Below are 72,089 nucleotides of genomic sequence, written 5' to 3'. Positions count from 1 at the left end.
AGTATCGATTTTACCCCCCTCCCCCAGTCTGACGGTGAGATCCAAGAAGGCAATTTTGTATGCAGACGCCGTTATGGTGAAGTGGAGGTATTCGTTCAGCGTGTTTAGCCAGCTGAAGAACTCCTTGTATAGTGTTTCAGTGCCTGTCCAGAGTACCAAGATATCATCAATGAACCTCCTCCATAGTTTGATGTTCAGATGGTAGGGGTTCTCTGGTCCATTGATGTGTCTTTCGTCGAAGTCTGACATGTAGAGGCAGGCTACTGAGGGGGCAAAAGTACTACCCATAGAAGTGCCCTGGGTCTGGTGGTAATATTGTCCTTTAAACTCAAAGTAGTTCTCCGTAAGGGCAAGGGTAGCACATTCCATAATAAAGGAAGGTGGCGTGGGGGAACTCCATTCTTCAGCACTGAGGATTCTCTCAATCACCCCTAGTGTGGCCCTCTGGGGGATGTTAGTATAGAGGGCCTCCACGTCTAGGGTGATAAGAAAATCGATCTGGATATCCTCCTGTAGATTATCCAAGAGGCGTAGGACATCAGTGGTGTCCTGAACATATGAAGGTATTTGTTTGACCAGCGGCTGTAGAAAGTGGTCACAGAACTGTGATAAAGGCTCTAGGACAGAGTCGATGCCTGATACAATCGGGCGTCCTGGTACAGGGGTGGTCCCCTTGTGTATTTTAGGAAGGATGTAAAAGTAGGGGACCTTGGGTTCTTTTTTTGATAGAAAGTCAGCCTCCTTCTTGGAGATCCACTCATGACATTCAGCAGTCTCGACCAGCCCAGTGATAGCTGTTTTCAGATGCTCAGTGGGGTTGAAAGGGATGGGGGTGTAGTATCGCCTATCCCCTAGTTGTCTAAGACATTCAATGTCATAGTCAGTGGTATCCATTAGGACTGTCGACCCGCCTTTGTCTGCCTGCTTAATGGTGATCGTTGGCTAAGGAATCTAGCATCTGTCTCTCAGAATTAGAGAGGTTGTGGTGTTTCTGGCCTGGTCTCATAGACCCAATGTCTTTGAGCACAGCCTGCTCATACGTTAGGATTTCATTGGGGACCATCCCACTATGTGGGGTAAAGTTCGAAGGGTTGTGGAGACCTGAGTCAGTTGGGGTCTCTTGTGGTCTCCCATCAAAGAAGGCTCTCAACCTGATCTTTCGAAAACATTTCTGGATTTCACAGCTCTGTTGGAAATGGTCAATCTTAGGTGTGGGGACGAACCCGAGTCCCTTTTGAAGCACTTCTTCTTCGCCTGCAGTGAGCTGGCGTTTTGGCAATACCTCCATTTTACACTCCCTATGCCACCGTATGCACCCCAATATCCACCTCAATTTGCCCCCCATGGCACCAACCAACAGCCTTTTTTAGACAGAGGTTGGGGCAGAGGGCGCGGGCGCAAGCGGGGAAACGGGCCAGACAAGAGGGTACAATGGGAGGACACTCAAGGTCAAGGGATGGACACCAGGAGCAAGACAGCACGAAAATAAGCTTAGTAGTGAATCTTTCTTCACGCCAACTCACTGCAGGCGAAGAAGAAGTGCTTCAAAAGGGACTCGGGTTCGTCCCCACACCTAAGATTGACCATTTCCAACAGAGCTGTGAAATCCAGAAATTTTTTCGAAAGATCAGGTTGAGAGCCTTCTTTGATGGGAGACCACAAGAGACCCCAACTGACTCAGGTCTCCACAACCCTTCGAACTTTACCCCACATAGCGGGATGGTCCCCAATGAAATCCTAACGTATGAGCAGGCTGTGCTCAAAGACATTGGGTCTATGAGACCAGGCAAGAAACACCACAACCTCTCTAATTCTGAGAGACAGATGCTAGATTCCTTAGCCAACGATCAGACCATCACCATTAAGCAGGCAGACAAAGGCGGGGTGACAGTCCTAATGGATACCACTGACTATGACATTGAATGTCTTAGACAACTAGGGGATAGGCGATTCTACACCCCCATCCCTTTCGACCCCACTGAGCGTCTGAAAACAGCTATCACTGGGCTGGTCGAGACTGCTGAATGTCATGAGTGGATCTCCAAGAAGGAGGCTGACTTTCTATCAAAAAAAGAACCCAAGGTCCCCTACTTTTACATCCTTCCTAAAATACACAAGGGGACCACCCCTGTACCAGGACGCCCGATTGTATCAGGCATCGACTCTGTCCTAGAGCCTTTATCACAGTTCTGTGACCACTTTCTACAGCCGCTAGTCAAACAAATACCTTCATATGTTCAGGACACCACTGATGTCCTACGCCTCTTGGATAATCTACAGGAGGATATCCAGATCGATTTTCTTATCACCCTAGACGTGGAGGCCCTCTATACTAACATCCCCCAGAGGGCCACACTAGGGGTGATTGAGAGAATCCTCAGTGCTGAAGAATGGAGTTCCCCCACGCCGCCTTCTTTTATTATGGAATGTGCTACCCTTGCCCTTACGGAGAACTACTTTGAGTTTAAAGGACAATATTACCACCAGACCCAGGGCACTTCTATGGGTAGTACTTTTGCCTCCTCGGTAGCCTGCCTCTACATGTCAGACTTCGAAGAAAGACACATCAATGGACCAGAGAACCCCTACCATCTGAACATCAAACTATGGAGGAGGTTCATTGATGATATATTGGTACTCTGGACAGGCACTGAAACACTATACAAGGAGTTCTTCAGCTGGCTAAACATGCTGAACGAATACCTCCACTTCACCATAACGGCGTCTGCATCCAAAATTGCCTTCTTGGATCTCACCGTCAGACTGGGGGAGGGGGGTAAAATCGATACTACTATGTATCGCAAACCAACAGACCGCAACAGTTTGCTCTACTTTACCAGCCACCACCCCAAGGCCTTGAGACTGAATCTGCCTTTCGGACAATTTCTGCGGGTCAGGCGCTACTGCTCCCACCTGTCAGATTACAAAACCGAGTCTTCCTTACTATCCAGAAACCTGAGGGATAGAGGGTACCCCACTAGGGAGATTTTTAGGGCATGCAAACGTGCACAAAACAACCATAGGGGGGCCCTACTTGAATACAAGACCCGGACGACACAGGAGTCAGATCTCCTTACTTGTGTCACCACCTTTTCGCCAGCTTCTAACGAAATCAAAAAGATAATCAAAAGACACTGGCAAATTCTGAATACGGGCAATTTCAGTCTTACACCGCCCAGATTTGCCTTCAAAAGGTCAAGGAATATTAAGGATATTCTGGTGCATACCAGACCGCGGAAGGCAGAGCCACCTAAACAAACCACCCTGTGGCAATTACCGCCTGTACTTGGGCACTAGCAGTGTGGCTCCTGCAGTGTGTGCCCTTTCACCAGCACATACAAAACTATCCTCCTGACGGACACCTTCCGCTGGGAACTGCGTGGCCATACTAACTGCAACACTCCTAACTGCATTTACTTGTTGAGATGCCCATGCGGTCTGCAGCACGTAGGCATGACCTCCCGCCCTGTGAAAATCCGCATCTCTGAACATAGAAGCAACTTCCGTTGTAAGAAAACAAACACCAAGATGTGCAGGCACTACCTAGAACAGAACCACACGGCTGACTCACTGTCCTGGTTAGTTCTTGAATCCTCCCCAGACAAACCCAAGCACAGTCTTTTTCTTAAGGAACAGAGGTGGATACATTGTTTGTCCACCGACAGCCAGGGATTGAATGAGGATATACCGTGGAGTGCTCTGTGAACACATCTCTACCAAAACGTCCCTGATCCGCCTAGCGAACTATGCAAAGTTCAGTGTACACCCGCTGGCTTGGTCTTATAACAGTTTTCATGGTCAATACACATGCCTTGGCATACCACACTTAATAAGGCCCATCACTTCCCACTTATCACTGAGCTACACCGCCATTTTAGTGACATAACATTGAATATGTTCACTGACTTTTTGTACACTACCCTCCACTCCATCATGGCCGCCCGATTCGGGAGGGAAACCACATGATCTACGGGCGGGTCATACTTCCTGTTTGGGATCCTGTGGAACACACCTTGGATGCTACTTAAGGAGGAGAGACACGACCGGCTTTTCACTATCCGGACCCGGTGAGATGGGTAGGCTTGACTGGCCCTGACACGAGCAGTAGAAAGTAAGTGTACCGCCTTCTACACCAGCAGGGATTTCCAACCCATTATGACTAAAACCTTTTTAACGCGCTGCAGGGTCCTATTGCCTGACTATTTTCTAACTATTTTCCTGTTATTCTCATAGTGGCCCTGGGAGGAACAAACAGTAGTTTTGAATTGTGCGCTTTTACAGCGACCAGGAATTAATATCCACTTTTGATCAGTACTCACTGCGACGCATTAGTGTCCCATGACTCGGTTCTATGTTTACTCTATTTTGACAATATTTTTACAATACAACCTCATCGGCAGCGTCTCCCCACTGTTAGCTACCTAACATGTCCACAAACCCAGCCCAATCCACCATCTATCAACGGGTCATTACTGGCTGGATAGAGGAAATTTAGATTACTCCCACATAGTGCCATGTAGCGCCTCAAATACATACTACGTTTGGTGTTCTACCCCGTAGACAGAACGTCTGCACCGAGGCAGCAGGATACACATGCGCCCAACATTTGAGTTTACCACTTATCTCAATACCATCCTACTCTTGTCCTTTTCTTCCCAGCCTGTAACTTTATGGCTTCTCCCTTGATGTCAGATCCACCGGGTACTGTTGACACCCTATAACTCTAACCCTTAGGTGAGTAACAGTATTACCGATTTCATGGGTGTGTGAAGTTGTTCAAATGAATACTGCTGCTACCAGTTTTTAACTTGTTTTTAATCACATACTAGTCACTATCTGCACTAGTATGGCACTTCTTCACAGTGTGTTCACGGTCACTACAGGGTCACATGTTGTTACTTACCTGTGGTAATGTTCTCCTTTATCTTCCCTTTCTAGGTAAGAGCAGTGTCATACAGGTAGTACAACTTATGTGCTGTATTTAAACTGATACTAACCATTAGGTCATGTTTTGTAGATTGTAGTTTTTTTCACTAGGTCCTGAAGAATCGCAGTCAATGTACTAGAAGCGAGAAACATGTTGACCACACCATTTGCACTCTAGCCCTGGTTCACTCCGGGAAACCATAGTCCCCATGAGCACCGGCTATTCTTGATTTTACTTGTGGCAGAGGACCACCAGAATAAAAATTGCTTTCCGGTACCTTAGGCCACATTTTATCCTCACCCACACTATCTACTCTGTCCTGGCCCCTCACCCCCACTTCACCCATAGGCAGTTGGACAAAAGATCTCCGATAAAGAGCCCCTCTTTGAGGTGAGCCCGTTGGGCATTGCACCGCCTGCCCAACGAGGAGCATTGCCGATGATGAAGCATGACACTCGCAAGGGTGTGTGAGGCCATTATATCCAACAAATTGGATACTCAGGGGTTGTCCTCCATTGATCACTAACCCTATTTCCCTAGTGATCCTTTCCTCCTTCCTTCCTCAAGGAACAGCCCAGTCATCTCCTTTTGTTGCCTTCATATCTGGGGCTACGACTGTGGCCGGACCTTCCATTCCCTTCTCTTGTGAATGGTAATTAATGCCCTACTGGACCACAATCGATCCTTGTCTTCCCCTACCTATTGTTACATTCTCTGCACGGCTAACCACCGTGGGGACTCACTCTCAGGCGGGTAAGATTAGTTCATTCCCCCAACTTCTTTATCCTCAGCCAATAACTGAGTGATCTAAGGGCCCGGTTAACTTTTTTTGGGGCTCCCCTATTTTTCTCTTCTTAAATTTACATCTTCATCTCACCTCTCTATACCTGTATCACCACAAGATGGATGGACAAGGACTGAGTTTCGGTGACGATGATGCGGCAGCTATCCATAGACTACCATCCATTCTTGGCATCGATACAGAAACAGCCACTGGGAGTAACTCAGCGGATTGGAAATCACTCTCCGATATGAAGAGAGAGTGGGTTAGAATTACCCTACATGGAGCACTCATGGCTGAGTATTTTGAGGCAAAAATAGCACCAAATGCCCTTATCGTTAAGAACTTCCCCAGGATATTCTGGGAGGATGGCCATTTTAAGATCGAATGGTCACTAATCTCTTGGAAGTGTACACATGACCTCCTTATTCTACTGGTCAATACAGCAAAACGATTAGCGGATGAACTGCTCACCAAGATTCAGGCCGCAGAAAGTGCACTAAAGAGTGCCGGGCAGAATCCAGGCTTTAAAACAAAGCTGGCTGAATTGAACAAAGAAATATCTGAACATAAAGAAAATCTGATGAAGCAGAAGGTAACCAAGCTACAGAAAGATATCCAGCGTTTCTCTAAAGAAAAGGTATATCCGTATCTCAAAGACGACTACGCCCCCCCTGGGACGGGATACCATTCAGACTCCAGTGCCAATTCCTCCAGGAGAGGATCAAATAGTGACAGCAACTCGAGCGGTGACGATTGGCAATCACAACCCCGGAGAGGTAAGAGAGGAGGGAGACGTGGACAATCATTTTATCCACACCCTCCTCTCCAGGGCCCACCGTTTTGGCAATACCCCCATTTTCCACTCCCTATGCCACCGTATGCACCCCAATATCCACCTCAATTTGCCCCCCATGGCACCAACCAACAGCCTTTTTTAGACAGAGGTTGGGGCAGAGGGCGCGGATGCAAGCGAGGAAACGGGCCAGACAAGAGGGTACAATGGGAGGACACTCAAGGTCAAGGGATGGACACCAGGAGCAAGACAGCACGAAAATAAGCTTAGTAGTGAATCTTTCTTCATGCCAACTCACTGCAGGCAAAGAAGAAGTGCTTCAAAAGGGACTCGGGTTCGTCCCCACACCTAAGATTGACCATTTCCAACAGAGCTGTGAAATCTAGAAATGTTTTCGAAAGATCAGGTTGAGAGCCTTCTTTGATGGGAGACCACAAGAGACCCCAACTGACTCAGGTCTCCACAACCCTTCGAACTTTACCCCACATAGTGGGATGGTCCCCAATGAAATCCTAACGTATGAGCAGGCTGTGCTCAAAGACATTGGGTCTATGAGATCAGGCAAGAAACACCACAACCTCTCTAATTCTGAGAAACAGGTGCTAGATTCCTTAGCCAACGATCAGACCATCACCATTAAGCAGGCAGACAGAGGCGGGGCGACAGTCCTAATGGATACCACTGACTATGACATTGAATGTCTTAGACAACTAGGGGATAGGCGATACTACACCCCCATCCCTTTCAACCCCACTGAGTGTCTGAAAACAGCTATCACTGGGCTGGTCGAGACTGCTGAATGTCATGAGTGGATCTCCAAGAAGGAGGTTGACTTTCTATCAAAAAAAGAACCCAAGGTCCCCTACTTTTACATCCTTCCTAAAATACACAAGGGGACCACCCCTGTACCAGGACGCCCGATTGTCTCAGGCATCGACTCTGTCCTAGAGCCTTTATCACAGTTCTGTGACCACTTTCTACAGCCGCTGGTCAAACAAATACCTTCATATGTTCAGGACACCACTGATGTCCTACGCCTCTTGGATAATCTACAGGAGGATATCCAGATCGATTTTCTTATCACCCTAGACGTGGAGGCCCTCTATACTAACATCCCCCAGAGGGCCACACTAGGGGTGATTGAGAGAATCCTCAGTGCTGAAGAATGGAGTTCCCCCATGCCGCCTTCCTTTATTATGGAATGTGCTACCCTTGCCCTTACGGAGAACTACTTTGAATTTAAAGGACAATATTACCACCAGACCCAGGGCACTTCTATGGGTAGTACTTTAGCCCCCTCGGTAGCCTGCCTCTACATGTCAGACTTCGAAGAAAGACACATCAATGGACCAGAGAACCCCTACCATCTGAACATCAAACTATGTAGGAGGTTCATTGATGATATCTTGGTACTCTGGACAGGCACTGAAACACTATACAAGGAGTTCTTCAGCTGGCTAAACACGCTGAACGAATACCTCCACTTCACCATAACGGCGTCTGCATCCAAAATTGCCTTCTTGGATCTCACCATCAGACTGGGGGAGGGGGGTAAAATCGATACTACTATGTATCGCAAACCAACAGACCGCAACAGTTTGCTCTACTTTACCAGCCACCACCCCAAGGCCTTGAGACTGAATCTGCCTTTCGGACAATTTCTGCGGGTCAGGCGCAACTGCTCCCACCTGTCAGATTACAAAACCAAGCCTTCCATACTATCCAGAAACCTGAGGGATAGAGGGTACCCCACTAGGGAGATTTTTAAGGCACGCAAACGTGCACAAAACAACCATAGGGGGGCCCTACTTGAATACAAGACCCGGACGACACAGGAGTCAGATCTCCTTACTTGTGTCACCACCTTTTCGCCAGCTTCTAACGAAATCAAAAAGATAATCAAAAGACACTGGCAAATTCTGAATACGGGCAATTTCAGTCTTACACCGCCCAGATTTGCCTTCAAAAGGTCAAGGAATATTAAGGATATTCTGGTGCATACCAGACCGAGGAAGGCAGAGCCACCTAAACAAACCACCCTGTGGCAATTACCGCCTGTACTTGGGCACTATCAGTGCGGCTCCTGCAGTGTGTGCCCTTTCACCAGCACATACAAAACTATCCTCCTGACGGACACCTTCCGCTGGGAACTGCGTGGCCATACTAACTGCAACACTCCTAACTGCATTTACTTGTTGAGATGCCCATGCGGTCTGCAGTACGTAGGCATGACCTCCCGCCCTGTGAAAATCCGCATCTCTGAACATAGAAGCAACTTCCGTTGTAAGAAAACAAACACCAAGATGTGCAGGCACTACCTAGAACAGAACCACACGGCTGACTCACTGTCCTGGTTAGTTCTTGAATCCTCCCCAGACAAATCCAAGCACAGTCTTTTTCTTAAGGAACAGAGGTGGATACATCGTTTGTCCACCGACAGCCAGGGATTGAATGAGGATATACCGTGGAGTGCTCTGTGAACACATCTCTACCAAAACATCCCTGATCCGCCTAGCGAACTATGCAAAGTTCAGTGTACACCCGCTGGCTTGGTCTTATAACAGTTTTCATGGTCAATACACATGCCTTGGCATACAACACTTAATAAGGCCCATCACTTCCCACTTATCACTGAGCTACACCGCCATTTTAGTGACATAACATTGAATATGTTCACTGACTTTTTGTACACTACCCTCCACTCCATCATGGCCACCCGATTCGTGAGGGAAACACCATGATCTACGGGTGGGTCATACTTCCTGTTTAGGATCCTGTGGAACACACCTTGGGTGCTACTTAGGGAGGAGGGACACGACCGGCTTTTCACTATCCGGACCCGGTGAGATGGGTAGGCTTGACTGGCCCTGACACGAGCAGTAGAAAGTAAGTGTACCGCCTTCTACACCAGCAGGGATTTCCAACCCATTATGACTAAAACCTTTTTACCGCGCTGCAGGGTCCTATTGCCTGACTATTTTCTAACTATTTTCCTGTTATTCTCATAGCGCCCCTGGGAGGAACAAACAGTAGTTTTGAATTGTGCGCTTTTACAGCGACCAGGAATTAATATCCGCTTTTGATCAGTACTCACTGCGGCGCATTAGTGTCCCATGACTCGGTTCTATTTTTACTTTATTTTGACAATATTTTTACAATACAACCTCATCGGGAGCGTCTCCCCACTGTTAGCTACCTAACATGTCCACAAACCCAGCCCAATCCACCATCCATCAATGGGTCATTACTGGCTGGATAGAGGAAATTTAGATTACTCCCACATAGTGCCGTGTAGCGCCTCAAATACATACTACGTAGCCGATATTTCATCATTTGGCGTTCTACCCCGTAGACAGAACATCTGCACCGAGGCAGCAGGATACACATGCGCCCAACATTTGAGTTTACCACTTATCTCAAACCATCCTACTCTTGTCCTTTTCTTCCCAGCCTGTAACTTTATGGCTTCTCCCTTGATGTCAGATCCACCAGGTACTGTTGACACCCTATAACTCTAACCCTTAGGTGAGTAACAGTATTACCGATTCCATGGGTGTGTGAAGTTGTTCAAATGGATACTGCTGCTACCAGTTTTTAACTTGTTTTTAATCACATACTAGTCACTATCTGCACTAGTATGGCACTTCTTCACAGTGTGTTCACGGTTACTACAGGGTGACATGTTGTTACTTACCTGTGGTAATGTTCTCCTTTATCTTCCCTTTCTAGGTAAGAGCAGTGTCATACAGGTAGTACAACTTATGTGCTGTATTTAAACTGATACTAACCATTAGGTCATGTTTTGTAGATTGTAGTTTTTTTCACTAGGTCCTGAAGAATCGCAGTCAATGTACTAGAAGCGAGAAACATGTTGACCACACACTTTGCACTCTAGCCCTGGTTCACTCCGGGAAACCATAGTCCCCATGAGCACCGGCTATTCTTGATTTTACTTGTGGCAGAGGACCACCAGAATAAAAATTGCTTTCCGGTGCCTTAGGCCACATTTTATCCTCACCCACACTATCTACTCTGTCCTGGCCCCTCACCCCCACTTCACCCATAGGCAGTTGGACAAAAGATCTCCGATAAAGAGCCCCTCTTTGAGGTGAGCCCGTTGGGCATTGCACCGCCTGCCCAACGAGGAGCATTGCCGATGATGAAGCATAACACTCGCAAGGGTGTGTGAGGCCATTATATCCAACAAATTGGATACTCAGGGGTTGTCCTCCATTGAGCACTAACCCTGTTTCCCTAGTGATCCTTTCCCACTATCCGTATTGTCCCATGACGCTGGTGCCCTGGATGCCTGCCTCGCGCTCAGACACGTGCCTGATATTCCAGCCTTGGGGGCCTGACTAGTGGATGCACCACATTGCCACTACACTAGCGGATTGAGGCCTAGATAATCTGCGTGCGGAGGTGCACCCTGCAGACAGCATTGCTGGTGCCTGGCTGGGCAGATGACGCCCTTCGAGGTGGCATTTGCAGGCAGACAGAGCGCCTTGTGACCTCGGCCCATTCCACTCAGCGCAAATAGCCTTCCTAGCTTGCTGAGCCTCTAAGCTGCTGTGTGGTCTTGCTTGGTTCCAGACATACACTCACGGTTACAATTGCGCACATCGCTTGAGCAACTATGGGCAAACCGGATAGATCCCAGCCGAAGATTACCTTTGAGAAGCGAAAATCGAACCGCCATGAGGATGCGGCGGACTCAGGGATGGCCGATTCGGATAACCCTACTGAGGACCCGGTGAGTGACATTAAACAAATTATTGCATCCATGCAGCGTGGTCTGACAGCTATAGATGCCAAGATTGATACGCTTGCCTATAGAATGGACAGAATGAACGAAAGAGTTGATAAGCACTCAAAGCTCCTGGATATGGCGGAGCGCCGTATCACTGAAGCAGAGGAAGCCCAAACCGATACCACTACTGCCCAGGGACAGGTAGAAAAGGCACTGGCTGCGCTGCATGATAAGGAGAGGATTTGGAGGCGAAGTCGAGACGGTGTAATCTCCGTATCACGGGCCTACCTGAATCCGCAGCTACAGGCCTCATGGAACTCTTCATTGAACAGCTCCTTAAAACACTACTTGGGGCCGAAACCTCGTCTGCCATGTTTGTGGTAGAGAGAGCACACCGCTCTCTGGGCCCTTGACCCTCTCCGGGTGCGCCCCCTCGGCCTATTATTGCTAAGCTTCTCAACTATCGCAATAGAGATGCAGCTCTACGTAAGGCTATAGAACTGGGTACATTGCTCTACGAGGGATCCTCACTCTCTCTCTTCCCTGACTTCACCATAAAAGTGCAGGAAGTTCAGAGGCAGTTTGTTCCCCTTAAGCGCAAACTGCGAGATCATCATATTGAGTATGCCATGCTATACCCTGCGAGGCTAAAGGTCCTCTTTGATGGCAAACCCAGAGATTTCCCTGATCCGCAGTCCCTACAGAGAGCTTTGTAGGCATGGGTGGTAGCTGGCAAGCGTAAGACAGAACATGGCGCAGAAACGGGTGGTCCTGCCTCACCGCATAATCTTGATGAAAATGACTGAATAACAAGGGACCAAACTCAAACTGTTTCTGTTTATGTATTAGTATATGTCATTTAACACCATTTATCATAGAGTTACTCTGTTATCATTAGTGCTGCGGGTCAAGTCGATGGTCAACGTTTATTATTACTTGTTTGGTCATTCGGGCGGATATCATCGGGGTTATGGTTCCTCTGATGAGGCGGCTGATCTTAGCCCTCCTCAGAAACTGATACTAGGCTAATGGAGCTACATACATGCTATATGGTGGCATGGCTTTAGGGACCGTAATTTGGGTTTGCTGGGTAATATCCGCCCCTAAGCGTTACCCGCTGTTGTTTACGATGTTTTGGAGTCTGATGTTTCCATACATATTCTTTTACGAAACTGTATTGTTATTCTTGGTGTTGGGAGGGTTGTACATCGCCTTTGCACAGTTGGGGTATGCATGGCATGGGAGGGGGACGGCGATGTGGGGTCATTTTTGGGAGATGGTGAGAGGTACGTTGAGTTGGATGTTTTTTTTTCTTATTCTTTCCTTTTATGGATCATATGCTTTATTCTAGCATTCATGATGGGAGGAGTGGGTGGATGGGATTTGGGCGGAGAACACATTTGGTGCAATTCTTATTGTCATGACGGAACTGCAGACTAGGGCACGATTGCCCAAACAAATGACTTTTATGACATGGAATGTCCGCGGTCTAAATGACCATCGCAAGGTGCGAAAGTTATTACCTATCTGAAACGAAAAAAGATTGACGTTGCGTTGTTGCAGGAGACGCATCTACTACCGGGCTCTGCGCTGCTTACTGGTGGCAGGTTGGCAGGGATTTCACATGCGGCTGGTTTCACTTCCCATTCTAGGGGTGTTTTGACTTGGTTCAACCCTAAGGCAGGTTTCCAATTAGACCCATTAATGACAGACTCTGCGGGCTGATACGTTTTGTCCCGTTGCTATAGCCTAGAGTGGGAATTTCTGGTGGTCAATTCATATGGTCCGAGCTATGACGACCCGGGGTTCTATCGTTCCTTGCTTGCCTGGCTTAAAGATCGCAGTTCCCTTCCGATATTCTGGGGGTTGATTTTAATTGTGTAACGGATACAACGCTAGATCGCTCGAGGGGCCCTATTCACCCCCTTTCAGCCTCTGCGAGGGTGGTGATGGATATTGCTTTGCAACTTCAGTTGACAGATGTCTGGCGGTCGCGTTCAGGAGAATGTGGGGGGTTTACACATTACTCCACGGAACACGATATTCATACCCGCATTGATTACTGGTTTATTTTGCAATCCTTGCTGCCCAAGGTACAAGCCTGTTCTGTCCTGCACTGCTCATACTCAGGCCACTCCCCGGTCACGATTGAGGTTGCTGTGCCAATCGTTCCCCTCCCTCTTTTTTGTGGCGCTTCCCCCCCATTCGCTATTAGATTCCGTTTTCCATTCTGAGCTCAGTGGTGCGATCTCGGAATACTTCGAGATCAATGTGGGTTCGGTCGACTCCTTTACCACTGTATGGGAGGCGTTCAAGGTCTTCATCAAAGGCGTAGCCATTAATAAACATGCGGGGGTTATTCTGGCAATTCGGGGTCGTCTTGCTTTCCTGGAGTCCCGTCTACTGGATATGGAAGCCTGCCTCTTAATCACTAATGACCCTGAGTTACGGAAGAGGCTGACAGCGAGGTCAAACATATGGGCAAGTATGCTTCCGCTCGAGCCTACGGAGAGTCTGATCGGCCTGGTTCAGTGTTGGCAGCTATGGCCCGGCGCCGACTTGCTGCTGGAGATATCATTGAATTGGAGGGGGAAGATGGATCGCTCCTGACCAGTCGCACGGACATTAATGCTCAGTTCCGCTCTTACTACCATGAGCTGTATAGCTCTAAACTTGCCCCTAGCGATGAGGATATCTCTTCCTATCTAGAATATATTCAGCTTCCCTGGTTACAGAATTGGCATCGGGAATTTTTGATGCTCCCTATCGAGGCAGCAGAGGTACGCCTCGCGATGGGGTCAATGCGGGAGGGCAGTGCTCCAGGACTCGACGGCATTACGGTTGCATTCTATAAGGTCTTTAGCGATCTCCTAATTCCTCATCTAATCTCTCTATTTCATGAGATGGCTGAGGACGGTATTATGCCCCATCTATGTGAGAGGCGTTGATCATTACTATGCTAAAGCCCAATAAAGACACCCGTAAATGCCCCTCGTATTGTCCGCTTTCCCTGATCAACGTAGACACGAAGCTGTTTGCGAAGGTCTTGGCCAATCGTCTGTCGCCACTTCTACCTCAGCTTATAGGTCCTGAACAAACTGGGCTCATCCCAGGTTGTACGCTATCGCACAATCTCCGCACGGTGTTTGGGGCTCTCCAGCACGGCAGCCCAGAGGTAAAGGCTGCCGTGTTTTTTTTGGATGCAGTGAAGGATTTTGACTCCATCGAATGGAAATTTATGTACGCGGTGTTGCGACGCATTGGTGTCAGTGAGGTATTTCTACAACTGATCTTGGTACTCTATAATGAAGTACCGGGGATTTTAGGACCCCAGCGGTGCCAGGGGTAGCACCCTATGACTTCGTTTTCCATGTTGGCATAGTATTATAAAATTCCACTCTCATGGTAATATAACAAAGAACTTGGCAAAGAAGCTGAAATATGAAAAGACATCTTTATTAAACTCAAATGAGTGAGACTACGTCGCACAGAAGCCTTAGCAACTGAATGAGGCAGTCTCCAGAACAAAAAACAGTCTTCCCTTTTATACAGAATATTACGCTTTGGGCAACACCGCCCCTGTTTCACAAGTGGTCATTCACATATTTTGGCTTCAAAGAAAAGGCAGAGTCATGATGACAATCCCACATTCCAGTTCGTTCAGCCCTCAATCATTTAACCCAGCAAGGCTCAGAACCCTCATCAGATATCAGCAGACCCCAATAAAACGGGCACCTCCTGCTCGTAAAACAAGCCATAAAGTAGGAAACAGAGTCAGATGTGAAAGAGATTAGCCGGAGGCTTGTGTGGGATGAAAAGGCTTTATGGTGTGTCAAACCCTGATGCTAATCACAGGTGGCCGTAGGACGGGGAGCTCGTGAGACCGGACTGACCTGGGGCAGCGGAGCCAAGCTGTACAGGTCAAAGAGAAGTTAAACAGAAAGTACATGTGTTCTAAAGACCCGTACTTGTTTGTAATGTGTAGCCTATGTGAGGGCAACCATAAGATGGCCACCGCTCTAAGATGGAACCCATGAAGTCAATGTATAATATCGTATACACAGTGCATTTATCGATGAAATGTAATGAAAAGCACTTGTACATAACGCATTGGCCATTCGCGGTTCACTAATACCCGAATAGACAGGGGTAGGGCCCTGCCTCCTACGCGGTCCCAAATTTCAAAGTACCACAGACCCTCCTTTTGCCCTTACATAGGCAATAACTATTCTCATACTAATCTCAGTCCAGGTCTATATTCATAAAGTCATGAAGATGTTGCTGTAGCATCATCCTATTACTTAGCTCGTCTTCTGATACATGTTTCCTTACATATGTAGTAGCACAAAGGCCAAATATGGCGGGACAAAAATAAGGAATACCTCTGTCTGTAGCAGGCGGCATAAGATCACACACCCAATAATTAGTGATGTTCACTACTAACTAATGTTGATGCAGAAGCTGTACAAAAGAATTGCTTACGAATTCTAATCTTTTAACCTGCCCATGTTCAGGAAAAGGGTGAAAAGAATGCAAAGAAGCAGTAGTAGGAAAGGACATAGGTTGGGAAGCGGGTGCAGAAGCCAATTGGGTAGAGTAAAACAATCCCACCCATAAATGACAACGTCATGTTTTAAAAACACTAGAAAACACGTTATTAAGAACATATAGGCAACGGGAGAAAGTAGTGACCACTATTACAAATGAAATAATAATTTTTCACAACCCTAAGCAGAAAGCAAGTCGTAAAATTATCTAGTAACACCTTTAGGGCTCCTATGCATTTTATATGTTCAGGTGAAACAGTGGTGACCCTCATCAATGCTCTGAGGTGAAAATACTCTTTCCACAGAAAATGGACTTTATTCTGCTTTTACTAAACAGAATAGTACTTTAAAACAATGCCAGCAAAACAATCAGTCTCCTTAACACCTACTCTATACAATCACACGGAAACCTCTTGTGAAACCACCTATGCCCAGAGTCCGTTCAAAAAGCCTCTCTGGCAGGCTTCTATTGTCCATCAAATCTTCTTCTGTTGTTTTCTTTTGCATGGGCCTGCTTAGTTGGAGTGCCCTCCTGGCAAACACCCACAGCTCACTTGAGAGTCTCAATGTCTCAAGGCAGTGCACCTGTGTCTTTCCTCTGCTGCAGACACTACAAATAATATGCTCTTCATTGGTCATGGGCACAGATCATCTTGTGCAGACCCGGGACCATTCTCAGGATCCAACACTCATCATTCGGTGTCAGAGGACGCTCAGGCTGCTCTTTCATGGGCCCTAGAATTAGTGCCTTTTGTCAATCTTGGATCCGCCGGTGCACTGCACTTCCATTGGAGCAAAGGAAAAGAGGGGGCTGTGTGTGGCCAAAAACTCAGGCCAAGGGGCTCAAGGGACTGCACACTGTCAGAGGTTACCAGCACATGACAGGCGCTCTTGTGCACTGAAATTCTGGTTCTGTGGCAAAACCAGCTCCTCCTTCTTTTCTGATGTTGAACGCCTTCTGATGAAGCAAGTGCGATGCTTTAAACAGTTCATTGTATAACAAGGGGACTGCAAACAGGTGGTCTGTGAGTTTCAAATGAGTGGCCACACGCCATGGGACAATTTTGGTCTAGAATAGACTGTCATTCTCAAAAAGCAATACAAATATAAAGACAGTAGGCAAAACAGTGTCTCTAATCTTTTCAATTTGGTTTCCGTGTGAGAGCCTCCATCATCTAAAGGTAGATAACTACACGAGAATTCTATCTAAATGGATGTCTTCACATATGGTGGCATTGTCTAACGGGGCAAACACATTTTTTTCTGAATGATTACATCTAGGTGTTCCTAAATTCCTTATCCAGAACATCTCAATAGAGAAATCACATGGTACAAATTATCATGGGCATGTAGAAAACTTCACATCAGGCGCAATATGCAATACACAGGCTAATAGTCAAATATGCAAACAAAAGACAAGAACTAGAGGGTCCTGATATTTGCATGATTAGAACACATCTGATCCCACCAAAAATTAAAGCAGCAGGAACAAAAGGGTAAAAACCACATTAAAAAATAGACATTGAAAATTCGTCATGTTCAAAAGGGTAAACGTAAGATATCTCCTATTGGTATGGAAAACTTGTCTTTCTATAATAATGAGTCAGTTAACCAGTCAGGCTGGAAAACATTGAAGCAGGCCTAAGGAAAATTCTTGGAAACAAGTCTGGCCATACAAAAGGGAATTATACATAAACATGCAGTCTGGAAGTGTGTACCTGAACAATACACCTACAATAATAAATGGGCTGACTGGTGAAAGGAATACGGAAAAGGGAATTGGAACTAGGACACAACTAAAATCCCCAATAACTAAGCATGATGCGACATTGGTCAGGGGAGAAGCAACAAAAGGAAAAAAATCTATAGGAAGACCAAAAATTATTTGGGTGATAGTCAGGCATGTGACACAACACCAAGAGTACGGGCGATACACAAAGGCCAAAGTTACATACATTTTAACTCTACCGCTGGCGGCTACACCATATACGGTAATCTTAGGTAATGTTCCAGTTCCTTCTTCAGGGAAAAATGAAAACCTAGTTTTCTTTTAAGGAACAAAAGCCATTGGCTACTTAGGAAGCAAAACATCATTAACTAATGTAATATAGAAATTAGGCCACCTTGAGTCACAGATCTATAATTTCATCCTTAGGTCCAATCAAGGATACATAAATGTAAGGCTGCCTGTTCCTTTAAGGGAAGGGGCAGTAACGTGACTAACTACAGGTGACACACTTTGATCCTGTATATCTCTTTTATTTTCCTTACCATTATAGCCAAATAGACATGCACTGGTGAAGTGTTGTCTCTCATGTTCACAGCATGAAATATCATTAGCTGTGGAATTTAGTAACCAGAACAAGTTCAACCAACTGTTGCGTAGCGATGGGCATCGTCATGACCATCCCCTCACAACACAGGTAAACTTGTAATAGTATCAAAAGCAGCAACAAAAACAACAAAAACATGCAAAAAATAATAAAAAGGCACAAAACGTCAAGCCATCAGATATACTTGCTGTATATCAAGCACAAAAAGCATAGACAAAACAATAGCATATGTAAATAAGCGGTGACACACAACACCATGTCATGTACTTTTATGCACTGTAAACCTGCAGTCCAAAACCCAATATACGGGCCTGTTTAATTTGTCAGGTTTAAAATCTTTACCCTCCTTTTGACAGCAGATCACCAGGCAATGGAAATCTGCTGTCAAATATAACTTTACTGTTTCTCTTCTAACGTACAGGACCAGCAAGAGCAATTCATGATAGGACCAAATACACAAAAATAAATTTCCATTACTTAACTGTTACCCTCTTGTCAGTTACCTGGCAACATCAAGCCACCGTAGTTTTACCTTTCTGAAAGTAAAAATCGTTACATGACACTCCATATTAATTTGGCACCTACAGTTTCCACTGTGGAAAAGAAGTCTTAATTGGCGATACGTTCTCACTTAGGCATGTAGCCTTAAAATTTTTAGAAGTGGGCTGCATCTTATTTTCTGTCTAAGACTTAATGCAACACTTCGTTTTCTGTTAAATAACACAAATGTATCTGTTCTGCAAAGCATTTAACATGATGTTTGGGCTTTCAAAGAAAACCCCTTTTCTATATTTTCCCTTTGGAATTAAGTTCTTTAGTTTTAGTGATGTTGTTATGGAGAAACCAGAAACCCCACCTTTAGAGGCCCGTGTAGCAAGGTCATTCTGCATTCCACAGAGGCAAGGCCCTAATTTAAACGGTCATAAATGTCAACGTGGCAGCCTACTCCATTGTTTACAGGAAGCGTAACGTGAGCCAGCCTCTGCAGCTCTCCTTAGCCCCCAGCTTCTGCCACTCTGAATTTGTCAAAGCCAGAAGGCCTTCCTAATTCCTCCTAACTTGCAATAATTCACTCTATTTTGTAAAATAATTTCTCCTTTTTAGGCGCTAAAAAAATTACCTCTATTCCCAGATTATTAAACTACATGTACTGTGAATAATTCACAGAACGTAATAACACACATACCAGTTTTTAGAATGAATGCTCGTTGTAATCTTATGCAATGGTACACATTTCATCAACCTTAAATTAATAAACTTCTCAGTAGGCCCAGCTGAAGTTAGAACCTTCAACCCTGATATTGAAACAAGCCGTTGTACTGGCATATTGACTCATTGAATCATAAGAAGGCACAACCTGTAAATATATATCAAACCTAAATGTATGTATTTACTGAAGCCTGAGACACTTTAAAAAGTACTCTCAATGAAAGAAAATGCAGTTTAAACAGTGTTTTTACCCAAATTCGACTTTGATATTTCAGGCATTAAAAAATGAATATCCTACAATTTTCTTGCATAATATGCATTACTAGAATGTCTATTGCATAACCCATGAGTCAGGCATTGGAAATAATAACTTATACTTTATAAAAATGAGCTTGTTTGCGCCTGCGCCAAGGGAAAATTGTACACGCCAATGCTTGTCATTTTAGTGATGCAACACAACTTAAATCAAATTTTCATGCTAGGAGGTCATAGTATGAGTATTAAGCTTTATAAATATCAAAAAACGATTTTGAAAAGCACTTATTTTTTTTAAAATAATTTTTCCATGATTAATAATTTTCTTTTAAAAAAATCCCAATTATTCGTTTTTGTGATAATTCCATGTATAAAAAAGCAAGCTGCATCTCTTGCCTATCATTTTGGACACATTACCTCACAAGCCTAAGCGCATAAGCCCAACTTGAAACGCGTCACATTTTTGCGCCACTTTCATTTAAAAGGACGGTTATGCAAAATTCCACCCGTGTTCAACTGGGAAGGTGCTGGCTGAATGAACATTTCTATCAAATATACTGCAGCTGAAAAGTTTGCCTGTGAACATCTAATACAATGCATCTAAGGAAAATGCTGTAAATTTATTTTATTTTTGCAAAAATAGATAATTTCGTTTTTGGAGCCTTATTTATATCTACTGAATGTGTTTCTAATTTTATCCTTTAAGCATTTAACGGCAGTTTTGTATATGTTAACAAACGCTCATTCTATAAATTAAAGAGCACCATATAGCTATTTTAGCACATCACATGGTTCATTTCTGGATTTCTTTTCTAAGTTTCTACTTGATATTAATTAACCAGCAATTTACTTCACAGACTGAAAACATCAGAAGACCCACAAACACACATTGAGCTCATTTCAGACATAAACGGAAAGGGGGTCAAACAGACAATACAGCGCGCTTTAGCCATTTTTCATAAATAGCGCCGTCGCAATTTACTTACAGAAGTTGCACTAATGAGAAAACCACATAGACATTTAAACACACAGTTGACTTACAAATCAATACGCATGACAGAAAGAAAGAACAGCTCACAGACTATACTTGAACCAAACCATTTGCAAATACTAGTTGTAAGTCATATTTACAAGAAACGCTTCTCAATAGTATTCCAAAAGGCTGCATAAACAGCCCAACAGACAGATGTATGTCCAAGAAGTAGTGAATGCACTCAATTCACTAGCTTTGCCTAGCAGAACACCACACAAAATCGTTCTGCATATCTTTATTCATAAAACTGCGCAGAACGAAGGATCCTTGTTTTGTATTATGTCATATTTTAATTCCCTGGGGGTACAAAATCACCAAGGAAGAAAAATGTTTTCAAATCTAACCGATTTTAACTATGGTTTCTTCCAAAAAAGGCAACACATTTTTCCATGTGAGCTTACAAACAGGCATGTCAAAAATACTGCGGAAAACGCAAGTATTATAATCAAAATGGTGCTTAAGGTATTTTTCGTACGTGCACCGTTCAACTAAACCAAATGGAGAAATATCTCCTCATTACCTGCCTACACAAATTGCAATTCGCATCTCAAACCTATACAAACCAAAAGTTGGCCAACACAAATTTCACAGTTCCAAAGCTACATTTCAAACTTGCTAAGATCAGGCATCTTATAGCTCACTAATCTAGCTTCTAATTTCAAGGGTTTATCTCTACCAATATACTCGCAAATATGCAAGAGCCTTGGGTATGGTAATTGCAATGACCAAATCAACAAACCAAGAAACCAACCCCTCGGCTTTGGTAATTGCGATAACCAAATCAAAGACAAAGAACCAAAGCACTTATACTTAATTCTTATTTTTACTAATCAAAAGGTATCCAAATTCTAACTGTCAAGTTCTACATAACCAAACGTCTTTTATAATACTCACGCCAAAAAGGGTTCTAATCGGGAGTGACATCTTTTGGAGAGTCAAAGTCAGAAAGATCAGAGATATACTACTGGGCTGCAGAGACAAAGAATCCCCCAGAACCTCGGTGCTCAAAGTACCTGCTTAGTGGATTTCTGTCCTGTTCTTCCCAGTAGATTTCTGTCCTCTGACAAGATCGCTCCTCCAGATAGTCACTTGTATTGATGCCGCGCTGTCGGGCGCCCACTGAAGTACCGGGGATTTTAGGACCCCAGCGGTGCCAGGGGTAGCACCATATGACTTCGTTTTCCATGTTGGCGTAGTATTATAAAATTCCACTCTCATGGTAATATAACAAAGAACTTGGCAAAGAAGCTGAAATATGAAAAGACATCTTTATTAAACTCAAATGAGTGAGACTACGTCGCACAGAAGCCTTAGCAACTGAATGAGGCAGTCTCCAGAACAAAAACCAGTCTTCCCTTTTATACAGAATATTACGCTTTGGGCAACACCGCCCCTGTTTCACAAGTGGTCATTCACATATTTTGGCTTCAAAGAAAAGGCAGAGTCATGATGACAATCCCACATTCCAGTTCGTTCAGCCCTCAATCATTTAACCCAGCAAGGCTCAGAACCCTCATCAGATATCAGCAGACCCCAATAAAACGGGCACCTCCTGCTCGTAAAACAAGCCATAAAGTAGGAAACAGAGTCAGATGTGAAAGAGATTAGCCGGAGGCTTGTGTGGGATGAAAAGGCTTTATGGTGTGTCAAACCCTGATGCTAATCACAGGTGGCCGTAGGACGGGGAGGTTGTGAGACCGGACTGACCTGGGGCAGCGGAGCCAAGCTGTACAGGTCAAAGAGAAGTCAAACAGAAAGTACATGTGTTCTAAAGGCCCGTACTTATTTGTAATGTGTAGCCTATGTGAGGGCAACCATAAGATGGCCACCGCTCTAAGATGGAACCCATGAAGTCAATGTATAATATCGTATACATAGTGCATTTATCGATGAAATGTAATGAAAAGCACTTGTACATAACGCATTGGCCATTCGCGGTTCACTAATACCCGAATGGACAGGGGTAGGGCCCTGCCTCCTACGCGGTCCCAAATTTCAAAGTACCACAATCATTCTCAAGTGGCTCGAGTGCGCAGGGGTGACATGGTCTTTGCCCCGTTTCCAATTATGCGGGGCACCAGGCAGGGGTGCCCACTGTCTCTGTTGCTGTATGCTATTGCAGCAGAGCCTCTGCTGCGGGCATTGTGAGAATATCACGGGCATAGAGGACTTCGTTTTCCACAGTACAATCTCATTACCTCTGCTTATGCAGACGATACTCTTTTATGTATCAGAGATCCCGAAACCCATCTGTCGCCTGTGATATGTGAGGTGCTGCGCTTTGGTGGCCTCTCTGGCCTTAGGATAAATTTGGATAAATCCATTCTGTTCCCCCTGACTCCCGCCACCACTCAGTTTCCACTTGATTTCCTGCTACAATGGACCACTGAACAGGTGTGCTATCTGAGCATTCAGGTGCATTCAGACTCTGACGCGATTATTAAAGCCAGTTACGGTAAATTGATTGATAAGCTTGGGGCTATCGATAGATGGATACGACTCCCACTGTCCCTGGCTAGTAGAGTCTCTTTAATGAAAATGATCGTACTTCCCCGCCTGCTTTTTCTCTTTACTAATATTCCCATAGTAGTTCCCCAACACCTGTATCACGAGCTCGGCTCCCTGATAATTAAATTAGCATGGGCTGGTAAGTCCCCTAGGGTCGCCCTGGACACCCTCATGCTTCTGTATTCCACTGGTGGACTGAATGCACCGAATTTAGAACTTTATTACAGGGCCGCACAGGCCTTTCATGCGCATAGTTGGGTACACGAGCCCCATGATTGGCCCCATCTTCACATTGAGAAAGTAGAGGCGGTCCCGTACTCCCTCCCTCATTTCCTTACCCAAACCCCCTCGAGGCGCTGTCGAATACTGGATTCGATTAACTCCATAGTCCACGTGATGGGGCGCAATTATACTCTCCTCGTATGCAGGTCAAATGGTGCCAATGGTTCGTACTTAGCTCGGACAAAGGGACCCTGGACACCCTCAAAAAACTCGGCATACAGAACATGGGTGACCTCTTCAGACATGGGTGGTTGGGCACATGGGAAGAGTTGGCGGGAGTAGATAGTACACATTCGCTCCTGACCAGATTTCACTTCTTTAGAACTCGACACGCTATGCGGGCGTGGCTGGGGGAAGAATTGCAGGAGCCCTTGGTCATCCCTCCATTCACGGCTCTGTTGAGTGCACAGTCCCCGTGTAAGCTGGTTTCCAAATTATACGCTTCAGCTCTGAATGCGAAGACTTCCTCCCTTAACAAGGTTAGGCAAGCATGGCAACTAGATGTAGGTGTCCCCACTACAGATGACATATGGTTCTATTGTTGTGAGAATACTCGCAAAATCTCTATTAATGGTCGTCATCGTCTCGCTCATTTTACATTTTTAAATAGAGTGTATTATTCCCCCCTACGTTTATATGGATATGATGATAATTGTGAGCGGTTCCATGTGCCGGCGGCGGGTTTCTTTCATCAGGCATGGCAGTGCCCGCAGGTTCAACTCTATTGGGGAGCAATATTCCAGAAGCTGAACGATAGTCTGGCGTTATCTCTGTCTCCGGATCCCCTACTTGCGCTCCTGGGCTATACTAAACCTCTTAAGAAAAGTGTACGTAAATTGGTTGCGATGGGCCTTCTCCTTGCCAAGCGTCGGCTAGCGATGTGCTGGATGAGAGGTCCAGTGCCCACGGTAGTAGAGTGGGAACACGACATGGTTTACTGTAATACCCAGTCCGATGTCTATAATGAAATGCTTTCTCCTGCCAACCGCCTGAAGAGTTTCTGGGGTATGTTTGCTCAATATCGAACTGCACAACAAGCAGCAGCTGACTCTACTGATGATTAATGTTTTATTGTATATATCTGCTGTTTTCTTTTCCCTGCAAACTCATTGCCTTAGACTGTTTCCCCTTATTTTTTGTATTATTTTGTGCTGTTTTTACATCCACCAGCATTCTTTGTAATCGAATTGACCCCACCTGAATACCGTACTGGCGGCTTCTCATTTCTCTGTTCACTGTGTCTCATGTCCCTCACTTTTCCTCCCATTAATTGTCAACATGCTTTGTATCGATATTGCCATGGTCATATTCGCTTTTGTTGCCAGTGATCCATATTGGTGTTATGGTATTTTTTCATTTTTGTCATTTGTAGTATGTATGTTTAGTTTCTTTGTATTTTCAAAAAAGCAAGAAAAAAAATAAAAGAAACTGTAGGGCATGCTAATTTGCAGTAAAAAGAAACCTCATACAAAACACCTTTTTCTGAGGAAGATGTCAAGATTACCAAATTTCGTACCTGTCGTACAGAGTTTGTCGTATACGTGATGAGTTGCTCTTGTGGGTTGCAGTATCTGAGGAGTACCAAGTTACAGGCCCACAAGTGTATACTGCAACACATGAGAGCAATTACCAACAACGATCCAACATATCCAATAGCCCGCCACTTTAATGACAACCATAACAGTGACCTGAAACATCTTACATATTTTCTGATTGACTACATCCCCATATCTAGATGTGGGGGTAATAGAGAGGCGAAACTGAGACGCAATATATTGTTGAACTTGATACTAAGACTCCCAATGGACATAATTCCAGTGAAGATTTGTATACATTGTTATAAGTAAAAAAAACTTTTTAAGATAACCATAATGTCCAAGTTTGGTGCATATATCAATCAGATTGTTTTTCCAGTAAAAATAAAAATAAAAATACATTGTTTTCTAAACTGATAAATGAACATATTCAATTAATTTTCTCAGCACGCTGCTATAAGCATTTTTAGCTTCTTATCTTAATACAGAGTTTTATATTTATTTTTATTTTATTTATGTTAACCGAACAGGCATCTGTTCTTATGGAGCACTTTCTTTCTCTTTTTTTTTACACCTTAACTAGCACTGTAGATTGACATTGAAAATTGTTCCACATGAACTGATTGACATTTGATATTATACCATATGGGTTCAGCACATGCAACTGCCATAAGAGATCAGGTTTAAGCTCAGTGATTTATAATGTATTATACAGACATTTTATAAATGGCGGTCACCCAGACCTCTTTTAAACATATGAATTTTACAACAATATGTTTTTAAATATTGCAGTTTATTTAAAGATGCAATGTGGATATTTATATAAGATATTTTTATGTATTTTATATGGAAATGTGTTCTATGTATTATTTTAAACATGCACTTTAGGATGGATTCATCCGAGCATTGTGTATACATATATATTTATTTATATAGAAATATAAATGTTATTTATAATATATATATATATTTATGGCAGGTTTTGAACAACTTAAAAAGCTATGTTTGCACAAAAAACAGCATAAAAAAAGACAAACATATGTATTTTTTCCATGTCTGTGCCGTAGTTATCATGTGTATGGTACTTGCACTTTAAATGTAGCATGTTGGCTTCAGAAACGCGTCATGTGATCAAGGCCGTGTCAGGCCGAAATGCATCAGGGTGATTGTGGTGTTGTGAGCAATAAATAATTTCACGCACAAAATTTGGGTTTGGGTTCCGTCCTTTTCCAAGAGAAGGAAATTAACGAAGAACGGCGTCCACTATATATATATATATATATATACGCACACACCTTTTAATTATACTTACCTTGCATGGTTAAGCCATGTGTGGTAAGAGCATATGCATGATAAAGGCCTGCATGATAAAGGATGCGTTGTAAAAGTATTGCATGGTAAAGACTGCAGGTTAAAGTCTGATTCCCCTGTATTGAATATAGAGAATTAAATCAAATTACAGTCATTTACTGTTCTTGTTCACTGCCATATCACATTGTGTAATTTATTTTTGAGTTGAGTATGGACCAATTAGTTTTAGCCCTCCACTCTTGCATTTTTTTTTTTTAAATAATCCCTTGAAGGAACCATTGCAATGTTCAATAGAACTTTTAAGCCTACTGAAGCTGGCGAGCCCTCACAGGACCTGCATAACCTCATCTGGGCACTTTGTCAATTCACGACCTGGCGAATGGAGACCAGGTTACACCAGAGCTCAGACCAGGGTCCTGATCAGAGCTTTCCACCCTGCCTGATGGGGGGAAACCTCCCCAGACCTTCAGAATTGTATCCTGGGTAGCTTGGAACATTAGCCATTGGTGCCTCGAGCTAAACCCCTAAATCCTAAACCTAGGTCCTGCCTCAGACCTGTCATCATTTTCAATCCTGCAGGAGCCGAGATGCCTTTTTGGGCCTGCAGAATCCCACACTAGCCATGAAAGAAGGCCTCTGGCCAGTGAATGAGCCTGGCAGTCTCCATGGAGCAAAAAGTTAGCCATGTCATACTCCTGACTGGGAGAAAAATCTGTTTGGTGCGGCATTCCTTTTCTTCTGCACAGTAACTACAGAGATGCTTCTGAGTGGAGCATCTGACCTCATGGTGCCTCTGAGAAAATTTGGAATGAATCCTCATCAGGACTTCTAGGGCAACCCAGAATTCATGTGTTTTTTTGTATGCATACCATCGCCAGTGACTTCACCATGGCACCCCTATGCATTACCAATGTTGAACAGATGCACATTTCCACCCCCATATTTAAAACCCCTACCAGGAAGTTTGCAACCTCCTTGTTGGATCAATACGAGTGGGCAAAGTTGTTAAACATTAACTATCCATAGTGTGTAAATTAATTTAAAAAACGAAAAGGTCTTCTAAAAGTGTTTCACCAACCCAGGTTTGTGAAAAGTTGTACTGGGTCATTTTTGATTATGACGATATAACGGTTATGTTATAATTTGTTTTATTCTGCCTACCTCACAAGCACATTTTGTGAAAAAGGCGGCACTCTGATGAAAAGCTCATATTAAAAATGTCTAACAATTTCTTTTAATAATGATTCTTCTACAATTTGAACAGGACTCACAATGATAACACGGGAGAAAGCCATTGACCCAGTCAGAGCCATGATTTAAAATAAAATATATTCTGAAAAGATGTTTTCAGTCATACTTTCAAACAGAATGTGTGCCTTGCAAGCATTAGGGATTTGAGATGTTGGCTAGCCTTCATTCAGTTTCAGAAAACAGAAGAAGGAATTTAGAGCCTTGAAGTCCAAGTGGGTTTATATAATTTGAAAATTGACTAACAAAACTGCTTTCGGAAAAAAACAGCTCAATCCTTCATACAAAATAGTGTCAGAAAATTAATCAAAAGGCACCGGAACCCCAAAACAAGCCTCAGTTAATCATGCTGTCAGATAATGATTCAAAGAGAGCCATCGGGATTTGATGTCTCTGCTGCCATACTGTCACACCAATCCTTAGAACTTTAACAACAGGATTTATTTCTAAGACACGGGGCTCAATTTATCCAGTATTGGACAGTGCTAATTTAAACAATTGAGCACATCATTATTGTGATTAAAACTTGCGAGGTCCTCGGTTAGCAGGATTGGAAAGGTCCCTGGGGTTGGCTCATTCTTTGCCTCTCCTTGGGGATTCCCTCAAAAGATAAGGTCAAAGGAATTACCTCCTGCCACTCCGGATGGAGAGCTCACCCCAGAACCCTATCACCAGGTCTTTCTAGGGAAGGATTTGATTGGCCTCACTCATCACCTCGCCTCCTTGGGGATTTCCTCAAAATGAAAAGGTCAAAGTCATGGCATATTAGGGAACTATCTGAGAAACTCACTAGAGCGATACATTTTTGCTGCACCGTGAACCACATAAGCTGAACAAGCCACTTCCACTGTTGTGTCCTGAAGGTGTTTTCCGTGAATGAAACACACTGCCTACAAGAAATATGAGACTATAGTGATGAAATCAAAAAAGGATGCCTTTGTTGATGAAATTCGACTGATGTGCATTGGCTGTCATAAGTGACATTTGAATTTGGACTTAGAGTTTTGACTCAGTGGAGGCTGCTGACTATATTTGTTTGATTTATTCTAGGGGAGCAGACCTTTTACGGCTCTTCCTCATTGGAGAATGTGGCGCTTGATCCCGGTATGACTCATGCACCTTAGGGGGCAAGGGAGATGTATTGTACCATCCCTCAATCACCAGCTGTCAATCATAATATAAAAGTGTCTGGTATCTGTCTTTACTCCCGAGGAAGGCTAAATCCACCAAATGGAACAATTTGTTTCTGATCACTGTTTAAAACGAGACTCTGGTTGGATTTAATGAACAGGATACACAGCCAGAATCTTGGATATTATGGTATTATCAGATTCTGTTTTAATCCTTTTATTATTTTATGAGTATGTGTTCATATTTTGTATCACAACATTTTTGTATTATATATGTATGAACTCCAAAGACTAGTGCAAGTTAATTAATTGGTTGCTAAATTACACCATTGCTCAAGTGTGACATTAACGGTGTGATATTGTACATTTAATGAAAGTTTAAAGTACATAACTTGTAATCCACAGTATATACCTGGTGGCTTCAGCATTAAAGTGTTTAGAACTTCAGTTGGTAGATGTGATCAGCTTGACAGGAAGTGTAAGGTGAGCACATACTGCGAATGACGCTTGTCAACCCTGTCCTCCAGTTTTAGAGTTGTTATAATTTTACACTCTCACGGAAATGGAAAAAAGTAAACAAATCCTGCACATATTCATTCAGACATAATATAGCATAGCCTTTATAATAATAAACTTTAACTCCACTTTCTGATCATCCTTTCAAAAGGCATATTTTATCGAACTCTTCCTTTTTTCTTATGAAGTTGATGAGTGGTTTCATCTCGAAATCTCAGCCCTCGGTGATCTGTTTTTATCTGTCAGCTTCCATTGAATGGGCTCCTTTACACTCTTTTCTTAGAGATTCCCAGTGTTCTGGGCAATCGGAATATGTGGGCGGTGGTTACCTTCATGTTGAGAGACAATCTCATGTATCCTGGATTAGGAGAGATTCCTTTTGTTAAATTCCTATTCTTGTATCCCTGAAGGCTTGGCCATGGCCCCAGCATCCAGTGAAATCTCGGAATAACTTCCTCCTCTGTGGCAATACCGCATTCCATCCACGTATGGAATTGTCATCAAGTGTGTCAAAACCAGATAGTCATAAAATTGCTTTTTCATTTCATTAGGGACACAATATTTCTTAGTGAACGTTTTTTCAGAGCATCTCGGATATCCTTGTTCCTCAGAGTGTACACAATTGGATTGAGCAGTGGAGTTGCCACTGTGTAGAGCAGAGAAAGAGCTTTGTTGATATTTAGGTCCTGGCCGTTTGTGGGTGCCACATATATAATTATTAGTGTCCCAAAGAAGGTGGAGACAACCGCAAGGTGAGAGCTGCAGGTAGAGAAGGCTCTGTGTCTCCCTCTCTCAGAAGGGATTCTCAAAATGGCTGCAATGATGTACAGGTAGGACACAATGATCAATATCAGTGAGACAGAGGAAATGATGGAAGATACTACAAAAACCTCCATTTCTACCACAGAGGTATCTGAGCAAGCTGCATTCACAATTGAATTGAAGTCACAGAAGAAATGATCAATTCGTGTGTTCCTTGAGAACTGTAGCATGCTTAATAAAATACTTGTGATGGACGATAGGAGAAATGCAGTCACCCAGGCGCTAATGGCCAACAGAAGGCAAAGTCTTTGGCCCATCAACTTTGCATAATGCAAAGGGTAGCATATAGCCACATATCTGTCATAAGCCATCATCGTTAGAAGGAAGCACTCAGATGTCACAAGACCACCGGAAAGATGAAACTGTGAGATGCAGCTGGATGGGGAAATCATGATGCCTCCTGTGAGCATCCCACTCAGCATGGGGGGGACAATACTGGTTGCATACCACACTTCCACAAATGACAAATTGGCAAGAAAGAAGTACATTGGGGAATGCAGATGAGCATGAGCAGAAACCGTGACCACTATCAGGAGGTTACCAGAAACAGTTAACAAGTAAATAGTGAGAAACATCATGAAGAGGAACGGCTTTAGTTCGGGAAGCATCTGAAATCCCAGCAGGAGGAATTCTGTAACACCGGTTATGTTCTCCAGACATAGCTTACTCGGCAGAGGTAACATCTGAGCTGGAAATAGTGTGGGGGCAGGATATAGAGGAAGAGAAAGATGAAAATGGCATTAACGGAATAGATAGAGGGAGAAAAAGCAGAAGACAGTTAAAAGAAGAAGAGAGCAATTAAGGGGTCGAGAGGAAGAATGAAAAATGTGAGAAAGAGAGAGCAGAGAAAGTGAACAAAGCAGAATTTAATAAAGAAAGCCTCAACACCAATTACACTCTATGGGGCATATCAGTAATGTGAGGCGATAGAATTATCGCTGTTTTCGGCCGCAAACAGGCGATAATTTTATCGCCTAATTAGCAAGGTCATGCTTACGCGTGAAACCTTGCGTTAGCGCACAAATTCCTAACGCCCAGCTTTGCATCTCTAATGAGATGCAAAGTGGGCGTTCCTGACCTGACATGACAGGAGAAATGTCGCTAAGCAACATTTCTCCTATCATCAAACCCCACGCTATGAAGCATAGCGTCAAGAAAAGTAGTGATAACCCCTGTTATCGCTACTTTCCTTATGCCTGCTTCAGGACTGACTTAGCCATGATATCCTATGGAAGGTGGATATCATGGCTAAGTTTGTGAGTCCCTATCATCAAGCTAACGCCACATTGCGTGAGATTATCGCTGGGTTTCCAGCGATAAACTCACGTTCGGCAGTTAGCGTGAGGATTTTTATTGCTTTTGAGATAAGCGTTGCTAATAGCACGCTATCTCAGCGATAAAAATCCACGCTAGCCGGCGATAATTATTCTAGCGCTAAGTGCGCTTAGCGATAATTATCGCCGGTTGTTGCTGATATGCCCCTAAGTGTTGTGTGGTGGGAGTTAATTCTGACGCTAACACAAGAACAATCTAGGATTCCCAGTTTATCTGAATATGGATTGTCACTTTTAGTTTGCTACTATGCCTTGTCGCAATCAACCTGCTGCTATCTATAGATATTTCAGGCTGGCTTATTTTAATACCAATTCAATAATCATTTTGATTCGATCTTACCAAGTAGAACATTAAAATATACACATATAGCAGATGCGCACAATAAAAACGTAATAAAATATACATTATTATAAGAACACATAAAAACATATTAAGAACATACTAAAACCATCCACAATATAATACATTTAGAATGCTCCGTCTTAAAGAATCAGTAGTGCATGATCGATTTAAAACAATATATGCAAGTACTAGAGACGTAAGGTGCAGATGTGCTCAATATGGCATCAATTAAACAACATTCTCGTCCTCTGAGATACAATACACTTCAAAAAGCAACCAAAAGAATGGCAAGCGTCATAATCATTTAGTTGCTAAAGGAAGAGCAACGCAACTTTGTATTTAGTAAATATGTACCTACGCCTCGATGGCAATTAAAAATCAAGTAATCATTACAAAACAAAAAATTCAATAAGGACTAGATTCTTTGCTCGTCGCATGGACACATGCATATATCTGCAGATGAGTATTGCCCTTGTGGAAAACATAGCAACCATCGAATCGAGCCCAGTCGAAAATGGGTCAATAGTGTTCGCTCTTCTACATCCTTTACATAAAGTGAATTGGGCACACTCCCGGGTGACATCTGGATTATGCAATAATCACTCACAACTGGTTTCACCATCTCCAAAGCCTCCCTAGAAGCCTACCTATGCTTAATTAAACTGTTGTGGGACCAGTTTTTATCATTTAGTGTAATAATTTCGGAATCTCAATCGAGTGTGCACAACCCAGGGCCGAGAAAGTGTCTCTGATGCATTTTAACCATGAGATGTTCATTTCGTGGCTACAAGAGAGGCAATCTCATATGACAGCCGATTGAGCTCAGCTTCCTCATTCTCCCAGATTGAGCACCAGTAGACTAAGGGGGCTGCATTAATGGAGTCTTGTACACATTCCAGAACTAATTCCTGATACAGAGGGAAATGTGGCGTTGAGAGGCGAACCCCCAACAGGCAACAACAGAATTTATTCTCCTCCACCTGGATCACCCCACCATCTCTACAACCCCAAATCCCCATACCATATGTTACAGTTGGCACAACCCAGGGCCGAGAAAGTGTCTCTGATGCATTTTAACCATGAGATGTTCATTTCGTGGCTACAAGAGAGGCAATCTCATATGACAGCCGATTGAGCTCAGCTTCCTCATTCTCCCAGATTGAGCACCAGTAGACTAAGGGGGCTGCATTAATGGAGTCTTGTTCACATTCCAGAACTAATTCCTGATACAGAGGGAAATGTGGCGTTGAGAGGCGAACCCCCAACAGGCAACAACAGAATTTATTCTCCTCCACCTGGATCACCCCACCATCTCTACAACCCCAAATCCCTATACCATATGTTACAGTTGGCAGACATTTCTGTTTATATATTTCCAGAATCAGGGCAATCGGTTTTCTGCCCATGCATGCCATGAGGGAAAAGGTGGTACCAGTCGCACTGGTGAAGCAAATTATTCTGCATCTTAGACAGGGGGACCAAGTACAAGCATCATTAAAATCCAGGCTGAGATATGGAAAGGAGCTCACCCTATCCAGTATTCTACCACCTATGTTTAAGGTACGCATTTTTGTGTTTCTAGGGCCGTTATGAATGTTTTTGTAAAATTGGTCACCAGTTCTAGCCCCTTCATGAATGACACAAAACTCGAAATTGAGATCTTGGGACCATTTTCCGTTCTAGTGAGAAGGAGCGCGCCATCCGCATATAGTAAAGCAGGCACAGCCTTCTCTCCAACACATGGTACATCCTCCCTAACAGATACCAATGTCCTTTCCAGGTCATTGATTTATAATAAAAAGAGAATGGGGGCAAGTACACAACCTTGGGGGACACGTCGGTTGACTTTGAAAGGAGGAGTGTACTCGCCAGCATTCCCAAATCTATCGGACCCTGAAAATTCTAAGCGGAGGAGGCTCAGGAAAGAAACCAGACCCGCATATTTATATTTTGGCCTCTATGAGGTGCAGGTTTAGGCGCTGTTCGATTGCCCCAAGCCTCTTCCTGGATCTGTATTGTACCTGGGAGAGGACATTCCTCTCATTCAACCAGGTAAGCAGTTGTTCCAAGGCGACTCTGCCAATTACTTCAGCCTTAGAGATGAGAAGGGACATTGGGGCGATAACTCCTTGGGTCCTGGGCATTTTTTTTGTTTTTTTAAATGGGGACAACTATTGACATGCGCCGGGAAAGCGGCACCCCAGCGCAACATACCGAATTAAAGATGCAGGTTAGCGCAGGAGTTCAGAACCCTGGGTCCTCTTGAGCAAGTGAAGAGGAACACCATCTGGCCTGGTGCTTTCTTGCAACAACTCTTATAGATGGCTTTAGAAACCTCTTCTTCCTTAAAGGAAAGATTAACACAAAGACGGACAATCGGACTGACCTTTGCCAGTTGTCATGGTGCTAGATGAATGGACAGTGGAGGAGTGCTCTATCCAGGCCTCCGACGTAGCATGGACAGCACCTTTACCGGCGGTCTTTGCAGGGGAGAAGACTGTCCGAACCGCCTTCCAGGAGACTTGGGGATCTTTCTGCTGGCGGGCACCGACAATAGCCTCCCATTTCTGCTCTTTTATTTCCGACTTTTTTTTTTATGTCAAAGCATAAGCCTTTCCACTGGCTAGGATGGCACACTGGTCTCTAGGTGTCTGTTTTAACGCCCAGCTCATGCTTTCATTTGCTACTGCACAATATTTATCGAATCTAGATTTGTCAACAGTAGGGGCCCGGACTACAGGTTTGGACAACAACTCTTTAATGCGTTTCAAAAGTGCAGCAAAATGGCTTAATACAATACTGGGATGTTGGACTTCCAATACATAAGAATTCACCAAAGCCATACTGCAGCTGACAACCTAGAGGCAGATTTACAAGCCCCTTGCGCCTCATTTACGCCGCCGTTGCGTCACTTTTGTGACGTAAGCGGCGGCGCAAATCCTGCGCCATGGTGTGGGGTACTTACAACGTGACGCATCTGGGAGATGCGTCACATTGTAAAGCCTTGCGCCACATGTAGGCGTTCCTGCGCAGGGGGGGTGCGTTCCGGCACAGGAACGCCTCCTAAAAGTGGCTGAGTGAAATCAACAAGATTTCACTCAGTCACTTTTAGGCCCATGCTGCGTCAAAACCCTGCGCCTGCCTGAAGCAGGCGTAAGGATTGACGCAGCATTAGCAAGATAGTGCCCCCCAGACCATTGCTGGAGCTGTGTCGCGCTTGCGACGCAACTCCAGCAATGCGCCACTTTTACGGCACAGATGTGTCACGCATCTGTGCCGTTTTTGCCCCATGGTGCGCCGCATTGTAAATGCGGCGCATCCATGGTGGCGGAGCTGTGGCGCACAATAACTGGCGCATCCCTGCTGATATGCAGGGATGCTCCAGTTATTGTAAATATGCCCCCTAGCCCATAACAAGCTTCATAAAGGCAGAGCGCCAGACCCCCCTGTGCACTGCATCCTGGGTAGTTAATACCTGGCTATTCCATAATTTCACATACTGATGCATTGAGGGGGGCGCAATCTGTACTGCAATGGGATTGTAGTCACTAAATACCAATGTCATCAATGGCTTTTTGGGCTTTATTTCCTATGCTTGACAGTTGGCCCTGTATCTAGATCTGGGTCAGTGGAATGGGCATTGAGAGCAAATTCATTTTCTTGCGCCTCCCCACCAACCCCTCCACCAGGCCGCTACAAGCAGGCCCCTTATCACAAACAGTCACGTTGATGCTATCCCTCACAGATGAATTTGACCAGAGAGCTGGCTGTACCCCAGAAGGGGAGTGCTCAAGACTGTGTGAGGAAATAGTGTGTGTTCGTGGGCAGTGGCGGTAAATCAAGGTCATTGGTAGTGAGTGAAAGACATCGCTGTGCCAATTTTATTTCATTAGAGACTAAGGGCTTGCTTAAGAGTTTGGCGTTCCATGGGACCGCTGAACCAGTGGTAGTGGTGTGTGGACAGCCAGACTTGTGGCCCACCCGCCATATTACAAGTATGGCAGTTGGACCACTGCTGCCGCCGGGATCCATGATTCTACGGCGATGGCACAGCATTCTGGGGTAGCAATATGCTGGTGGTGCAGCTGCCGCACTTCTGAGCATATTACGAGTTGCCTTATTGCAACCCTTTCCACGGTGGTGAGCCCCGCCATGGAAAGGAGGACATTGATGCAACGCAGGGAGCCCATACAGTGCCCTTTATGCCTGTGTGCATGGGGTGCAGGCAGGGGTCACATGGTGTGTTCTCCTGCATTTTAGTACCCCCTGTTCCTGCACAGAAAGAAATGAACAATATTGTGCATTCCAGTCTATGCAGGAATAGGCGGCAGGGCTCCTATGGCGATGCCTTTCTAAGGCTCTCCTATGCGCCTTAGAAAGGCACTGCTGAGGGACTGCCACTGTGATATCGTGAGTCATGACGCGATATGCTTGGGCGTACGCGTCCGATCTCGTGGGTTCAGACAATAAAAGAAAGGGACACACGCACGTATGCCAGTCCGGCTACGGCGGCGAACCCATCTAAAAGTACCACGCTGGCTCCGCGTCTTCATTGCCCACGAGGCCTTGAGTCCCATTGACCTGTGACCCCCAACGAGCCCCCAAGCGGTATCGGAAGACACCACAAAGCTGGCGACGAGGGTGGGCGTGCCTTCGTTCGTGTCTTCCGCTCGGGTGTTGCGGCTGCGTGAGGTTCGTCCTTCGCAGCGCTCGTGCCTCTGCGCGGTCTGGCCCGTGACCCCTTTCAGTCTCCGGTGGCAGTCTCGGAGCTCCGGAGGGGGGCGTGCGCTGGCAGCGCGAGCGCCGATCGTGTGCACCACGTGGCCCAGGTTACTCGAGGAGACCTGTATTCTGAGGCTCCAGGGGGAGTCTGGCACCTGTGCTTCGTTTATGCAGTGCAAGGCACCGGAGAGGGCACGTGGAGAGAGACGCACATTAGCAGCCCTGCCCAGGCCAACTGTGAGTACCAGAGGGAGAGTGCTTGATACCCCAGGGAGGGGACGCATCACCTGCTCACGTGAGGAGCACACCCCGAGGTCTTCTGCTGTGGGCAGCCAGGCTGAGCACACTGGCGAATAGGGGGGGAAGAAGGAAGAGCCACCCTAGTGACTGGCAGGTCTCGCCTGGCAGGAGCAACACGCGCGAAGAAGGAAAAGCCACCCTAGTGCTTGGCAGGTCTCGCCTGGTGAAAGCAACACGCGCTAGCCATGACAAATATACCCCAATTGAACCATTCACAGTGGAGGGGTCACCGTCCGCAGTGGCGGCCAGATGGAAAGACTGGGAAGACAGGCTTCGCATATTCTTTGAGGCCACTAAAGTTCACCAAGACCAAAAACGTGCAATGATCATTCACCTAGGGGGGAAAGACATTCACAACATCGTCAAGACGCTCGCAGAGGCCACGCCCAAAATGCACGTGACCCTAATAGCTGCCCTGAATGAACACTTCGAACCCATGGCTAACCGTGAGCGGTTCATATTTCGACAAGCGCGCCAACTGCCGGAAGAGTCGCTGGATAGATTCCATGCCCGCCTAAAGAATCTAGCGGCCACGTGTGGGTTCAGAGACGAAACCGAAGAAATTAGAGGTCAAATTATCCAGGGATGCGCGTCAGCTAAACTGAGAGAGCGGATACTGGAGGAATCAGGCAAGCCGTTGGCGGAAATATTGACGATGGGTCGCACCAAAGAACTGTCGAAGGCGCGGGCGGCGCACATGGAGGCTGCGCTTCAAGTGCCAGTGAAAGTTGAACCAGTTAATGCGGTATCGGCCAGGCCTAAGCCGAAATGGGACAACAAAGGGGCAAGAGCCGCCGCCACAGAGCAGCCAAAGTCGTGCGGATACTGTGGGGGACCGCCACATGCTGCCGCGGCGGAGTGTCCAGCGAGAGGGAAGAAGTGCTCCGGGTGCGGGCGTTTCAATCACTTCGAAAAGGTGTGCCGGTCGAAGAGGTGGTACCGCAAGCCCCGCCCGGTGGTGAACGTGGTCAAAGATGGAGAGTCGGCGGCTAGCGACATGGATGATGATGATGAAGAGGAGAGGGTGGTGCACCGAATCCACATGATAGGCACCACCACGCGCAAGACAAGGCGTCTGCCAGAGTGCAACGTCCGAATAGGGGCGCAAGACATGACGGCAGTGGTGGACACTGGAGCTAGCATCAACATCATGGCCGCTGCGTTGCACAGCACGATGAGCCCGAGAGCGCCCCTGCGTCCGTCAACAATAACCGTGTTTGCATATGGCCAAGAAACACCGCTGAGAGTGCGGGGACGGTTCCGGACAGTCATATCACATGGCACTCAGTTGGTCACCACCAACATCTAGGTCACCGAGGATGGCCAGGGCATGCTCCTGGGATGCCGAGCGGTAGAAGAATTGGGAGTAGTGACTTTTGCATTCGGGGTGGATTACGAGTTCATGCAAACCCTTTTGAGTGAGTTCGAAGAGGTGTTCCACGGGATTGGCAAGTTTCGAGAAAAGGAAATTCACCTCCACATAGACCAGACAGTCCAACTGGTCGCCCTTCGACACCGGCAGATAGCGTTCCACCTCAGGCCGCTGGTGGAGGAAGAGCTCAAGAAACTCGAAGCGGCCGGGATAATCGAGAAGGTGTCAGGACCCACGCCGTGGGTATCCCCCATCGTGGTTGCCAGGAAACCTAAGCAGCCCGGCGCAGTCCGAATATGCGTCGACATGCGACTCCCCAACGTTGCAATCAAGAGGGAGCGACACATCACACCCACCATTGACGACCTGATCAGTGAGATGGCTGGTGCTCGGTGGTTTTCGAAACTAGACCAGATCAGGGTACCATCAACTAGTCTTGGACGAAGCCTCCCGAAATATCACAACGTTCTCCACCCACGTGGGGCTCAGGCGGTACACTCGACTGAGTTTTGGAGTGTCAAGCGCCGCCGAGGTGTTCCAGAATGTGATACAAGAGCTCATAGCCGGAATTCCAGGGGCGATCAATGTCAGTGACAACATTATGGTTCACGCGAAGACGGTCCAAGAACATAATGAGTAGGCCTGGGCCAAAATTCCGTTCCGTTCGCGGAAATTGCGATATTTTGGCATTTTCGCGTTCCGCGGAAAGCGCGAAAATGTCAAAATTTCCGCATTCCGCAGCTTAGCGATAATTTTTTTCTTGCTCGCGCTGTAAAAAAATACATTCTCGCGTTCGCGCGTTCGCCTTACCTGAAACCCCGCGTTCGACGACAAGTTTTCTTGACCCGGTCGCGTTCTCCACGAGATGTTGGATTTTGGTAGCCATTTTGCGCTGTCTCGCGACAGTTCGCGGCCGCATTAACGTCATTTGTCACGCGATCACGTCATTTGTCGCGCGATCACGTCTTTCTTCTCGTGATCATGCACCGTGCGAGTATGAGAAGATTGAGATCTCGAATATGTCATTCTACATCGCGAGCCAGAGGATGAGGACGCGGGCACGTGTAATCAAACGCGAACAGGAGAAAGAGACCCCGAACACGTCATATCCAACGCGACAGGGACAAAGAAGAGAACGTGATCATGTCGTTTTCGACACGCCGGCAGAAGTAATGTGAAGCTCGAGAACTCAACAATGTAAAATTTACAATTTGGAGAGGAATATCGGCTCTAGCAGCATGAAACCATCTGCAAATGCTGATTTTGGATGAAAAGAACTCCTTACATTGACATTTGGCTTTCCTTTTTTGTGCAAGGAGTTATTTTTTTAAAAGGTGGAGAGAGGGAGGAAGTGACACAGAATCTCCAACTTCCTGTTCCTGTCCAGCAGGCTCCTCCCAGTGCTTTTTCCATCTCCTGCTCATTCTGCCTTTGGATTTGGAGCTGGAAAGATCACTCTTTTTGTCTGCTGCATCATTGCAATTGGATTTCAGGATTTTTGGAATAGGATATTTTACAAGTAAGTGGTTGTTGTGTTTGTTTGATTGTGGGCATTGCAGTTGTTGTAACTACAATTTATTTTTGATAATTAATTATCATCATTCCTTTTTTATTTATTTTTATTTTGTGGGTAGTAGTAGTAGGCCCGAGCTAGCCAGGGGCATGGCCTCATGGGTGTGTGTGTGCATGATGAAGCAACTGTTCCTTTTGTTGTTTTTTGAATGTATTTCATTTTCAAGCACATTTAGGGCATGGATGGCATTGGATTGAGTTGGGGAAGTGTGTTTTTTGGGGGTGGCCTTTGTGATGTTGTTGGGCCTGGCCATGTGGCTGGTGGCCATTTTGAGGCCTAGGTCTGCAAGCTTGCCTGGCCTTGTCTGCCAACAGGCCTGCTTTTTCATCCACTAGGATCAGAGCAGGTAGCCACAGCCTTATTAATCAAGTGTTTTCTGTGTGATCTGCTGAATTTAGACATCATTTAGGGCATGGATGGCATTGGATTGAGTTGGGGAAGTGTGTTTTTTGGGGGTGGCCTTTGTGATGTTGTTGGGCCTGGCCATGTGGCTGGTGGCCATTTTGAGGCCTAGGCCTGCAAGCTTGCCTGGCCTTGTCTGCCAACAGGCCTGCTTTTTCATCCACTAGGATCAGAGCAGGTAGCCACAGCTTTATTAATCAAGTGTTTTCTGTGTGATCTGCTGAATTTAGACATCATTTAGGGCATGGATGGCATTGGATTGAGTTGGGGAAGTGTGTTTTTTGGGGGTGGCCTTTGTGATGTTGTTGGGCCTAGCCATGTGGCTGGTGGCTATTTTGAGGCCTAGGCCTGCAAGCTTGCCTGGCCTTGTCTGCCAACAGGCCTGCTTTTTCATCCACTAGGATCAGAGCAGGTAGCCACAGCTTTATTAATCAAGTGTTTTCTGTGTGATCTGCTGAATTTAGACATCATTTAGGGCATGGATGGCATTGGATTGAGTTGGGGAAGTGTGTTTTTTGGGGGTGGCCTTTGTGATGTTGTTGGGCCTGGCCATGTGGCTGGTGGCCATTTTGAGGCCTAGGCCTGCAAGCTTGCCTGGCCTTGTCTGCCAACAGGCCTGCTTTTTCATCCACTAGGATGAGAGCAGGTAGCCACAGCTTTATTAATCAAGTGTTTTCTGTGTGATCTGCTGAATTTAGACATCATTTAGGGCATGGATGGCATTGGATTGAGTTGGGGAAGTGTGTTTTTTGGGGGTGGCCTTTGTGATTTTGTTGGGCCTGGCCATGTGGCTGGTGGCCATTTTGAGGCCTAGGCCTGCAAGCTTGCCTGGCCTTGTCTGCCAACAGGCCTGCTTTTTCATCCACTAGGATCAGAGCAGGTAGCCACAGCTTTATTAATCAAGTGTTTTCTGTGTGATCTGCTGAATTTAGACATCATTTTGGGCATGGATGGCATTGGATTGAGTTGGGGAAGTGTGTTTTTTGGGGGTGGCCTTTCTGATGTTGGTTGTCTTAAAGACATGCTTTTGTTGTACGTGTCTGGTGTGTTGGTGTGCAATGCATGCACCCTGCAGAGCTTTTTGGGGCCTGTGAATGTTCGTATTTACATTTTGTTGCATTAAAAAGGCAGAGCAGTGTGCTTTAGCAGGCATCCTTTACCCGGCTTTTATAGGCCTTTTGTAAGCTCCTGGTGGTTCCCAGGCCCCCGGCTTGTTTGTGATTTGTGTGTGTCCATGTGGGTGGTGGCCTTTTTTGGTGTTTGGACTGGGAGTTATTAGTGTCCTGCTTTTGCCATAGGCCTGCATGGTTTTCCTATTGGCTCTTTGGCTTACTGCTTCCATCCATCCACCCCCTTTGCCAGCAGCAGCTCCATGGATGCTGAGATGCTCAAATAATGCAATGGTCCACCCCACTTCCATTAAATTTTTATTTTGTTGTTTATTATTAACTTTCCGATCCTTCCTGAGAGTGTAGTGTGTGGCTGTACACAGTACTAGTAGTATAACATAGCTCTAGTTAAAAAAAAAAGTCATAAATGGCTAGACTATCTTTTGTTTGCACTAGTACAGTACTAAGTAACTGAACCACAACAACAAATGCAACATTTCACTGATGTTCTTCTCCTGTCTTATTTGCTTTTAGGTTCACAAAAGACAGAGTAGGAGGTGTCATCAGCATCACCCGGCTACCCGTTGTACTGCCAGCCAGACAGAAGTCCTGCTGCGCATCACGTCCACATGAGACCAGAACTTGTTATGCATCTGCATTCTGCCTGACATCTGAAGAAGATGGCCCCAAAGAAAGGTACCAGGTCCAGTACCAAGAAAGTTGCCGGTGAGAAGAAGGAACAGAAAAAGCAAGTGCCATTAACCACGACTGGTGGTGTGCCGGCCAATGTTTTTTTTGGCACCAAAGCGTTGTCCGGGAACCAAGCTGGGAGCAGTACAGCGGTCCAACCCCACCAACCTAGGCCCAAGGGCTTTAGTGTCGCAGAGGTAGCCAGCCTGCTAACGAGCAGCGATGTTGAAGAAATGTCATTACCGCAAAGTAGTACACAATCAAGTTCAACGCAGGCGCAAACTCAGCAGATCAGTGTGCAGCCGCCGCAACAAGAACAGCAGCAGCTGCCGCAACAAGAACAGCAGCAGCCGCCGCAACAAGAACAGCAGCAGCAGCCGCCGCAACAAGAACAGCAGCAGCAGCCGCCGCAACAAGAACAGCAGCAGCTGCCGCAACAGCCCACCATAGTAGTTGTTGCTCCTGACGTAGGGGCATTTCAGGAAATCGAGCTTCCTGCAAAGTGGAGCAAAGTCAAACCACTGTTTCAGAAGATCTATTGTCTTCCAGACCACCAGCAAGGAAAAGGAGGCTTAGTCCATCATCTTCTTCTTCAAGCCCCGCTTCTGATGATCGTGATGACACTTGGGTCCCACCAGCTCGGTCTGAGAGTGATATACGCCACAAGACAATGCTTATGAAAAGGAAGGTCCCAGAAAAACTTAGAGTTATGGAGGTAGATGTAGAAGAGGGGGGTGATTATGTTGATGAAGACGAGCCAGTCATCACGCACATTACTCCCGCCCCAAAGGGATTGGAGACCGACATTCTCACCCTATCCAGAAAGGCAGCTACTGAGCGGGAAGTAGCACGGATCTCACCAACACAGGTTACACTACCACTACCTCCAGCTGCCATATTTTCCAAGGCCCGGCAGGGACCTACATCCAGCTCAACCATCTCAGTCGGAAGTGGTAGTAAAAGTCACAGTGTAGGTGGACAGGGTCACATATTTTCAAGCACCCCCTCAAGTTCATCTGGTGTTGAAAGTGGCACATCCAGCAGTGCCAGAAAGTTCTCCTCCCCAGTTTGGGACTTCTTTTCTGTTAGCGCCAAGGAGGAGAACGTTGCTATATGCTCAATTTGTCGGCAAGGTGTTCGGCGTGGTAAGCTTGGTACAAACTATGGTACCGGAGGACAAGCAAGTCATCTCAGAATACACCACACTATCGTGTGGGAGGATCACCTACTTAAGTTAAAAGAAAGTAGAAAAACTAAACCCATTGAAGTTGGTCAGGCTTCAGAATCAGGTAGCGATATTATTGTGGTGGCAGGTGAAGAACAGGGAGGCATTTCTAGCCCTGTCTCCAGTAGTGCAGTCACTGCAGTGGTAACGCCCACATCCTCCTCAGTAACATCAGAGTGGCACAGCAGTAAGAGCCATACTCAGAGTGTGGGTGAGACACCAAGGCGACCGGCGAGTACCTCAATGAGACAATCTGTGTCGTTGAGCCTTAGTGGGTTAATGAAAACAGCACCACTAAGGAAAGTAAGCCAGCCTACCATTGAGAGCATGTTTAGGTCGGAGGAGCAGTTCCAACGCAACCACCCAACGGCACGATTGTACAATGCGAAGCTGGCTAAAATGTTAGCGCTGGCCCTTCTTCCTTTTTCATTTGTGGAAGGGGTGGGTTTCCTTGAATTTGTGTCTGCCATCTGCCCTAAATGGAAAGTTCCCAGCCGGTCCGATTTCGCAAGAATTGCTGTTCCGGCACTACATCATGATGTGCTGGAATTGGTTGGACAAGGTTTGGAGAAGAGTGCTGTGCACAATATCCACCTGACAACAGACATGTGGAGCAGTTGCCAAGCCACAGATTACATGTGCATCACTGCACACTGGATCTCTTTTGTGGGGGTTAGAGATAAACTATCTGCACGAGGTGTTGTTGACACAGCTGCGATTTTTGAAGGTACTCGGAAACATGCGACTGTAGCCATGTTCGCCATGGAGAAATCTCATACGGCTGAAAACATTTTAGAAGAGTTTCGCGCCAAGGTTTTGGAATGGCCGCGGCCCAGAGGGCTTGGTATTGGTTTTGTTGCCACAGACAATGGCAGTAATGTACTTAAGGCCATGGAACTTGGTTCCTATTTCAGGGTTCCATGTTTGGCACACTGCATAAACATTATAGTGCAAGACTTTCTGAAAAAAGAACCCATAGTCAGCAATTTACTGGCCATCTGCCGAAGAATATGCACTCATTTCAGCCATTCTTTTAAAGCTCGGAAGCAGCTGAGGATCATCCAACGTGAATTTAGGATGCCAGTCAAGGCACTCATCCAGGAGGTGGCAACACGTTGGAACTCAACGTATTACATGCTTGATCTTCTGTACGAACAGCACAGGTCACTCCATGAATATGTCTGGTACAGAAGCAGTGATGCTAGTGTTAAAGGCATGACCCTTCAGAGGGAGCAATGGACCCTAATTAAATGCCTGACTGAGATGCTGTCTCCTTTTGAGGTCTTCACACGTGAAGTCAGCAAGGAGGACTGTACAATGGGCCAAGCTATCCCATATTGCAAATGCTAGAGCATGAGCTGAATAATATGTCTGAATCCTACAAAGGTGTAGAGGACAGAAGGCAAGCCCATGACTTGGTGGAGAGCTTATCCAGGCGCTTATCAGAAAATGTAAGGATACAAAATAAAATTTTGTCACAAAAACATTACATTTGTGCCACAATTCTGGATCCACGAGCAAAATTAGGACTATTCCTTGCTTTTTCCGACAATGATGTTGCCCGCTACAAAAGTTGTATAGCTGAAGCAGCCATTACGTTTGAAAACGAAGGGCTGCTAATTAAAAGCCCGCCACATCAACCCACAACAAGTACTGATACTGAAGCAGGCCATGCAGAATCAAGTGCAACTTCGTCGGCTGAGGGCAGTGCGGTTGGCTCACAATCACAACACTCACCATCACTATCCACTACAGAAACAAAAACTGGATCATTAGGCCGAGTACAATCATCATCATTACAGGATTGGTATGTAAAGATGGGCTATTGCAAGCACAGTGCTGATGCACAGAAAAAACAGCACAAAAGCTTACCATCAGCAACCCTGAACATTGAGCGGATGGTCCAGGCCTATCTGGACGACCCAACAGAGGTGTACGTTGATCAAAACCCATTGCAGTATTGGTATAGGAAAAGGTCTGAATGGCCACAGCTCAGCAGGCTGGCGATAAGCTATCTGGCTTGCCCTGTCGCAAGTGTCTCTTCCGAACGTGTTTTCAGTGCTGCTGGTTCCATTGTAACATTGAGAAGGACCAGTCTATCTCCAAAAAACGTGGAGAGGTTAACAATGATCAAAATGAATCAGCACTTCATACCACCGAATTACACAATGCATGAATCAACAGAGGAAGATGAGGACAGCGGCTCAGGTCACGGAAGTATTGTGTCAGAAGATTACCTACTACTGGAAGAACCCCCAGAGTTTGAGGACGAGCTATACTTCCCTGACAATTAGGCTCGCACTTACTGTCTTCCTCCCTTTTTTCCCCCTTTGTTTATGTGTCTGTCGTTCCGGTTATAAACTTGTGAATCGCCACAAATCCATTATCACCCTCTTCTACTCTTCTAATTTAATATACAAGTTTCAGGTGTCTGCCATTTGACAGTACAGTCCTCCGAATCCAGCTCCTCCGCTCGATCATACTGAATCTCCTGCTCAATTCCATTTCCCTCATGAATGATGATTGGATGATGGTAACAAAAAATTCAAACTTTCCTCGTTCTTCCAAAACAAGTGGACCATGAATCAGATGACCACTATAACTATCCTCCTTTCAGAGCCGAGAGAGACTGGCCATTAACTGAAAATAAGATGGAACAGGTAATGATTGATGGCTGCCATGCATTGGCCGCAGAATCGCAGACTGAATGATGTAGATTTTGTTGTGTTTGTTGCGCATGAATTTATGTAATTGTGCACTGCCACTAATCAACTTTCTACAGAACACACAAATTTTCCCCTTCTTGCAAATAAGAAATGTGTACTTCTCCTGCATCTTGGTGATACATTGCTTTTAATTCAATACAGGAAGGGGACTCACTCAATCTGCGCAATGCAAATGACTGTGACACAACAGCACCGTCCATGATGATGATGGCGAAATAGACGGCCCGTTAACAAGATGAGATGGAACAGGTAATGATTGATGGCTGCCATGCATTGGCCGCAGAATCGCAGACTGAATGATGTAGATTTTGTTGTGTTTGTTGCGCATGAATTTATGTAATTGTGCACTGCCACTAATCAACTTTCTACAGAAGACACTAAGTAATTTTCCCCTTCTTGCAAATAAGAAATGTGTACTTCTCCTGCATCTTGGTGATACATTGCTTTTAATTCAATACAGGAAGGGGACTCACTCAATCTGCGCAATGCAAATGACTGTGACACAACAGCACCGTCCATGATGATGATGGCGAAATAGACGGCCCGTTAACAAGATGAGATGGAACAGGTAATGATTGATGGCTGCCATGCATTGGCCGCAGAATCGCAGACTGAATGATGTAGATTTTGTTGTGTTTGTTGCGCATGAATTTATGTAATTGTGCACTGCCACTAATCAACTTTCTACAGAAGACACTAAGTAATTTTCCCCTTCTTGCAAATAAGAAATGTGTACTTCTCCTGCATCTTGGTGATACATTGCTTTTAATTCAATACAGGAAGGGGACTCACTCAATCTGCGCAATGCAAATGACTGTGACACAACAGCACCGTCCATGATGATGATGGCGAAATAGACGGCCCGTTAACAAGATGAGATGGAACAGGTAATGATTGATGGCTGCCATGCATTGGCCGCAGAATCGCAGACTGAATGATGTAGATTTTGTTGTGTTTGTTGCGCATGAATTTATGTAATTGTGCACTGCCACTAATCAACTTTCTACAGAACACACTAATTTTCCCCTTCTTGCAAATAAGAAATGTGTACTTCTCCTGCATCTTGGTGATACATTGCTTTTAATTCAATACAGGAAGGGGACTCACTCAATCTGCGCAATGCAAATGACTGTGACACAACAGCACCGTCCATGATGATGATGGCGAAATAGACGGCCCGTTAACAAGATGAGATGGAACAGGTAATGATTGATGGCTGCCATGCATTGGCCGCAGAATCGCAGACTGAATGATGTAGATTTGTTGTGTTTGTTGCGCATTAATTTATGTAATTGTGCACTGCCACTAATCAACTTTCTACAGAACACACTAATTTTCCCCTTCTTGCAAATAAGAAATGTGTACTTCTCCTGCATCTTGGTGATACATTGCTTTTAATTCAATACAGGAAGGGGACTCACTCAATCTGCGCAATGAAATGACTGTGACACAACAGCACCGTCCATGATGATGATGGCGAAATAGACGGCCCGTTAACAAGATGAGATGGAACAGGTAATGATTGATGGCTGCCATGCATTGGCCGCAGAATCGCAGACTGAATGATGTAGATTTTGTTGTGTTTGTTGCGCATGAATTTATGTAATTGTGCACTGCCACTAATCAACTTTCTACAGAACACACTAATTTTCCCCTTCTTGCAAATAAGAAATGTGTACTTCTTCTGCATCTTGGTGATACATTGCTTTTAATTCAATACAGGAAGGGGACTCACTCAATCTGCGCAATGCAAATGACTGTGACACAACAGCACCGTCCATCATGATGATGGCGAAAGAGATGGCCCATTAACTGAAGATGAGAAGGAACAGGTAATTAATGATGACAATTAATGGCATGCATTGGACACCTGACTCTGAGCTATTGGTCTTTGTGTTTGCGTTGTTTGTTGTGCACAAAGTGATGTCAAAGTGTACTAGTAGTAATCTATCTTTCTGTACACAATAAAGAATGACTCAAGTCAGTAATATTTATATTTCTACTCTTGTTGTGTCATAAAAATTATACTTATACTGCAGGCCGATCTTCAGTCAGTCAGCAAAAGTATCAGAGATGATGATGAAGTCAGGAGGATGTTTCAGGAGTGGCATAAAACGGAAAAGCCTAAAGGTAAACACGTCAACAACAACCACAGCAGACCCAAATGTCTGTGTAGAAGTTGAATAGAGTGTAGCGGTGGGATGACTGCAGTGCATTGATTTTACTAACTTAAACTGTAAAATGCTATGTTTGGAATGGATAATGTGCTTTGCGTTTGTCCAACTCTTTGAGAGAAAAAAAAGGACTCGAAAGTGTTAACGTAGGATGTGCTAATGCTAAGCACTGTGGCCCTGCTCTCTCCTGTTACTGTTGAAGGTCAATGCTGGAAAAAAACTAGAGTAGAGATGATGCATATGCATACATGCCACCTTGGAAAGTGTTCTTGTTGCACTACACCATCACTTGTGCATTTGTTTTCACTTTCTTTCTTAATATACCCTTTGATTTTCCATCTAAAATTACAGGCCGGGCCTTGCCCAAAACTTTGTAAAACATTACAATGCATATTAATTACCTTACCAATCAATCACCTTTTTTTTTCCAGCCGGGCAGTGGCGAGTGGCGAGGCGACACACCCAAGATTGATGGATGAGACGAGAGGAGCAAGAGGACTGCCGAGATGCAAAAATCCAGTCCACATTTTTGACCAGGATAAGACAGTAACAGTATCCACTTTTAACTTCTTTTAAATAATTTGATTAATATCTTGTATACAATCTTTACAACAGTGTGTTCTTGGAGTTGTTATTATCAATCATCATTATGTTTGCTCTGTGTTTACGATTCTTCCCTACCAATGTTTAAAATTTCTATTTGCTATCTGTTAAAGTATTAAGGCCGGAACAACAGAACAAGAAATAGAAGTGTATGTAATCCGGGTCTCTCATCATCATGCATGCATTGCCTTTTTCTCCCTTAACATATGGATATGGTAGTCTGCGATGATTGTCGTTTGTTTGTCTATGTATGCATACTGTTTTTCTATGTCAAACCTTTCCCAAAAACCCCCTTCCCATCCATTCAACAAACCCTAACCCTCTTCCCCCGGGCTGTGTGACTTATTGTCGAGGTGTAACTAAATTAAATGTACACCAATACTTAATCACACACTTGCTGGGGCGGATGTGGTGAAAGCAACACTACTTCAATTTGAAGGCAGAGCGATGATCTTCTTCTGCTTGGCCACCCATGAGTAGGATATTTCAGAGGTTATTTAATTTTATTTAACAAAGGAACATATACCTCAGCATGAATTGCCGGCATTGATTGGATTTGTTTGTTGTCATTCCTCATATACAGCACTAACTGTTAGACTGTAGGCATAGTCAAGTGACTCAACACAACTATAGTTTGTAACTCTGTCTAGTAGGCTATCCACCTAACCACCATTCAGTTTTTTTGTCAAATATTTGAGCATACTATTGTTGCTCGGTAAGTTCTGTACTGTACTTCATTTAACTAATCCTCTAACAGTCTCTCAAAGGCGATTGACTGTCTCCTTTTCTTTCTTTGGAAATGCTGCCGCCCTGCCAGTGTCTACTACTACTACTATACTACCACCACCACCACCACCACCACCACCCCAATCATGGCATGTATGCAAAAGGAAACCATCTTCACCATGCAGCCAGTGCTGTGCCACAGTTGGACATAAACATCAAGCACCGGTAAGAGAGAAGTTTGGGGGAGACAGAATTAATAATGGACATGTTGTCAATGATTTCATTTTCACACACCACTCCAAAGAATGCATAGACTAGAGGACAGACTGAAAGTACTAGAAGGACCAGTCAATGAGTGAGGTGTGTCGCATCTATCTGTTTGTGTCTTATACACTCAGCAAATAATTGAAATCAAACACAGGCTATGGGCGGCCATGCACCAGCAAGGAAACAGTGTGATGTAAAACAGTGACCCCACCTACAAAACATTAACAACATTGCATGTAACATAGAAAAATATATTTAATTTACCCTAACAAAAATAAACTAAACCCACAAAAGTTGACCCACCCCCCTCCCTAACCCCAACCACTGTCCATAGTAGAAAAAAGTCTGTAACGCCCAAACGAACAAGAATTAAAAAAGGGGCAGTGACAGGGACTAACTGGTGGGGCGGGACTGGAGGAGGACACGCATCTGGCGCATCTCGTCCTCTAAACGGGCGACGCGGCGTCTAAGGCCGCGGCAGTTGCAGCCACAGTGGGGGGGGCACCGGAGATGGCACGGTGGCGGCAGGCAGCCGCCAGACGGTGGCGCCGTACCGCTGGAGGGCGGTGGCTGGGGCCCGGAGCACTGGAGGAGGCTTGAATTGCTGCTGCAGTCTCCTCCTCCTCCTCGGCTAGGACCACCAGCCGCCGGTATTCCCGCTGGATTGCCTCCAGCTTCCGGCGCCGTGCCTTGGCGGCCAACTCCTTCCGGTTGAGTTTCGGAGTAGCTGTGTATCAAAAAGAAAAAAACAAGACAATTGTAAAATATAGTCTTAATAAAACAGTAGGACAAGGTAATTATTTATACACATAGTGGCATGGTAGAGTAGCACTATGAAATAAAGCACAGTAGTACATAACATTTTAAATGTCGCCCGTCTTTCTTCCTTCCACCTGTCTTACACTTTTTAGTTGAACAGTGCACCAGGTGCTTTACTGCTCTTCTCCATAAAACTTTCAAAGCGGAGTTGAAATCAGATATATGAGGCCATTGGTTACTCAATACTCCGGCTCCTAGGCCTATACCAATTAAAGGGAATTCTAGTCTTCTAGTTCACTCTTCAAACGTCTCCAACAACTCATACTTACTTACGACATCGAATAGCGGGTGGACTTTGTCCGCCCGCCATCCGACTGCTAAAAAGGGTGGGGGTCCCGTGGGGACAATTAATTAGGATGATGCGCCCGGCACAGTGGCGGGCGCACCCTGTTTTTTTTTTTTTACATTCTGGTTGGCTTTGCTGAAAGCAATGCTAAAATGTTGTGCTGCTTTTCCAAGCACAACATGACGGGCCCCGCACGGAGCCTGTCACGTTTTGCTTTGAAAGGCAGGGGGGTACCATAGCATAGGTAGGTACCCTCCATGGGGGCCCCCAAGCATACTCTGCAATGTCTGCAAGCCTTTCCGTGGCGGACGGCAATGCCGCCACGCAAAGGCATTCCAAAATGCAGATTATTTGGCTGGCGGTGTGGTGAGAGAGACACCACCGCCATATTGAACCCTTTTCCGCCTGTTCGACATGTCTGAATATTTTCTACAGGGATGACGGGAGGTTTGCCCATGCGGTGTCGGCAGTGAATTACAGCCGGCCCGGCGGGGGCAATACGCGTCGCCCACCATCCTAATGGGGCCATAAGTCACAACTGTACAGTACACATATATACATACAGTACACCCTTGCAGTGAGTGTACTGTCAAGTTCAACAATAGTTAAGGATTATGAATCTAACTTACCACCGCCCGCCACTGGTGCTGCCACTCCCCCTACTGCTCCGTTGCTATCTGCAGCAACTGCCGCATCCTCGCCCTCCGCGTCGCCTTCGCTGGCCCCGGCAATGGTGGTCGGTAGTGCGCCTAGAAAACATTACACATTTATTAGGCGTCATATACACCTCCCCCTATTGATCAGTAGCAAGGTTGAAAAATGAGTTAATACTAACATACATCACTAGTACAAATCAGGTAGTATTAGAGTAGACACTAATAGTTATATATGATCATTGTAGCCTTTGCTTAATTAGCCCTAGCCATGCTACCATTTTACCTTTGTGGCTTTTATTTTTGCACATGTGACGTTACCTTTACCTTGCAGCTTCTTAAGACACCTTTGAGCCCACATGATCTGCCTCACACTGCTACTGTCTAGTCTACGCGCTGCGTACAAGTGGTCCACAAACATTAACAAGCCACTTTTTTAGGAAGTACTGGTGTACTACTGTTACTGTTAGTCCATATTGCTTATCCATAGATGCTACACTTTTTGGCACGGCTGAGAAATGCTTGCAAGTTGCAATATACTAACGCACACCATTTCTTTTTTCGCATTACAGACGCAAGATTCCCTTTTACGAACCAGAGCTTCTGAATGATGCAGCAACTACCAGTACTAGGTTCTTCTAAGGTGAGGGGTCCCTTCACTCACATCTTCTTTTATAAATTTATATAAACTAAATTGCTATTGGATGGTGGTGCTGCCTTTCACCACTGTTCAGTTATCATGATTTAATTCCCAACTGTATAAGTGTAACAACAATGTATATTGTTTTAATGTTATTGATTTTCCGGTTGGTGCTGCTAAGAAAACAGTGTACAGAGAGACCTTCTCAAATTGAAATAAACATTTTGAACTTACATAGACTTGGTGGTATTTTGGTGTGGACTAACTTACACGAGTGAGCAAATTAAAGTAAGGGTGTGCATGTGAATTGCTTCCACGACTGAGAGGTTGGGTGTGTTATGTTCTGGGTTGTCTACTTGTTGGGTATCTTGGGGGGAGGGTTCCGAGACCTAATAGTTATGACAAGACAGTACTATAGTCAAGCAGTGGAATTGAGGTGGGTGCGGAATTTCTGATTGAGGTGTGCAAGGAAGGTCCAACCTACCATCACCAACATCCTATTTTCTGGTGCAAATGTATGTGCAAGATCCCTACAACAGTAGTATGTCCTATAGGGTATCATATCAAAATAGTTATAAATTTGGTAGGGCTGTTGTTGCTGTGAATTTTCAAAGCCTCAAGATCAATAAGAGTAAAAGTAGTACAAGACGACGACCCAACGGATTGGACTCAATGGCTCGAGCTACTGGTGAATATGAGTTTTATATTACAACCTTTCACAAAGAGTGGCACTGGCCAACTGGGCAAGACTAGCTACTACAGTACAGACAGACTGATAGTATGTAGTAGTAGTAGTACTCAGAGTCATCATAGCGGAGGCAGGGATAAGATTTTTGAAACCGTACAGATCGAAGGATAATTGGTGGTAAAAAAATAGCATTTGGAAACCAACAATAGTTCATGAAAAATATGGGGCAGTAAAAGTTATGGAATAAGAAATATTATTAAAAACAAGAAGACTTACTGGGGCCAGCAGAGGAGCCCTCAGCGGTGTCCTCCTGGTGGTGTTGTTCCTGTCCCGCCGACTACCCAGTCCCTGTCGGTCTGCCCCTGGGTGCTGATGAACAGGAAAGATATAAGAAAGAGACAGACATTGATGGATGGTGTCAAACAAATACAATATTTTTCAACAACGGTCAAAAAACACTTATGTAAACAACAATTGCAATAACTACATTGACCGATCTCTACTGGTCAACATGTAATATCGGGGGATTCGCAGTTCGACTACTTAAGTTACTATTTATCAACAGTAATCCAGTCTTCCATTCTGATTCCAGAAAACTAAGTTACAACTAAGCCTAAGTACAACGTACCACCCAACCTAGCCCACCTATTCCAGGCATGCCAATTGTACATTAAGTATGCATTTCCACTGTATTCCTCAACAATGCGTATGGTCAAATCATGGAGGACACATGAACATGACTACATTTTTTGTATACACCAAATTTTGGTTTGATTGATGCTGATCTGCTACTGCTAAGTAACTGCTAAGCCTACCACCACTCATTGAACAAACTAGAAAAGGTTCTAAAGACTGCCGTACTAGCAGCACGTCACGTAACTGAGTGAGGGGGCATCACGCATACCACTAACAAATTAGAAGCTCATACAAAGTAGTGTACCTAAACATCAATCCGCCCCTATCTATTAGTGACGGTCACGGGACAAAGTAAGGAGTGGACTAGAGTCACTGTAGCATTACGTAACTTAATTTCTCTAAAATAAACTCGTAAAGAATCACGCTAAGCAAGCGCAAACGCAAGCTGCAAACAAGTAAGATTAGTAGTGGCGCAGAAGAGCACCATAATCACAGAAGACTTTTAAACGTTATTAACCTGGAATGTATTGATTTGTAAGCAGCAACATTCTAGCTGGTTGGAAGGGAAAAAAAATATTCGCAATATATAACACAGAGCAGAAGAACAGACACAAAGTTGTAGTAATTAAATATGTACTCACCAAGCCCCGGGACCTCCACTCCTAGCAGGTCCAGCAGGTCCTGCTCACGGTCCAGGATGTCGGACCACCGGTGCGTCAGCTGTGCCTGGGTGCGCCGGACCCCAGAGATGCACGACACTGCCCGGCGCACCTTCCCCCACCGCTGCCGACGCTCCCGGAGGCCGTAGCCGGACCCAGGCCTGCCACCTGCTGCCAGGGTTGAGGGGAGGTGGCGCTGCACAAAGAAAATTAGTGCAGCCAACTCCTCCTCCCCAAATAAGGCCCGTGTCTGCACCCCTTGTGGGCGCCGCCTTCCGCAAGGAAGGCAGTCGCGGCTCTGGCTGTGCCGGCGAACAGCCCTACCCTTGGACATGGTTCTGGGGACGGGGCGGGAAAGAAAAGGTAAAATAAATAAAGGAGTAAAGGAAATAAATAGCAGGGAATAAAAAGAGGAAAAAGTAGCTAAAAAACAAAAAAAAAAATAGACAAAAACCAAAAATATAGAAGCAGGAAAATAGTTAGAGAAATAATAAGTAATAAAGATCCTATAAACAAAGGATTGAAAGGATTTTGGGAGGATTGAAAATCAGGCCCCAGAACCATGCAATAGAGTGAAAAACAAGATGGCCGCGCCCATTGCGACCACGTGCGCAAGTTCGCGCGATATTTTCTCCCCGAGCAAGTAAAAAGCAACGCGATCAAGTAAAAGCGGTCGCGAACAGGAAATTTCGACCGCGAACGGGCGCGAACATGCATTGTGCGACCCGGAACAGGAAGTAAGCATCGCGAGAGGGCAGGACAAGTGAAAACAAGATGGCCGCGCCCTTGAGCAACCGCATGGGTAAGTTGGCGACCCGCGATCACGCAAAAAATACCGCGAACAGGCGGGAAAAAAACTTCCGCGTCTTCGCGATATTTCCGGCGTGTTTGCGGAGATTTTTAGCATTTTCGCGATAATTTGCGAAAGTTATTTTCGCAAATTCCGCCCACCCCTAATAATGAGCGTCTGCTCCAAGTGTTGCGCCGGATCCAGGAAGCTGTCTAGCAAACAACAGGGTTATACCCAATTGACCCTATATATACCTGGGTATGGAAAAATTATATGCAAACAAAACGTGGTATAAAGGAATAGATATGGCGATTACTTTTGTATAGAGCACACTTAGTTACTCTATCTCTAGTTTATTAATCTAGAAGGATTTTATCAAAACATTTTAAAATTTCTGCATCAAGAATGACATAGAATCAAGAAGGGAACAATAACTCAAAAATACAGATATACACATAAATTGTACATACGCAAATTCCTGACATACAAAAGAACACAAGCAACTTATACATACAAGCTAACCCCTAGAAAAGCACAAATAATTTCTACTAGTGTCCTCCAAATAATTTTAGGACGGACCACTGGGAGATAGTCTCTAGTTTATTAATCTAGAAGGATTTTATCAAAACATTTTAACATTTCTGCATCAAGAATGACATAGAATCAAGAAGGGAACAATAACTCAAAAATACAGATATACACATAAATTGTACATACGCAAATTCCTGACATACAAAAGAACACATGCAGCTTATACATACAAGCTAACCCCTAGAAAAGCACAAATAATTTCTACTAGTGTCCTCCAAATAATTTTAGGACGGACCACTGGGAGATAGTCCAGGAGGTACGCTGCGACTCAATCAGTTAGTGTCGAATCTTCTCAGCGTACTTGACAGTGAGTCTCCAAACTTTGCTTAATTTCTGTGACTCCTCCTTCAAAAAAAGGTCTACGCAATCGCGTTTCGGCCTTACACTTTCCTCAGCCTCCTCAGGACAGGGTTAATGCAATAACTGTACGCACACTACAAAGAAGAAATACATATATACACATATACGGATCAGTCCTCTTGTCTCCACATAAACTTAATCACAAGCAAAGTCGTTGCAGTTCACCATGCTGCCCAGGGGGAAGGGTGGTTTGTGACAGCGGCCAGTGGAAACACCAGCACCCCAAGGCCATAAAACTAAATACACCACCAAAGTGAAGGAAAATATCAATATCCAATGAACTACACCCATATATCTCTCAAACCTCTATCTTCTTAAAGAAAGGCAGGAGAAGGGAATACCAAACAAGCACCCCCAGTAAACAGCCCACCGACACTCGTGGTGCATAAAACACAGATAAGATGGGGACCAAATCTCACACTCTACAGCCCACAAACAAACACCTGCTGATGTGATGGAAAATTTACAGCCAAAGTGCCAGCATGCTGTGTTCTACTACTACGTGTATCTGAACCTAAACCTTAAATGCTGGCACTCACGTTAGGACGGTGGACATCCGGACGCTTGTGTAGTGGGGTCATCCGGGTCCCCGGAGACCCATTAAATGACGGGCCTAACGGAATAAATGACAAAAATGAAAAAGAGCTAAGGTCTCAAAATGCGCTATATACAATCGTCAGAAAAGTGCACGGGAGGTTCCAAGTCGCCGAAGGCTTACCTTCCTCGCAAGCAAAGTCCCTCCTTGTAAAGCTACGTGTAGAAAACTTCCGTTTAATCTTTCAGTCCGGTCCACAACTTGAAAGAGGCAGAAGCGGACCCCTTAAATCTCTTAAAGCGTATAGAAGTAGACACACGTTCAAGTCCCACTAGTCTACCCCATGAGCTCTTACCTTAGGAAAAATCTGACTGGTTATCAGGGTCCAGCACCAATGCTCGAAACTCCCAAAGACGCCGGTCAGCGTGTAACGGCTAACGTGGAACACCTGTTTCTATACCTCCGGCGCTACACAACAAGGACAGACATAAAAAGAGGACTACACATATATTCTAAAAGGGTCGGCCATCTTTGCATGTGGCAGGTCCTAACTCACACACTATCAAGGGACTTCCATATTCCTCCAAAGTACAGGGGACAGACGGGTTAAACCAGGTCATAAGCTATACAGGGGCCACTCAAGGGGGCCAAAGTCACATAGATAACTCGAGGGAGAGAGCACACACCCGGAATGGCGGAAGAAAACACGGCGATCAAATCCATGCATATACTGACACCCACTCTAAGGGCATAATCAACCCATATATTAAAAACCCCTAATCCCTGAAGAACATCTGACTAGTTCTCCGTAAGTAAACGGGGTCAAGTGGGGGTGGGGGAAAGCTGGCTATATCCCCAAGTGAATGTATGTAAGCAGGTCACACTTATGACCCACTCATTCAATCCCCAAGACAATCACACCCAAACGTTACACAGTGTTCGACGCCGGGATAGATCCATGCGTCTACCGCCTAGGGACCCATATCCGAAAGGGACTGCCACCATCAACCGCCCCCAAGGACAGCATGGGAGACCGCGCGGACAGAATGCTTGATCAAAGAACAATCTGTATAGACAGGGCCAGATACCAAACAATTAAAAACACATTAAAATCATGTGTGATAGAGAAACATCAAGGAGAACTGACTATTGTCATAGCAACGCATTGCATACCCCCTCTCTCTACATTTTGTTCAGAATATAGACAACAATACAAAACACAAGAGTTCAAATCAGGGCCCAGATCTCATCACGGTCATTTAAACCCTGTCTGGATGTATGGTAGCGTTCTATCATGCGTGCCTCAAGGTAATTTAACTTGTTTTGTAGTGATATTTTGTTAGATGCTTTCACCACCACTAGCACTGTCCAATAAAGTTTGTCTTCGTTATGGTTCTTTTCAATGAAGTGTTGTACGATAGGAGCCCCTATGGTCCCACATCGTATACGGGATTTATGTTGTAAAATCCTCATCTTAATGGCCTGAGTCGTCTGCCCAATGTATGTTTTCCCACATGGGCATGTCACTGCGTACACTACGTTTTTGGTGTTACAATTGGAAAAACTTAACTGTGAGTGTACCACTTTATTTATTTCCACACACTTGGAATTTTTTGTTTGCGGGCATACCCCGCACCCAGTGCAACGGAAAAGTCCGATGAGTGCAGGCAGGCCCATCATTCCTCTCAGGTCAGTAGGCACTAAGGACAGGCGGTAGCTTTCACCAAATGATTTCTCAAATTCTTTCCTCTCCGGAACGCAAATAATGGCTTAGGGATATTCAAATGTTCCACCAATTTAAGGTTTCTTAGGATAATCTGCTTAACCTTATTTGCCTTTGGGTTGAATGTGAGAACACATACCATTTGTTCTGTTTCCTGTTTGGTTTTAGGGGTAAGGAGTGTTTCCCTCGGGGTGTACCAAGCTCTCTTTAACGCTCCCTTCACCAATTTCCTTGGGTGCCCTCGTGTTGTAAGGTTTTTTGTTAACATTTTGGCGTTCCTGAAATAATCGTCTTTATTAGTGCAGTTACGTCGCACTCTCAAAAATTGGCCGTAGGGCAAGTTGTCTCTAAGGTTGCGTGGATGCCCAGAAGTGTAGTCCAATAACGTGTTCCTATCGGTGGGCTTGGTAAACAAGTCCACCTCCAGCTTACCTTCTTTTTCAAAGATCCACACGTCAAGGAAATTTATGCTTTATTGCTTGATGACATCGTAAATTTTAAGTCTGGTGTCCTAGCATTGAGCCAGGAGTGGAATTGTACCAGCTGATCCTGTGTGCCCTTCCATATCATGAACATGTCATCTATAAACCGTACCCATCCCAGGGTATGTTCTCTGAAGGGGGACGTGGCATCAAAGATATATGTCATTTCAAACTGATTCATCACCAAATTGGCAATTTCTGGGGCGAAGCAACAACCCATCCCTACGCCTTTAATCTGTAAAAATAAATCTGTTTTAAATGTGAAGAAATTATTTTTCAAACAAATCTGGGCTAGGGAGGTTAAAAATTCAGTGGGTACATGATGAGGTCGGGGCCTCTGATCTAATACTACCTGCATAACCACCAAGGCTTCTTCTTGTGGTATGTTGGTGTATAAACTCTCAATGTCGAAGGAAACCAGCAACTGCTGGGTTCCATCAAACATTGAGAGTTCAATTTTGGAAATGAGATCCATGGTATCTCTGATATAAGCTTTTGTCATAGGGACAAATGGCTTCAGGAATTCATCTATGTATTTAGCCAGTGGTTCCAATAAAGAACCACAAGAGTGCTCTATACAAAAGTAATCTCCATATCTATTCCTTTATACCACGTTTTGTTTGCATATAATGGATCCAGGAAGCTGGCCTAACTCTGCATCGAGAGAAGTGTGAGTTACTGTGTGAGAAACTGCAATTCTTTGGGTACACTTTTTCCACGGAAGGGGTGAACCCAGATCCCGAGAAGGTGAGGGACATCAAAGAAGCGACCGCTCCCACCAATGTCACGGAGGTTCGAAGCTTTTTAGGGATGGTCAACTACTGTGGAAGATCCATCCAGGACTTGGCCAACCTGACGGCCCCCTTGAGAGAACTGACCAAAGAATCCACACCGTGGACATGGGGAAGCGAGCAGGTTCAAGTGTTCGAAACAATCAAGAAGTCCCGGTCAGAGGCCACGACACTCGCATTCTTTGACCCCGCAAAGCTCACGCTCATTGCTGTGGACGCTGGTCCGGTTGGACTGGGTGCCGTTCTCTTGCAAAGGAACACAGCCCAGGATGAGTGGAGCCCGGTAGCCTTCGCGAGCAGATCGTTAACAGAGACAGAGCAAAGGTACTCACAGATAGAAAAGGAAGCCATCGCCATTCACTGCGGCTGTCGGCACTTCCACCTGTACGTGTACGGAAAGCCGTTCGTGGTTGCCACCGACCACAAGCCATTGGTATCACTGTTCTCTGGAACTTCAACAAAACCTCCACCACGAATTGAAAAGTGGATGCTGCAGTTGCAAAACTACAACTGCAAGATAGAATACCAACCGGGATCCCGGAATCCTGCAGATTATCTCTCACGCCACCCTCGGAAGGCCACTCCCCAATAAATGGAAGAAGCCGCTGACACCGAGGAGTATGTACGGTGTGTCACTGCTCTGTCGTGTCCCATACCACTCTCCATGGTCAGCATTCAGCAAGCCACCAGCCAAGACGAGTGCCTGCAGCGGGCCAAGAGAGCCGTCCAACAGAACAATTGGCACAGAGCCCGGGAGGAATGGAAAGGTTTGACAGCGACGGCGCAGCAAATCATGGACAGCCTCTTCCATGTCCGGGATGAACTCACCGAGGATACCACCGGATGTCTACTGAGGGGGCATAGGCTAGTCATCCCGACATCACTGACCCAGCAGATGGTAGATCTGGCCCATGTGGGACATCAAGGTATTGTCAAAACCAAGTCAAGACTTCGCTCAAAAGTCTGGTTCCCCCTGATGGATGACCTCGTGGAGACCACTGTTCGAGCGTGCCACTCGTGTCAGGTCACTGGGGAAGCCCCGCGGCCCGCGCCCATCATCATGGAACCGCGGCCGAGGGTTCCGTGGTCTCAAATTAGTGTGGACTTTGGCAGCCTGCCTGATGGGCGCCACACCCTCGTGGCGATCGACGACCACTCGAAGTACCCGGAAGTGGAGATCCTGTCGGCCCTGAGTGCAAGCGAGGTCATCCCCAAGTTTGGAAAGATCATGGCCACTCATGGGATAGTGAAGGAGATTTGGACGGACAACGGGTCCCCCTTCCAGAGTCAGGACTTTGCCGCATATCTACAGAGTCTGGGGATCCATCATCGGCGAGTAACGCCCCGATGGCCGCAGGCCAACGTGGAAGCCGAAAGGTTCATGAGAACCCCTAACAAAGTAATACGCATAGCGCACGACAAGTCTCAGTCCGTGGAACTGCCGATCTTCACATTCCTCCGGAGCTATCGCCAGACACCCCACACCACCATGGGGGTCGCTCCGGCGCACCTGCTAATGGGAAGAGTGGTCATGGACACCATACCTCACCACCCGGAGTGGCAACCAGAAACCCCCAAGGACAGCGCCATTGACGCCCGGAGACGGAGTGCCCTCGCACGTGCTGACACCCGGCGAAGAGCAGTAACCCCGAACATCAATCCGGGAGATATGGTGCTCACAAAGTAGCAGACCCTCGAAAGCAAGTTTCGATTGAGGTTCGAAAATGAGCCGTGGACAGTGGAGACCGTCAGGGGGACATGCGTCACTGCCGCCCGGAGGGGGGAAAGGATCACCAGGAATGTTTCATATTTCAAAAGGTACAATCCACCGTCACTTGTCGAAGGTCGGGAGCAAGCTGCTCCCAGTAGCGATCCGGACTGTGTAGAGAGGCCCATGAGTGGAACAGCCCCCACTGGTGCAGCGCAGGAGCCGGTCCTCCCCCAGCCGGGGATGTCAGAGGTTCCCCAAATTCAACAGCCATCGGGAAGGCCCAGCCTGGGTGGACATTTAGAACTACATGCTCAAAGCGGTGGCGAGCCCAGTGGTGACCTGAGAAGAGATCCAGAGAGCGCACCGCCCGGGGATGCGCCAAGGTACCATCTCCGAAGGAATCCCGAGCCATCCTGCCGCCTTAAAGACTACTTCACGTAAGACTGTTTTAGTTTAACTAATTGTCCTGGGCCGGAATAGAAAGTAGAATATCTCTAAAATGTTTTGGTTTTTGTGTTGTTGGGGAGGAATGTGATATCGTGAGTCGTGACGCGATACGCTTGGGCGTACGCGTCCGATCACGTAAGTTCAGACAATAAAAGAAAGGTACGCACGCACGTATGCCAGTCCGGCTACGGCGGCGAACCCGTCTAAAAGTACCACGCTGGCTCCGCGTCTTCATTGCCCACGAGGCCTCGAGTCCCATTGACCTGTGACCCCCAACGAGCCCCCAAGCGGTGTCGAAAGACACCACAGCCACCACAGGACCGCCCACCTGGATTATATTCGTAATCTGCTGGGCAGTAAAACTACAGGTTTGCCAGTCTTGCAGCAAGGCGCTGGGGTGACATCCCGCTGAGAGACCAGCAAACTCGCAATCAGGCCCTAAACCCACTGCTCACGTTAAAAAGCTATTAATTGTGGTACGTGAGTGCAGTGAGGGTGCTGTGGGTACCCCGAAGGCAACCTTCGTCTTGCCCTTAGTGTTCACAGTGATAAAGCTTCAAGGAGGGTAGACAGAAACAAAAAGTCTTGAGGAGATCATGACGTCCACAGGACCCTGAATGATGTACAATCTCCCGGCACCAAGGGGTCCCAAAGGCCGAGAGAAACGGTCTAGCCTATGCCAGTCTATGACCTGCTAAAAGGAGCCCGTTCCGCACGTGTCTCGCCCCGCGGGTAGTATCGGGCGATTATGGGAGATTACATGTTCTGCTGGCCCGCTCACAGACAGGGTATGCTGTGGGATGTAGCCCCACCTCAGCAGGGCCAGGACCAAAGTCAATGAAGACAAATGCAGGCTCTCAATCTGTCCGGAAATGCGTTCCACGCCGTGGTTAGTACTGGGGCTTTTGATCACGAATGTGTTCCATCGGCCCCTCCTCCCTTCCTTTGCAGTCAGGGTATGTTGGGGTATGTAGTCCCACTCCATCAGGGCCAAGAGTGAAGTCAATGCAGGCAAATGCAGGTACGCAACCCGCCTGGAAAGGTATCCCCTTCATTTAATTTAATTTCATAGGCCCTCAGTACAAGTTTTGAGGACTTGATTCAAGGACTAATTCTTCATTCTTGCCACTTTACCTGCACGAAAGTCCACTGATTAAGATTTTTCTCCGTGGATTGCGAAATAACCCAAGGACCCAGAGATTCTGCTTCATTTTATGTGTGGTTTTCTCCATTTGCAGCGAGCACACCACTGACAATTTCTACCAGGGGGACGGCTCGTTGAGATACAGGTTTTGGGGGTGGGAATAAAGGAAAGACTTCAGCCTGCCCGGGGAAATCATTGGCAGCTCTCACTGTCTGTGGTGTCTCTGGGCCTGGAATAATTGGACAATTGGAACTGCAAATTGTACATCGACCCAGAAGAAATTGTACCTTTAGTAATGAGGGCCTAAATGCTAAAACATACCTATTATCCAGTTCTGTAAGTGAAATTCTTGTCTTTCTCATTTTAAAAGATAAGGTTGCATGTTTTTCTGGTACATTTCTTTATTATGTTCATTCCAAAGTTCTCACGCGCAGCACGTCTTCATGAGTGCCCTCTTGATGATTGAATAAATGAGTGAAAGTATTAGGTATAGGTGAAAGTTGCAGATTCAGACCACCTCAAGGAGACTGCGAGGGGTCTTGTTGCAGAGGTGATGATTCTCCCTCAAGCATATTGTTTCTATAGAAACAGAGTGTAGGAAGATAAAAATGAGGTATGGTGTGCACAGAGTCCAGTGGAACTCCAAAGGTAGACAGAGGTAAAAATAGATAGCATCTTCATCTCTATTTGTGGTAGAGTGGGCGAGTAGTAAGGCTTTATTAGAGGGTAGTGGGAAGCATTTGTTGTACACACTCAGGCAAGAAATGATGTCAAACACTCAAAGACTGAACTCAGACCAATTTGTTTGTATAAAAATATTATTTAGTTATATTTATTTTCTAGAACCAAGCAAGCCTGGCATGGGTAAGTGTAAATGGTACTTTTCAAGGCACCTTGAACAATACAAGCAAGCTAAATGAAAATAACTTTGTTACAGGTTTGTGAATACTTTGAATACAGTGGAATTTACAGTTAGATTACCTTTGATTACTTTTCAGATTACTTTATGGATTACTTGTTCTACTCAATGTGATATGCCTAGATATCACACTGGGGAATTTCCTAGAGAAAATGTAAGTAAAGCAGTTTTTAGATTTTTGCAGTTTCTCAAGTTCTCATATAAAACCAACTCCACATCTTGTGTTTGCTTTGTTCACCCTAAGTTGGCAGGGTATGCCCAGATGTTGACCCCTTGCTCACTTTGCCACTGGATTCAAGCTAGCCTGGCTGATGAGGGGTGTTGCCCCAAAACCGGTCCCAGGATGCTTGTTTCCGGTCCAGGGAAGACATGGCTTGGCAGTTCGGGCTGGACTGTTCCCATGAGGCACAGGGTCAAGGCTGATTTACATATAGCTGTGTCTGAACTGGAGTGGCGAAGTGAGCTAAAGAATTATGATGGATTCAACCCAGATCTGTGACTGGGAGCGAGTGTCTGAAAAGTTTCAGCGCTCCGTCCATCATTTCCTTGTGTTTGTTTCATATGCCTAGATATCACACTGGGACATTTTCTAGAGTAAAAGTAAGTACATATTTTTTTTAGATATTTGCAGTTTTTCAAGTTCTTATACAAAACCAACTCCATACTTAGAACAATTTTCACAAGAAAGCAGTCAATGCAGTCCTAAGGGAGGAAATGAGGTTATTAGTTTCAAGGTAAGTACTTGGGTTTGGGAGTTGGTTTTCTGGGGTTACAACCAGGTTTCCCCCAGGGTCAAGGATGCACTCTCAAAGCACCCTCAGTGGCACTAGGGTGGCCGGGTGCAAAGTGCTGATGCCCAATATTATCCAATGTGGAATACGGGGCCTTCGGTTGGTGGATGCTCATGAGCAAACCACAAGATTGGGGAAACAAAGCTCCAGGTGTTAGGCCCAGGCCAAAGGGGATCCGAGTTAGCACCCAAAGTGCACCTGCAGCAGCGCAGGGGCGGCTGGGTGCAGGGGGCTGTTTTGGTGTCTGGTGCCCTGTTGTTTTCAATGGGGATTCTCTGGTTGCTGCAAAGACTGCAGACTCGGGGACGAAGATGTTCTAGAGGTGACCAGTGGCTGGAGAGGAAATTTGGGATGACTGGGGTGGTGAGACACCATCATTTGGGCCACCCAAGGCCATGGGACATTGGGTGCAGGGGTGTCTTTAGGCGTCGGGTTTTCTTACCAGTGTCAGCTGCGGTCAGAGGGATCCTCCAGAAAGAGACTTCAGGCAACATTGGAGATTCAGGCCAGGTCAGAGATCACCAGATCTCGGGTCAGGATTGCCGGGGAGACCTTCTCGTGTTGTTGGGCCACTCAAACTCAGGCCTTGGGCGTCGGGAGCAGAGTGGTGCAGACTCGCAGATTTGTCCAGAGCCAGAGTCTGTTGGTGAGCAAATCCAGTGCTCACAGGAGACAAAGTCTTGGGTTTGGAAGGCAGGGCAGGAACTTTGGGTTCTTGAAGGCTGCTGGCTGCAGGACACACTGGGATTTTGCTGGAGCAGGTTTGAGGTGGGGACAGGCCGTTGGGGCTGGGGCTAAGTCAGTGGTGTCCTCCTCTTCTTCATTCAGCATGGGTTCTTCGGTCCTTCTTCTCTTCTTCTGGTCGGTTCTTGTTTTCGTGGTCCAGAGCTGCTGTACACCCTTGGTGTGCTCACCTCAAGTGGGGGAGTGGGCACCATCCCTAATTCTGATTGGAGTGTGCCTGCCATCTGGGGGGCACTGAAGAGTGGACTTCACATCGCCTCCCCCTCCTGAAAGGTGTGGTTGTCAGAGGTGGGCACACCTTCTGGACTGTGCTAATTTATTCCGACTGTCTTCCTGCTGAAAAGGAGGGGAGACAGGAAGGGGGCCTGCTCTGATAGCAGGAGAGGCTGGGGGTCACGTTACGAAGGCGACAAGGCCTTTGAAGCTTCCCTGCCACAGATGGCTCAACCTGGCCTGGAGGAAGTGTGACCACCTCTACCCAGGAAATGCTTTGTTTCTGGGCTCAAGGAGCAAAGGCTCCCACCCCAGGGGTCCAGAAACATGTCTTGTGGTGGCAGGCTCGTGTGTACCTGTCAGGGAACCCACCAGAGGCTGGTTGTTTTTCAGGGGGCATCTCTAAGATACCATCTGAGTGCATTTTTAATTCAATCCCACACAGGCATCAGTGTGGGTTTAATGTGCTGAGAAGTTTGATACCAAATGTTAGAAATAGGGGTCTCTAGATGGCGGAAGTAGATACCTTTGACCAAATGGGGACCCTTGCTTCTAGTCAGGGTAAGGGGGAAACACACTGTTGATAACTCCTGCCCACCCACTTGGTAGCTTGGCACGAGCAGACAGGCTTATCCCCAAGGCAATGTGTAAAGTATTTGCACCAACACCCACAGTAACGCAGTAAAACACCACAAATGGACACCACACAGGTATTTATAAAAAAATTAGAATTCTTTATATAGATTTAGGCAAGACCAAAAACGACATAAAGCCAACATACATAATTAATCTTTCCTTAAGAAATGTTTTTGGGAATGCTCTTGTAAAAATAACTCAGTAGTTTCTGCACTCCTCGTGATAACTTAATAAAAATATCACCACTTGGTTCTCCGGTGTTAATTACAGGGTCTAAACCCTGAAATGTGCCCAGCAAGAAGTGTCACACACAACGGCCCCCGGTACCGCTGCTAACAGCTGTGCGAGTACGGGTCAGCTGATGCAGTCACCGTCAGCCGATTCAATCAGTAGGACACAGGGAACTGTCCTCACAGCTCTGCCGGACCAGGCTGCCACAGGAGCAGGAACTCAGTAGCAAGACCGCTCCCGCAGACCCGTACCCAGCCTGTAGCACTCCCACCAATACAGTCTCGGGCGCAGGCTCTGATTGCTGACCGGGGCCTTTACCTGTGGCAATGACGTCTCGGCTGTGGTCCGTGCTTGGGCCGCTTCCTGGGGGCAGAGAGTATTCTTCTTGTCGACACTGCATGGGGGGGACCGGGGCAATCTTCTCCCGACTCGAGCACGGCTTCCCCCATGAAAAGGGGGTGACGTCCTGGAAAAGCTCCGGTTGCTAGGCAGCACCTCGCGGCCTGGGATTGCAGCACGGCTCGCCTCTCCTCCCACAGCAGCTTCGCTGATAGCACACCCACCGCACTTCGATGATTCCGCTGAAGGTCACGGTGCTAACCGGGTTAGGGGCACCATAGGCACACGGTGTTGTGGAGCGCTGGCTCCACGTAGCTCATCGATGCAGGTAGGGACGGGTGCAGATGTAGGCACACAACATCGAGGTTGGGGAACCTTGTAATCTCTAAATAATGCGACACGCTTTTCATAGAACACCAGCTGTAGGGGGAGGCACACTTACAGCTTTGTGGGGATGATCTTGGAAAAAGGCAATCTTGGGAACTTTGATGTGCTTGAGTTCTCACAAAAGGAGGCCAGCTCTCCTCAGGCCCTTGGAGACTCTTGTCTTCAGAAGAACAAAGCACAGTTCCTCTTAAAGTAGGAGGACACAGCACACAGCAGCAAGTCCCTCAGTCCTCTTCCTCAGCAAAAACAGCAACTGCAGGTCAGCCCCCAGAAACACAGCAATAGCAGCACTTTTTCTCAGTCTTCTTCAGCTGTTCTCTTTGGCAGGGATTCCTTCTAGATCACAAAGTGTCCTAGTCTAAAGTTTAGGGGTTTGAGCTCTAATATTTATACCCCAAAAGACTTTGTTCTTCATGTGAGAGGGGTTCTGGAACCAGTCCAAACCAGTTCTGAATGCACTCTGCCAGTGCTCACCTTCTTCCTTTGTGAGTGTGGGCCAGGGCCATCAGACGGTGTAGGGCAGTTCCTATTTCCCTAATAGGCTCTGCGCATTGGAATAATATACCCTATAGATTTGGCATAGGACTGAGGTCAGTATGCCCCTATCGAGTATATTAAACTTAATTAACTTGTACCAGCTAACTCAGAGGCCACTATAGGGAGTAGTTTCTGCAACCGCATAAACATGACAACTTTGTTTCTCTTTAGAATCGGAACACTCTCAGAATCATGGAAACGATAGATAACAGTTTCACTCAGTTAATCGTGCATGCTTAGTTTCTTCAGAGTTTACAAAGAAAGAATCGACGGGCATTTCAATAAAAGGATTTATTGAACAGTCTTAATTCTTGTGTAAGAGATATGAGCTGTTATAATCACAAGACAGTATGCGAGATACATTATGTACAGCATAATCAGTAGAAAGAAATAATACTGCACCTGCATTATCTTTTGGCTATGACACATATTCATATACATAAAGAACATAGGCTAAAAATGTGAGTACTCTTGAGATGCTTCTCTAACTAGTTCTACCCCAGTGTACCTAACCTAAGTGTAGTACAAGGTGAGAAGTAGGTGATGTATTCTATAGGATGTTATTCTATAGTTTAGTATAGTATGCCAAGAGTCTGGTATGCTAAGTTTAGTATGCCAAGAGTCCCTCTAGGTTCTAGTCAGCTCCATACCTTGAGAATGAGAGTGGTGGGAATCTCTTTCCGGGCCTCGAACTCTAACACCCCACAAAGGGAGTCAGAACACCGGAAGCTGGATTCTCTGCGAGCAGGGATGACAGCATTTCTTGTCAGTGCGTCAGGCTGGGACACAGGCTCCTCTAAAGTTGAGGTCTCCTCCTACTTGCTTGGGCAAGGGAAGGTATATACCTGGTAGGTGCCTTGGAATGTTAGCATTGACGTAAAGTCGGGCAGAGGAAGACGTCAGTAATGAACCCTTGAGGAATAGCGGTTCATGCATAATAAAAGAGTTCTTGGAGAAATCAATAATCCTGGGCTAGGGAATCTCCCAAAAGCTTAAGAGTCTGGTTTCTAAGAACTCGTTGTGACGTTGGGGTGGACGGACGTAGGTGACCATGCCTGTATTTGGATAGCATGGCTAATGCCTAAATAAGGACTGGGATCTCATGCCTATATAAGGGCAATGCGAATTGTGCCTATATAAGGACATGTTTCATGAAAACCTATATACAGACACCTAAAGCGGAATACAACAACGGTGCAGGAGGTGGAGCCAGCATTGTGGAAGGCAGACACAGCCCTATTCAGGCCCAGGTGCGATTCTTCCCACCACTTCAAATGCAGATAGGTCTATTCAGCCTAGTGCTGACTCACCCCACCTCCTGGAGCCACCCTAGCCCCTGTCACTCACAAACCAGACAGTCAATTCACAAACGGGCAGAGGCACATAGAAAGGTTGAACAAGAAAATAGACACTTTCTAAAAGTGCTATTTCCAAACACTGAATTTAAAAACCATCCTTGCTAAAAGATTTGTTATGAAGTTCTGAGTTCAGGGATACCAGATTCCAATTTTCTATCTTGCTGCTATGAGAAGATATGCAGGTGCACATGTTACACATCATTCCCCATTCTGTCCTTTGGGCAAGATAGCCTTTCAATAGTGAAAAACTAAATTGGCAGTATTTCACTATCAGGACATGTTACCCACACTAGTACATGTCCTATCTTTTACATAGACTGCAACCTGCCCCGGGGGGTACCTTGGGCCTACCATAGGGGTTGTCCTATTTGTAAGAAAAAGGGAAGGGTCAGGCCTGGCAAGTGTGGACGCTGGCCAGGTCAACATGGCAGTTAACAAACTGCACACAGGCACTGCGGTGGCAGGCCTGAGACACCATCTTAGGGCTACTCTTGTGGGTGGCACTATCAGTACTGCAGGCCGACCGGTAGCATTTAAATCACCAGCCCTGGCACACTCAGTGCAATTTACTAGGGACCTACTAGTAAAACAAATATACCAATCGTGGATAACCAATCACAATTACAATTTAACCAGGGAGCACTTGCACTTTGGCACTGATCAGCAGTGGCAAAGTGCCCAAAGCATCTAAACCAGCAAAAACGACTTCCAGCACAGGGTCAAAAAAATAGGAGGTAGAGGCATAAATTCAGGGGGAACCACCCAAGGATGCCAGGTCTAACACCAAACTTCCCAGTTTTAAGTAAAGCTATTATGGTGCTTTGGAGTTCTTAATGCAAACTCCTTATACACCTAACGGCATTACTGCACTTACAATGTCTAAGAATTGATTTAGACACTGTAGGGGTACAGAGATCATGCACCTGCACCCTCACCACTGATGCCAATTGGGGGCACAAGGTACAGCTTTGGGAAAGAACACGGGTCCTGGGAACCTGATTGGCAGGGACCCAGGGCACATCAAGTCAAAGTGCATCAGTAGCCTGGCAAAAAGTGGAAGGGGTTACTGCAACAGAAACCCAGCTCCCTACACACAGTGCCATGATATTTGACTTGAAAACATCTTTTTCGACTAGGAATGGTCCCTCATTTGATAAATTGTCTGCTTCTACTAGACATCTATCGGAAGACGTCACTGTTAATGTGCTCTACACTTTATGTTTAAAGACAATTTATTATGATTTCAATTGGAGCACTGCTAGGAATTTAAGAATTCCCTTCCAGTGTTCTTTCATTACTTTTTAGGAGGAGACATTGGTTCAGGACGACCAAATACTTTTGGACTGGCCATAGTTCGAAAATTAGAAAATCTTTTAACTGGCTACATTAAGGCATTAGCCAGAAATTAAAAATATTTCCACTTAAACCATACCTATAATTACACTGAACATGCAAATAGAGCAAACAGGAACCATCTTAGGACAATTCCTGTCGCCCTTCCATCCATCCATCCTGTCACTATTTCATGTAGGCATCCAATGATCTGTCCATCAGTTCAGTTTTCCATCCTTCCAGCCATACATCAATGCATCCATCTATTCATCATTTCACCTTTTCATATATTCACTCCTCCTTCATGCATCAACCCATCAATACATTGAACTGGTGGGGGCACCTGCACTCAATTTTGGGGACCAGCACTTTTTTTCCAGCATCAGTATACCAAGAGCAAGGGAGGCATCCATAAAGTGGAAAGACGGAGCTGAAGTAAAACGTAAAAATCGTCACAAAGAGAGAAAAGAGGAACCTGAAAGAGTTATGATTGTGGAAATGTTCTGGATCCTTTTAATGATGGCTATGTGCTTGGTGAGTTTGAGGCACTGTTGCTAGAAATAGAGAGCTGTTTTGTAGGAGTCTCTGTTTGGTGTTACTATGGCAGTGGTGTAACTGTCTTTCTAGCTGCAATGATGCTTCCTGAGTAGCAGATCCTTGGTGCACCAGCTTGCTTGTGGCTTGGGTCAGGGTTTGGAGGGGGTTCCCAGAGGAGCAGAGGATCTGTGCAATAGGCGATCCACATATTGAAGTTCACGATTGAGCACCCTAGATTGTCATGCTGGGGGCATCAGGGCTGGATCGATGAGATCCAGATGTCCTTATAGATTTTGTTCCATTGGTCTTGGGTAGTCTGGGAGTGGATGGATTTGGGATGGTTGTGTAGGTGCACGCTGAAGAAAATGAGGAAGTGATCAGACCAGATGAGTGGGCTGGGCTTGTCTACTATGATGTTGGGAAAATTATGAACAATAGGGTCGAGGAGATATTCGGCTATGTGGGTGAGGCTGTTCAGTGGTTGGGTGAGTCCCAAAATTCTTTGATAGTGGTGAAGTTGGGGTTGGACTGGTCCTCTAGGTGGAAGTTGAAGTCTCCCAGTAAAATGAAGAAGGTGGACGCAACTGCCAGCGGCGCGAGGTGAATGAGAATGGAGCTGAAATTGGATCTGGATCGGGAGGGCAGTAAAGTAGTGATCCTCCCAGGGTTTGGGCCTTGAAGTACTGATTTGAAGGCAATGAGTTCTAGCTGGTCACTGGTGTGAGTCGATGTTCCTCTCAGTAGATGATCATGAGCCCTCCTCAGTGTTTGTTTGATCTATCTTGCCTTGCATTCTGCTGCAATGTCCAGAGTGGATGCTGGGTTATGGAATGTTTTGGTGACACATAGAAGTTCCGAGTAATGGTCGGGCAGGAGGTCCCAAACATCTATGGTGAGCTTGGAAAACAAGTGGGTATAGAGGAGTAGGCCAGTGAGGGTGGGATTTGGCTTATGCAAGGCAGTATAGTGACTAGTGCAGTTGTGTGTGTGGTGTGTTGAGCTGGGGCTGGTTGTGAGTGGGGTTCTGAGGTAGAACAAGAGAATCAGCAGATGGGCAGGGGAATGCTCTTTCTGTCCATGTAGTAGAGGCTTGTGAGCAGTGTGGGTACGGACCTCTGTGGTTAAGGTCATGAAATGTTCCAGCCGAGTACCATCTCAGGCTGCAGTAGGTGGTTGGTGAACCTTCCACACAGAGAGTTCCAGCCGAGTAGCATCTTGGGATGTGGTGGGTGGTCAGCGGACCAGGGGTCCTGGCACATGACACTGTCTGGTCATATACAGGTGCAGACAGGCTTGCCTTTGGCAAGGACGTTATCCCAACAAAGCAGGTGGAATCTAAGGATACTATAAGGCACTTTGCATTTGTTTTTGCTTTTTAACAATCTTCCTATTTAAAGGGTTCTAAATGTTACATCAATACACTGTGCAAAAAGTACATTGTGCTATGATGTTGCCACGTTCTATGATAATAATGGTACTTGTTGCATGTGTTCGTTTAGTGGTACCTGCTAACCAATATGATCTTAGTTTGATTATATTATTGGATCATCTGGTGCACAAT

The 72,089-nt window shown here is 45.7% G+C and overlaps 1 protein-coding gene across 1 annotated transcript; it reads right to left on the bottom strand.

Annotated features, from left to right (window-relative positions):
• Positions 1–29,700: 29,700 nt before the first annotated feature.
• Positions 29,701–30,666, bottom strand: LOC146866771 (olfactory receptor 11A1-like). Its single transcript, XM_085617423.1, has one exon. It carries the CDS (start codon positions 30,664–30,666, stop codon positions 29,701–29,703), a length of 966 nt encoding a protein of 321 aa, XP_085473549.1.
• Between the last annotated feature and the right edge of the window lie 41,423 nt (positions 30,667–72,089).

Source organism: Triturus cristatus, chromosome 1_2 (genome assembly GCF_964204655.1).
Source record: "Triturus cristatus chromosome 1_2, aTriCri1.1, whole genome shotgun sequence".
Classification (NCBI taxonomy): Eukaryota; Metazoa; Chordata; class Amphibia; order Caudata; family Salamandridae; genus Triturus; species Triturus cristatus.
The sequence above is the reverse complement of the archived record's forward strand: the minus strand, read 5'-3'. Positions and strand labels throughout refer to the sequence as shown.

Bases quoted from the DNA above. Each gene is read 5' to 3' on its own strand.
- LOC146866771 (XM_085617423.1), bottom strand. From the start codon at position 30,666: ATGTTACCTCTGCCGAGTAAGCTATGTCTGGAGAACATAACCGGTGTT.